Source organism: Glycine soja, chromosome 7 (assembly GCF_004193775.1).
Source record: "Glycine soja cultivar W05 chromosome 7, ASM419377v2, whole genome shotgun sequence".
NCBI classification, from domain to species: domain Eukaryota; kingdom Viridiplantae; phylum Streptophyta; class Magnoliopsida; order Fabales; family Fabaceae; genus Glycine; species Glycine soja.
In genome coordinates this window covers 6,732,835-6,793,782 of record NC_041008.1, presented here as the reverse complement: position 1 = coordinate 6,793,782, position 60,948 = coordinate 6,732,835, and the positions used below count along the sequence as shown (strand labels likewise).

General features: G+C 33.3%; 5 protein-coding genes across 7 annotated transcripts in view; 1 reads left to right on the top strand and 4 right to left on the bottom strand.

The window, feature by feature from the left end:
- Positions 1 to 1,399: 1,399 nt before the first annotated feature.
- Positions 1,400 to 3,617, bottom strand: LOC114417711 (transcription factor MYB41-like). Its single transcript, XM_028382795.1, has 3 exons — positions 3,462 to 3,617; positions 2,419 to 2,548; positions 1,400 to 1,960 (listed from the first exon to the last, which is right to left on the bottom strand). Exons 1-3 carry the CDS (start codon positions 3,595 to 3,597, stop codon positions 1,402 to 1,404), a joined length of 825 nt encoding a protein of 274 aa, XP_028238596.1. The 5' UTR covers positions 3,598 to 3,617; the 3' UTR covers positions 1,400 to 1,401.
- A 6,913-nt stretch (positions 3,618 to 10,530) lies between these two features.
- Positions 10,531 to 17,702, bottom strand: LOC114418459 (DEAD-box ATP-dependent RNA helicase 8-like). The gene is made up of 10 exons (XM_028383804.1): positions 17,054 to 17,702; positions 15,827 to 15,887; positions 14,364 to 14,598; positions 13,590 to 13,828; positions 12,933 to 13,184; positions 12,666 to 12,846; positions 12,245 to 12,333; positions 12,086 to 12,159; positions 11,878 to 12,005; positions 10,531 to 11,434 (listed from the first exon to the last, which is right to left on the bottom strand). Exons 1-9 carry the CDS (start codon positions 17,344 to 17,346, stop codon positions 11,927 to 11,929), a joined length of 1,503 nt encoding a protein of 500 aa, XP_028239605.1. The 5' UTR covers positions 17,347 to 17,702; the 3' UTR covers positions 10,531 to 11,434; positions 11,878 to 11,926.
- A 2,897-nt stretch (positions 17,703 to 20,599) lies between these two features.
- LOC114418458 (28S ribosomal protein S33, mitochondrial-like) lies at positions 20,600 to 22,523 on the bottom strand. The gene is made up of 2 exons (XM_028383803.1): positions 22,206 to 22,523; positions 20,600 to 21,010 (listed from the first exon to the last, which is right to left on the bottom strand). Exons 1-2 carry the CDS (start codon positions 22,421 to 22,423, stop codon positions 20,920 to 20,922), a joined length of 309 nt encoding a protein of 102 aa, XP_028239604.1. The 5' UTR covers positions 22,424 to 22,523; the 3' UTR covers positions 20,600 to 20,919.
- A 1,604-nt stretch (positions 22,524 to 24,127) lies between these two features.
- Positions 24,128 to 31,466, bottom strand: LOC114418457 (DEAD-box ATP-dependent RNA helicase 8-like). 2 transcript variants are annotated; one of them, XM_028383800.1, is made up of 11 exons: positions 30,804 to 31,466; positions 29,706 to 29,831; positions 28,914 to 28,974; positions 27,849 to 28,083; positions 26,942 to 27,180; positions 26,286 to 26,537; positions 26,023 to 26,203; positions 25,596 to 25,684; positions 25,422 to 25,495; positions 25,215 to 25,342; positions 24,128 to 24,426 (listed from the first exon to the last, which is right to left on the bottom strand). In XM_028383800.1, exons 1-10 carry the CDS (start codon positions 31,085 to 31,087, stop codon positions 25,264 to 25,266), a joined length of 1,620 nt encoding a protein of 539 aa, XP_028239601.1. In that variant the 5' UTR covers positions 31,088 to 31,466; the 3' UTR covers positions 24,128 to 24,426; positions 25,215 to 25,263. The 2 variants fall into 2 exon arrangements, with proteins under 2 accessions (XP_028239601.1, XP_028239602.1); XM_028383801.1 differs by lacking the exon at positions 29,706 to 29,831 and having other exon boundaries at positions 30,804 to 31,464.
- Positions 31,467 to 51,784: 20,318 nt separating this feature from the next.
- LOC114418454 (O-glucosyltransferase rumi homolog) overlaps positions 51,785 to 60,948 on the top strand; it is a 12,389-nt gene continuing 3,225 nt past the window's right edge. Inside the window, exon 1 of one of the 2 annotated variants that reach the window (XM_028383798.1) lies at positions 51,785 to 52,001. In XM_028383798.1, the coding sequence (XP_028239599.1) occupies positions 51,858 to 52,001 (144 nt within the window). In that variant the 5' untranslated portion in view covers positions 51,785 to 51,857. Of the gene's footprint in view, positions 52,002 to 53,747; positions 53,977 to 60,948 lie in introns of those variants that run through there. The other variant, XM_028383799.1, reaches the window with a different exon arrangement.

Below are 60,948 nucleotides of genomic sequence, written 5' to 3'. Positions count from 1 at the left end.
TCTTGTCACTATATTGAGTTAAGTAGGTTCACATAAAGATACAAGCACTTAAGAATATATTGCATTCAACTTTTTAATAACGCTCTCGTATCTGTGCAGGAAAAAATTATAGAGGAAAATAAAGCAGAATTTTATGACAAAGTGAACAACAAAAGAGCCTTAATGCACAAGCAATCAAAGGAGAAGGCAACGATTGAAGCAAGCTTTGTAAAAAAAAAAAATCTCAAGTTACAGAAAAATGCTGCGAACTACCGTGCTACTGGACTCCAAAGAAGTGCCTTGGATGCTTTTGTAGGGTCTGATGTCATGGCAACAATGAAATTTTCTACAACTTTTCTTGCTTGTTTTTAAATGTTGTTCATGTGTGTATGAAATTGAAAGGGGGGCATTATGAGTATGTTTGCTAATTAAGGTTTAGTTGTATTATGATAAGGTTTAGATTATGAGTATGCTTGCTATGTAATTAAACAAAGATTTTCAGTTAGTTTCTAGTATTTTTATCAGCTAAAAAAACTTGTTTGACAGTGTAAAGTTTGTGACATACAGGACAACCCGTAGGTCTTTCTGTTAAGATGCTTTGTTCCATCTTTTTTTTTCCACAAAAGAATCATTCTTACCATGAAACATCAAGCGATAGATTTTCTCTTTATGGAAGATGATGATGTGTAATATTCTTAACTATAAACTAATGACACTAGGAAGATACCTTCTGTGCTTCTTATCGATTTTCAAGTGTTTTTGTTTAATATTAGTTGCACATAAAACAAATGAACACATCAAAATCATAGACCACAGACTATACAGAAACGGAATGTGTTTAAGGTTTAGGGTCAAAACTCAAAAGAGCTAATGGGCCAATTTTGTATTACATCTTTCCAGAAAATAATGTGCTCTAAAGTTAGTGGTAATTTAAGTGTGTAATTTTAGTGATTACATATAAATAGTGATACGGTATATCAATAATCGATATGCTGGGATATATGTGAGTGTATCAATATAAATTTCAAAATTACATATAAAAAATTAGATAAGAAATAACAATACACTAATATCAGTCAACTAGTCACATTTTTACCAGTCCTTAAATGTGAAAAGCCTAATAATAATCAAATTTCTGCAATGTCATTAATGCTGAATAACCGTTGTACTCAGCTATAATTACTAGTTCATTTTATCCTATTCTAATAGCATGTTTTGATTAGATTAATTTGTTGAAAGTCAAAGGAACAAATAGCAGCTTCCACTTTTTTCAAATTTTCACCGTAATTTTTGGTTTCAGAATCAATTTTTATAGTTATCCAAACATGATATAAGTCTACAAAATAGCCAACAGAAGGATACATGTCAGCATATCAACAACATCATACGTGCACTAATTAAGGGTAAGGAAGGGTTGGTGTCTCATAATTCTAAGAAGCTCATGTCATTGTTTATAGGAAAGTCCAACAAGAACTGCAATGAAGTGTCACAAGAGTCATGTTCTAGTTCACTAGAGCTTGATGATGAATAAGAGACAATTTTCTTAACACCCCACAAAAACTCCTTTTTGACAATGCTTGCTGGGGTTGAGGAAGCCAAATCTGTAGTGGTAGTAGTAGTGGTGGCAGACAATGACTCACATTTGATTGAAGATTCTGATTTGTGGACATCACGAAAAGATTCTCCAACTTCAGAGTTCCAAATGCGGAGGAAGTAGTCAGAGTCAGTTTTGTTGTTGAAATGTGGCTCCCTTGAGAGCCTGGCCTCTGCTTCAAGCCTTGCAGTCTCCCACTGGGCCATGTGGCGGGTTGAAGTGGATGATGCATGGGCCTTGTCGTTTAGGTTATGAGGAGAGGCTAGTGGTTGGTGGGTTTGTGGGTCCAGGCCCATGCAAATGAGACGTTTCTTTAAGTGGGTGTTCCATAAGTTCTTGATCTCATTGTCTGTTCTTCCTGGTAGCTGAGAGGCTATAGCAGCCCACCTGTGAATTTGTTCATTTGTTGAGTATTGTCAAAATAAGAAAAAGAGAGTAATTATTATATAGTCTGAAACTATTATAATCTTTATTAATATCTACATGACATCTCTCTTTTAGGTTATGAATTTTTTATCTCATTGTCGTTTAGGTTATGAATTTTTTTTTTACTGCATATCTCTCTTTTAAGTTTTTAACCAATCACATCTCTTCCTAACTGTTTCATGAAATATTTTTTGCACCAAAGAGCATTTTCCCATTTTAAACACCATATCATATCAAACTTTCAATTCCGAAATATCTGCCATTAACTGAGATTTGGACTCCATTTTCACATAATAATGAGTTGCAAGACAAGAACTAGACCATTGACAATTCAATTCTCTTATGAACCTTGTATCTTTCCATCATTTAACAAAATTATGCTAAAATTTTGTGTCTCACTCTTAGTCAACATTAAGTACCTATTTCCAAGGATACCATGAAGCTGTATGATTAGTTTTTCTTCCTCAAGTGTAAAGGAACCACGTTTAATATCTGGTCTGAGGTAGTTTGTCCATCTTAGCCGGCAACTCTTGCCACAACGAAGAAGACCTGAAAGGGAGGGTTAAATGCAAGTTATGTAAAGCAAGTATAAAAAAACAAAACTGTTCATGTGAAAAAATTAAAAATCTACAAATGGACGAGTGAATTGGCACTTTGTTAGCTTATGTGTAACAAACCCAATAAAAATGAAGGCCAAGTTTTCCGTTGAAAACACAAAAAGAACAAGAGATAATCAACACAAAAACATGACCTGATATTTAGAAACAAAATGGTTATTAATGTAAAATCTACAACTAAACTTAACTTGAGTACATATTTCAAATATATTCAATGCGTAAAAATATTTGTATTAAAATTTAAGAAAACGTTGAGTAAACACTTAAACTCTAGTTCATACATCGAGATAGAAAGAAAAAAAGAAAAGAAAATTACAGATATGATAGATAATATGATGTAATATAAAAAGAGAAAAAAAAGTTGATGCTAATAGAATGCATGTTTGGATGATGTAATGTCCACATATTAATACTCTAAAATGAGAAGTTTTAATATTATGTTCTTTTTAATTAATCAAAATTCATTAAAAATTACAAAATATGTTAAATAAGGAAGGAGCCGAACACAATTTTGTTATTTCTATCCATTTTTTGCAAGAGTGTATTAAAGCCGATTTCATATAAAAGCTTCTCTACCTAAAGGTGCAAAGTGCAGACTTACCAGCAATTTAAAAAAAAAAGAAGAAGCTAAATTTAAGGAACATATGCTTCATATCAATGGACAGATAGCTTCAAAAGTAGCATTTTTCATTGCTTTCTGGGTGTAACAAAAAGAGGGGGGAGCTTTTGTTTCCAAGTGAAAAAAAGTGATTTTTGAAGTAGAATTTCAAAACATAACCACTAAAACAAGGACCTCAAGGTCAAGCTAACAAGAGAAAAAACACAAAACAAAAGGGCATGAAAACCTGCTAACTTAGGGAGAGAACGCCAACTTCCATGACCACCATTCTTGTTGATATAATTAACAAGAATCTCATCCTCTTCAGCAGTCCAAGAACCCTTCTTCAACCCCATCTTGTCACAACATGGCTTCCTTCCCATCCTTACCAACAAAGGACATTCACAAACTGGAAATCATAATAATGTTCATTTATTAATAAACCAAATATAAAAAAGAGATAGCAACATTTTTTAATTTTTAATTTCACATACAAACCTTCAAGAGTGAGTTTCCTTGCACGTTGCTAGCTAGCACTTGAAGCCTCGAAGTGGGTATGACATAAATTGGGAAGGATTTAAAGTTGAAAGGAAAAAATATTGTGTATCATTATGATCATTATGGCTATTCGAGGAGGCAGTATTTAATGATAGGGGACTTACAAGCCCTATAATAATGGTGTGCACATCAAAATCAATCCAAAATAAAAATTTAAAATGATTCAAAAAATAAAAAATTAAATTAAATAGATTTTTTTTAATTTTTTAAATATTTTTTTTCTTAAATTGATTGATTCAGTTTAATTTATGGTTTATGTTTTTTAATCGAATTTAACTGGAATATTTATATTAACACTTATGTTAATTTAATATTATATATTTTATGTATGTATCACTTAAGTTTCATAATGTTTATTTTATAATGTTATGTATATAAAATTTATATAATATATATTTTTTTCTTTTAAGTGACTTTTTTTTTCAAGTGATTTTTTAAAGATATATTTGATTTGAAATAGATAAATTTAATAGATTTTTATTATAGAAGGTTTAACATATTAATAAATTTTAATGTAATTTTATTTAAAATATAAAAAATATATATAAATTTTAATGAAATAATTTTTTAGTAAAAATCACAAAAATCAAACTGAACTAAACAGTAAAATATTTGTTTTGTTTTGTTCGAATTTTATTGTAAATGACAACCGAATCATATGTATTTTTCAAGTTTTATTCGAATAATTTTTTGATAAAAAATTAAACCAAATTAAAATCGGTAGACTAAATTATAGGCGAGTTTCAAGCTGGCTCTATGCAATAAATGCGAATGTTCAGTAAATGCAACAAACCGAACATTGTATGTGTGTTTTCTCTTTTGTTTTCTTCATTACATACTCACCGATAGAATTGTAAGAGTGTCTTTATCTCTTTCCCTAGCTACACAGGTTACCCAATAGTAGTAACTAATAGTTAATCTAAGTTTTGATGAATTAATTTTAGATTTAATTATATAATTATTCTCTTAATTATAATGAAAAGTTAAATTCAATCTCTCAATTATTAAAATATTTGATAATATTCTTTAATTATTTTAAAAAAATTAAATTAGATCCCTCAATTGTTAAAAATATTAATCAAGTTCTTTAATTATTTAAAAAAATCAATTAAATTCCTTAATTATTAAAAAGTTCAGTTACACCCCTTAATTATTTAAAATTTAATCAAAATATTTATTTTAGGCTAAAATGTAAATTTCATCTTCCTGATTTTTTTAAATTTGTGATTTTAGTCTCTTAATTTTTTAATTGAAATATTTCGTCTCATATTTTTTTAAAAAAAAAACTTTAATTTTAGTGGCCTATATCAATTTAAGATTTGACTATGTACTTTTTTAATTTTTTTTAAAAAAATTTAAGCTCATTAGCAATTAAATAATTTTTAAAAAAAATTATCATTTGAATAATAAATAGATATGTGCTAGTCAATATTTACAAAATACATAAACCAAATGTTTGAAATTGACCATAATAACTAAAATTGTATATTTTTGAAAAGTAAGAGATAAAATGTTTCAATTAAAAAATGAGAAACTAAAATTAAATTTTTTTAAAAAGTGATAATAAAATATCTCAATTAAATAATTAGAGAACTAAAATCGTAGATTTGAAAAAATAGATGAATAAAAATTACATTTTAACTTGTATTTTATTGTAGAAAATGACTTAATTATAATATTTTAAATAATTAAAGGAACTAATTCAATTTTCAAATAATTGAGGGATTCAATTGAAGTGTTTTAAGCAATTGAGGAATCAAATTGAATATTTTAATAATTGAGGGATTAAATTAAAATTTAAAATATAATTAAGGTAGTATTTATATAATTAAGCGTTAATTTTAAGGAACTGTACTACTTGTATTAGTATAAACAGTTGGTGTTTTAAGTGAGAGGATAAAAAAGAAGCTGCAATAATGAATTCTTATAAATGCTGCACGGGAGTATATAGCTGACAAATTGATTTGAGAAAATATTTCTTTTCATTTTTTTATTCACTTTTAATTACAAAAGAATTTCATATTATTTTCATTTTTTTTAAAAGTCAAATAAGCAAATAGTAAAAAAAATTATTGTTTTTTGCTATTTTTTTATTTTTTATACCAACTCAAAATAAAAAAAATAAAAACAGGAAATATTTTCTCAAATCAAATAGCCCCGTAGATTCTCATGTTTTGGATTAATTTTTAAAAAAATACAGTATATATTATCAGAAATGCCTTATTAATCGTTTCTTAAGAAAACCTTCTTATGAAAAGAAGTGGGAATCCAAAATTTCTAAATAAATGAGAAGTTTAACTAAATTTATAATAATATTTCCAAAAGTCTTTTAAATATATCAAATACATTCCAAAAGTTATAATTTTTTAAAAAAACTTCTCCAATGACGTTTACAAATAAATTTTATTAAAAAGGAGGTTTACAAATAAATTTTATTAAAAAGGAGGTGAGATTTTCACTTTCAAGTTATTGACTATTTTTGGTAAAAACACTACTCCTTTCGTTTTACAATAATTATCACCTTAAATTATTTTACACAAACTAAATAATAATAATAAATAAACGAGATAGAGTAATAATTTTATAAAATTAACGTTATATCATCATTAATCTATTTATAAATTTTATAGTTTATCATTATATTATAAAAAAATAGTATTACATTAAAAAATTAAAATAATAATTATTTTGACCCTCTTTTTTATGCAAAATGTTTCTCTATTTAATTATTTTACTTTACCCTCTTTTTTTTATTCTCTTCTTTTTTCAATTTCTCTCATGGCCCGTACAAGCTCTCTCTCTCGTTGCTGTTTACTAGAGTCAACCAAGTCAACGCTAAATTTTTTTTCAGTTGCCTCTTCTCTTTCCAATTACTCCTTTGCACAAGCAAACCAACCATTTCAATACCACCAAACTAAATGAAGCCTTCCCCCCTAAAAGTGCATTTGGAAGAATTGCATTGGGAAGGAAAAAATGAAGAGAAAATTTTAAGAAAAATTAACTTCAAGATACAAAATTTTAAAATTTTCTTTCCTTTTACTTTTCATCCAATTTAAATTTTAAAATTTTATTTATTTTGTCAAGTGAACTTAGTTTAATTAATTAAATAAAATACATGAGAATTATAAGAATCCGCAACACTATCTTTGATTTCCATCTATAAAAAAAAGCACATATTTAAGAAAATCAACGTTTTTGGAGGTGGATGGGGATGCAAACACACTACAAGTAACCACTTTAGTTATTTTAATTTTTATATATAACATTTTTTATTTATCCTCAAATCATCATATTTAAAATACGAAACAATAAAAAGGTGCATGATAAAAGAAGATAAAGGATGTGTGTTCTTTATCAAAGGTTTTTGTTTTGCACATAAATGGCATGACAGATAAAAGCGGATACAGTGAATACGATAGTGACTGCATTAAATACAGAATCAAGAAGAAGAAAAAAAGTTAGTACTATAAGATTGAGTAATGAACATGTACATCAGTACATACAGTGACATGCTCAGAGATTTCAAAGGATGGACTGAGTGGAAAAGAAGCATCGATGAAGATCCAATTAATGACATGCAGTGTACGGATTCAGCATCAAATAAGCATTTATTTTCTTTGTTTCATGTTTTTCTATGCAGAAAGAGCCAATAAGAAAATAAAAAGGATAAATAACTATTTCTCTTCATAATAAAATAATTACATCCTGTACTGTAATTAGTTTTGTGAAATTTTCTTTTATTAGATTTTAATATTGAACGACTAATTTAATAATAAATATATTTTTAAAGACTAATTAATATTAAGTTATAAACTTTAGAACTTAATTTATCATTAATTTATATTTAAGACATATTTGTTACATTTTTTAGACGCTATCAAATTAAATTAGAATATTTATTGTTTCATATATTAAATCGTCGGTTTATACATAATTTTGTTTGAAATATCATCAAATATTAGATGTGAATATCTCTAAAGATAACTTAGTTTGTTATATTATAGAAAGAGTGATGATTATATTTTTTAAACATCTCTTCTTTTTCTCTAATTCTCTTTTCATATCAAATTATAATACCTATAATATTTTATTTTCTCATGTTGTACGTATGAGTGATTCTTTCCATTTAGGTAATTCTGTTCCCAGTTCTATGTTCTAGATATTTGTATAGTTGTTTCCCCTCACATGGAATCTATTCAAAATGTTATTCATGGATTCTTACATCTAATATTTTTCTTACAATTTTGCGAGTTAATTTTTTAAGAATAACATACCACACAATAAAATAGATGAAATGAACTGATTGATTAAGTTTTCTGATAAACTTTCGACGACCATCCTTATCCTGCAGTGCTCAGCTTCGGGTAATAAATGCAAGGGAAATGCTAGGCACACCATTTATTTTACTGCTATTTACGGATCAGCTCAATCCATCCGTATTTGGCTCGTACGATCTTAAAAAAAAATATATTTTATAAATTAATTTAAAATTAATGTTCGATAGAAATTAAATCTATAACTTTTAATTATTAGTATAACATTCTAACTAAACTAATAAGTTAATTATGCTATAAAATAATTAATATCAATATATATAAGACGAAAACTTTTAATATATATTTAAACACATGTAAATTTATATAATAAATTTTGTGATAATTAATTTTTATCTAATGATTAGTTTTTTATATATATAAATTATAAATATAAATCATAGATTTAATAAAAAATTATATATATAAAAAAATACATTATTAACATAAATATACTAATGTATTTTTTGACCATATTATAATAAATTTTGATCTAATAATATTTTTTATATATATAAATTTTAAATAAAAATCATAGATTTCATTTACAATTCATATATGCAAACAAATTAATTATTAGATCAAAATTAATTATCACAAAATTTATTATATATATTTACATGTGTATTAAATATATATTAAAAATTTAATATTATATATATTGACATGAATTATTTTATAACATTATTGATCTATTAACTCAGTTGGTTAGAATAACATTGTGCTAATAACTCAAAAGTCATAGGATTGTTGATTCGTAATTAGCTTACAAATTATGAATCCATAAACCAATTACAAAAGGGCAATATGGGAATTATATTTGTTGTGCTGGGTGTACACAGCAAAATGAATGCTCCGCGTAACATTTTCCAAAATGCAATCCTAACTGATATTTTTTATGTGTGCTTTTTACTTTTTAAAATAATGAAAATGCAACTGTGAGGTTAGATATCGTATCGTATATCATCCCTCGAAAGTCCAGTATTAAAGACTCGATCGATCTAAATTCTAGATACAGATATATCCAAAAAATAATAATAATCTGAAACTAAAGTATTATCCAATAATTGGTGTGCAAATTTATGAGGATTATGAGGCATAGTTTCTTTTTTCTTTTTTAGGGAATTAGTCATAGTTTCTAAAGTTATCATTTGTCAATATTGATAAACCAACTAAGAAATAAAAAAGATTGATACTTGGTAATAAGAATCTTCGATATAAGCTTTTTTTTTTTTTTTTTTGTCGATACAGTTTGAATATAAACAAACTTCTATTACTCCAAAAAGTCATCTTAATATTTCTGTCAACTAATAAAAAAAATATTATGATAATTCATTTTTAATATAGTTGGTAAACTAGTAAAAGCATTTTCTATAAAACTTTTCTCGAATTATAACAAATTTACATATGTACACATCATGATCAAATTTTGTTATAATGAGTGAATTTATCACTAAAATGACTTAATACCCCTTTCTGACTCAAGTTAATACTATCGTGTATGAATTTCCATTTACACAATTCATTTTTAGCTGCTTTTGGTGTATCTTAGCATAAAAAATTAATCAAATGTGAATCACGGATGCTAATTCATACATATAATGCATAAGTGTTTTAAATGCCCATCTTGTTGAGCAAGGAATTGAGCTATGATATCCCCAAGTCCTTTTACGAAGAAGACTGCATAATAAGAATGAGTTGAAACATAAGAAAGTCAGCATTGTCTGGTAAGATTTCATTTCACACAAAGTAACAATTCATTTCGGTGTGTTTAGACCATTCCTTCATGAAGACGCTGGATAGCCTGGATAACGTAAACATGAGATTTCTAGCTATATGAAGCGCAATTCACTGTCACATTCACTTCAATTCATATGTATTTTCTTTTCACCAAAAAAATTCATATATATTTTCTACGGACTTAAATATAAAAAAATGAACTACATTTTAAGTTAATTAAAGAAGTTAGTTAATACTATTTAGTGCTACTATAATCACATTTGAAAAAGTAAACTGCATAACCCATGCAGGTTTAATGATTCCATGAATTCAAAATAACAACTTCTCGCACCCTTCATCCCGTTGAGATCCATACGCAATGCATATACAGTACAATTTTTTCAGAATGTTTGTCCCATAAATACATATCAAAGTATCTTAAAACAAATTTGTTTTCTAAAATAATGTCCCATAACTGTTTGCTTTCTTGAATTTTAGGATCACTAGTTTTGAAAATATTTTCAAAATTTAATGTTATTTGAATGAGAAATTAATTACTAAAATGGTGTAGAATTGTTTTAGAAAAATCTATTATTATTTAAAAAATGAAGAAAATAAAAATGCTCTTAATTATATATTTAAATAAAAAAATTATTTGCAAAGATACTAACATTGTTGACAAAGTTAAGGATTTCCAGCAAAAAAAACGAATTGAAAGTAATAAAGTGACGCTTGGAAATGTGCATTCTTTTTTTACTTGAAAATGTGCATTGTACCCAATGCTGAAAATCCATGAAAATCAGAAGATACCCAGCAGAAATACCATTTCAGTCCCATATCTACATAGTTTCATGAAATTAACAATTGAAAAAAGACAAAGGACTCTATCAAAAGAAAGGCTCCAGAAGCTTGGTTAGGACTTCGAGTCTTCAACGGCAATGGCCATGAAAATCCTAGCGACAAGCAATTGTGGATAAACCGGCACCACCAAGAACCATATGGCATAATATGAGCAGCAAATGTTGAGATTCCTACAACTAATCTACAATCTATAAGAGAACCTATAATGGTAAACTGATAGCACAAGGGTCTTGCTAATAAGTAACCCTAGGGCACTGATTAAGGAATCCAAAAAGTTTTTATTAAAATCCAAATTGAAAATGCATTCGAAATCACAGTACAGAATAGAGATATATTCATGACACTTTAATGAAAAGTTACTATTTTGAATTCCTTAGTCAGTGCCCTGAAGACACCGATGAGCATTCGCCATAGGATAATAGCATAAGGAAGGAACATGTCCATATCAAGGTATATCATCCCTAAAACATTCAATTATAAAACTACAATACTAAAAACATGTAATGACAGAATAAATCTGCAAATGTAAAACAGAAACCCAAACTGAACCCAATAACTATCTGGCAGATAAAAGCCAATATTAAACTTTTTAAAGGTCTCAACAATGTTTCAGGGCTCCCAAAACCAGAATTAATCTGAAAGCACTCAGTAATGGGTAATACCCAGTTTTTGACAGTGCATCCTCTCATGCCAGGTTCCAATAATACACAATTTGCCACTAGCTTAGCAGATCCTCTCACCCACCTACTTGAGCCACGGTCACACTAACCTGCAAGAAATCCACGCATCAGCAACAGCAACAGCAGCTACAAATAATAATTGATAAACCATGAGCTAAAACAAGTACGCATGCACCAATGCATAGAACTACAAGATGAATTTAGCATATACAATCCTGAACACATTTAGTACATGTAAAAAATCCAGGCAAAACTTGATCAAAATATTTTAAAAATGAAGATAAACCAAAATTGAAGTTCCATGAATAGACAACTAATAAAACTACATATTTTTGGCTGATCACAACGCATTTATTTCATCCTTAAAAGAAATTAATTAAAACATCCAAGTCCTTCGTGAGAAAGATATTGAAACCAACTTGCAGCAACACTTAAAATTATTCATATTTATCTCCACTTTTAGAGACAACTCTTTATCTGAATTTGGGAAATGCCCATTATAGATACGGAAAACATAAATCCTATCACTCACCACTGCTATTAGCCGCAACTGTAAACACAACACTGGTATTTAAAGCCAATCACCGACAATAAATTGCCTGATCAATTTGTGGGGGAATCTGCTTTATTTCAGTTCCAAGTTCTTGTTCAATCCTATATCTGAACAAAAGATGGAATGCATCAGAAAACATACAGCAAATATCTAAAAAAAAAAATCAATTCAAATGTAAATTACATACAGATTAAAGCGATCCTCATAGGTAATCAAGTTCACTGCTAAACCAAGGTGCCCAAACCTCCCAGAACGACCAACCTATCATCAGCAGAGCATCCTTTAGAACATGTAACATAACTAATTAGGTGAGGTAGGGAGTTAGCACAAATCAAACAGAACATACCCTGTGCAAATAAGTCTCTGCGTTCTTGGGAAAATCAAAATTAATAACAACGTTAACTGCTTGAATGTCTATTCCTCTAGTAAAAAGATCTGCAAATGTTTCACATGTAAATATATGAAAAACTTAAATTATTACAACAGTATTTGTAAAAGTAGAAAATCTAACCAAGAGTTTAATTATACAGATAAATTAATATATCATGAAACAAACACTACACCAAACAAATATAGAATATACAATTATTGATTACAAAATTTGTTTTTTAAAATAAAAATGCAGATACTATCAGAAAAAGAAAATGGACCAAAACCTAATAAATATTGCACACAACCATAACTGGTAGGATGGGTATCATTCAAAAACAACAAAAAAAAAAACTTCATTTTGCCCATTCATAGATTCTAAAGTGTCAGCAATGTACCAGTACAAACAAGATTTCGACATGCACCATTGCGGAAATCATGAAACACTCTGTTACGATGGTCTTGCAACATCTTTGCATGAATGTAGAAACATGAATACCCAAGTTCTGTGATTTTCTTGGCAAGGAGTTCAACCCGATTCACTGAATTGCAGAAGATGATAGACTGGTTTATTTGCAGCTGATATAGAAGCCATCATCATCAGCATTAGCATTATATTCACAGGCAGCATATAAGAAAATCAAGAGAGCAAAGAAAAAGCAAACCTTAGAAAATAGAGTATTTAGGCAGTGGACTTTCTGTCTCTCTTCCACGAATGCATAAAATTGTGTAATACCCTTCAGAGTTAGCTCATCCATAAGATTGATGACATAAGGCTTTTGAAGATACCTATCTTTGAAATCCTTTACAGTAACAGGAAATGTGGCTGAAAACATCAAGATTTGACGGGTTGTAGGAAGAAAATGAATCAGCTGCTCTATAGATGGTTGAAACTCTGGGGACAGAAGCTTATCGGCCTGACAAACACAAAAAGCTATGTAAAGCCTCAGACTGATAAGTAACTGTTACTACTTAAGACATAAATCTTAAAAGTGCCATAGAATGAACATGCACAAATAATGGAAAAGATAATATATTCTGCTCAATATTTAAAACATGAATTTGAAATCAATGAACAGAGGCATTTGCTTCCACTACCAGTTTGACAACATTTAGGAATACAAATTCCTAATCCTAGCAAACTGGACAAAAAATTAAGGAAACATAAATGCACATCGGATCATATTTGTCGAATAAGATCCAATCATCATTCTTACCTTTGACTTACTAAACCTCTTTAAATATGAAAAATGTTTTCCAAACTGTTCATGTGTCTCAACCAAATTATATAAATGAGTGACTTACAGGTGAAATGTGTTTACCTCATCCATAACAAGCATAGCGCAATCTTTCAGAATACAAACACCTTTCTTGGCAAGATCTAATATTCTTCCTGGTGTTCCAACTAGTAAATGAACTGGTTGATATAAGCGCATTATATCATCTTTCAAGCTGGTACCACCTGTTGTAACCATAACTTGAATTTTCAAGTGCTTTCCAAGTTCTTTGCATACTTGAGAAGTTTGCAATGCCAATTCTCGGGTTGGGACCAGTATAACAACTGTATGACAGAGAAAACATGGGTAAAGCCAATCATCATCCTTATTCAAAAAGTCAACAACCAAGAAATAACTGAAAATAATGCAGAATTGAATCATGGATCAACAATGCCACCAAAAATATATCAACTATTTTCAATCATGAATCCAAATATCCACACATTCATCTTCATCTAAAATAACTTTTTGGAAGAATCAACAAGATATCCATTAATTTAAAGGGAATTTCAAAATCCTGTAACTAAAACATAGAGCTTTATTAAAACCAGATATCCAGTAGAGAATAAAGAGAAGACAAATAAACTCTGAATCTAACATTGTTTCATAAATATTACTTCGATTCTGTGTAGGGTCACATCTCAGATTTGTTGCACCAAGTGAAGACTGAAACTAAATACAATCAAATTGTTTCATGACAAAAACAGGCTAGCAGATATGCTTATGGAACTGAGACATCTTTATATACAGTCCTTTCTACTAGGCTATGAGAATCATGTGAAAAGCTTAAAGTAAGAGGACTAGAAGAGGACATCAAACCTTGAATAACATTATTGTCCTGATCAATTTTTTCCAATGCAGGAATGCAAAATGCAGCTGTTTTGCCAGTTCCATTTTTAGCCCTAGCAAGAATGTCACTACCAGTAAGAGCAATTGGAATGCTTTCTTCTTGGATGGGAGAAGGCCTTTCAAAACCCTTCTCATATATTCCCATGAGCAGCTCACGCTTCAGAAAATAATCCTCAAACTCATTTCCTTTAGTTGCCGTTACATCCTGAGGAACAAAAAGGAGGCAGATCAAGACAAACGAGTATATATTATTAAATAAAAGTTAATAATGACAAATCCGTAATCACAGCAGCTAAACAGATTAATAAATGGATGGTATCATTTATTATGCCTTTCAAGTAGATATTAGAAATATTAAGTAATTATTTATATGTAACATATAATAACACACTAAATTCAGAAATTTAAAACTTAGGTTAAATGCTAGGGGTATTCGTGGTGCCGTTTGGTTTAGTCTTGGATCAGAAAGTCATCCAAACCAAACATAAAAAAAATCATGTGGTTCAGTTTGAATTTATTATCAAGTCCAAACCAAACCAATCTTTTGTGGTTTGGTTTAGATCGATTTTTGCAGTTTTTACTAAAATATATTCTATTCAAATCTATACACTTTCTTTTCATCTTTTAAAGCAACTTATATTAACAAAATTGCTAATAACAATATACAAAACTTGTTAATATGTTAAACATTCTATAATAAAAATTCGTCAAATTTCCATCCATTTTAAATCAATCATATCCTGAAAAAGTTGTCTGAAGAAGAAAGTAGTATACAATATATAAGTTTTGTATACATAACACTATAAAACGCGTGAAACTTAAGTGATATATACATAAAAAGCATAACACTGGAGTAATATATAAGTGTTTCGGTTTGGTTCAGTTTTAGAAACACAAACCGCAATCCAAACCAAACCAATTGGTTTGAGCACAAAATCATCCAAACAAATCCAAAAATTGTCGGTTTGGTTCGGTTTAGGGTGTTTTTTAGCGGTTTTCATTTTTAGTTTGGATCGGTTTGGATTTGAATACCCCTAATAAATGTCATTGATTGCACTAGTTACAAGGAATAAAATTCAGTACATCTACTAAATCTCTAGACAAAGTATAAATAGTTGAACTAGTTTGTAAAATCAGTATGATTGTAGTCTAAATAGCTGACAGTAATTCAATACAAGGCACTAAAAAAGACAAATCAATCAATGAAATTCCAGTTAAATTCTATGACAAGAATGATCTTCACCAAACATTTATAATGTATGAAAAAAATTACTCCATACTTATAAGGATATGCAAAAACAAAAAAGTAAGAAATTAGAAATATCACAAATAAGGTGTAATGCTCTAAGGATCTCAAAGAAAATATATGATTAACACAAAATGCACATAACAAATAACTTCAGGCATTTCATGATGCTATTCCATGACCATACCTCTGTCTTGTAGCGAGTATCAGCTGGTGGAATCTTTAGTCTTGCTTTCCAATCTTGGGAACTAATAAAGGAAAACCAATAAACAAATGAGAATTCTCTTACGTTGTGAAATAACAGAACAACTAGCAAGAAAATAGCTTCATCTAGCAGTAAAAGAACAAAGCCATACATTGTGATTTGAACAATTCCCAAGTTATTGTAAACTCATAGTTTCACCAAAATAACTCATAATTCAAAATCCTAATCATTTATAAACTTCATATCATAAACAGATAAACAAAAAAACATGTTTCAATCATTGTTATCAAAATTGTATAAATTGCTATACAAGTGTTTCTATTCAATTCTGAGACACAGCATACCTAGAATCATATGAATTGCAGGATTCTTTTTACAATGAATTGTCCACTCGGATAAAAAAATTTGGAGGGCAATCCAACCAGACAAGGAGTCATGCAAAACAAGGTAAAAGTGCCGCACATTTCAGTTCTCAAAAGTGCACAAGCAGCAGCACATAGAAAGAAGGCCGGCAACACCACAACAGGACCTCGCAATCAGGCTGGACAGACAACAGGATCTCTTTGATCTAGAGACGCCAAAAGAAGACAGGTTCCAGCAATAACAGTGTGATCAATGGCAGATCACAGAAATTCAATAACCCATTATATCATATAGAAGAAGTTGCATTCACATAGCATTTGAAATTTGAGTTGCCCTCAAATAAAAATTGGCACAATATTAACCCAAGTTCAATTGGCCAGAGACTCTACGAAATAGCGGTAGCAGTCATGATCCACAGGAATTCCACGATGCAATAGTACTATAGCAGCGCTACAGCGCCTATTTAACAACACTGGACAATACACTATAACCGTATCCACCAGTCAATCCACCATTGGATGCTACAATAGCATCACCAAAAAGCTAGACCACAAGAACACAGAAGTAAAAATCCTCCACTCAACAATGCAATCACAGCCATTGTTGGCCAATGCAGTTATGCCCAAGCAACCAAACCAATGAAATTTTCAAACAAAGCATTCACCATTTCATCATTAACTACAAAATCAGAAACCACCAAACCAACCAGCCAAGCAAGCACATTACAGAAAGCCATACAACATAAACTAAACATACCAACAACAACACCTCAACACTGACCCTAGCCCTAATTACAAACCACACATCAAGCAGAGCCGTATATAACGAAAACCACAACATACGCACCTCGAATCGACGGCTTCAGACTGCACGGTCTTCTCAACCTCGTCGACGGCGTTGGCATCCCTTCTCAGCCACTGCTGCTGTTGCTGCTGCTGCTGCAACAAATGCCTCTGCACATATTGCGCCTGTTGCTGTTGGTGGTACGGCGGCCGAGCCTGGAACGCGTGATGATTCTGGTTCAGGCTCGGGTTCTGGTTCTGGTTCGGGTTCTGGCTCAGGTTCGGATTGAAACCCCCGCGCACAAGTCCCATCCCGGGAGGGTACCTCGCTCTATTGTTGCTGTTGTTGTGATTCATCTCACCGATTCAAAACCCTAAAAACTTGACACAAAAATTCTAACCTAAACTACCGAATGAATTTACAAATCGACACAAAACTACGCCTTTGAGGAGGGGAAATCTAGTATCATACAGAGAGAGCGGATTAGGGTTTGCTCTTGGAAATTAGAGCGGAAATGGTTTCGGATTTGAACAGATCTAGAGAGAGAGAGAGAGAAAGGGTTTTATGAGGTTCTTGAAGTTCAACTCAACCCGCGGAGAGAGAAGAAGAAGAGAGGGTTGATTTTTATATGTGTTGGTTTGGAAGGGTTAAGGTTGAAAGAAAGAGACCAAACAAGTGAACAACACAGAAAGAAACCTCCAATCTTTGTTGTTGTTTGTTAGTTCCCTCTTCTTTTTCAAGATTTCCCCAATTTTCATTTTCGCATTATTATACTTTGGCCCCAGTTCTTCTTTTTATTGTCTAGAGTTCCCCGGTTTCTTTTCTCTCTCTCCCATCAACTTAACCATATTCATTATTTGGTTAGTCGGATCCTTTGTTGTCATTAACACAACAAATATATTTACATGTTATTAATCAACCAAATCTTTACATTAACACAACAAAAATCAATCTCACTTGTAAGATATGAGTTTATTTCTAACTAATCTGTATAACCTTTGTTGGTGTTTCGTGCTTTTTACTCGAGACTAGAATTTTAGTCAATGCAATCCACAAAATAAATATCTACCTGTATAGCTAAAATTTGTCATAAATAAATTGTATTTTAGCTAATTTATGATTAGAATTTTAATTAATGAAACCCACAAAATAAATTCTTTTACATTGCTGAAATTTATCATGAATAAATATTTTTTAAATATTATTTCAGTTAATGTGATCTTAAAAATAGATGTTTACTTTATATAACTAAATTTATTACAAATATATATTTTAATAGTGCTTTAGTTGATGTATTCAACAAAATAAATATTTACTTTATATGAAATTTATCATAAATAAATGTGTTTGAATATTTAATTATATTATAATGAAAATTTTAATAAATAATTTTTTAACATATTGATTATGTTTTATATTTATCAAAAATAATTTATATTGGTTATGTTTTAACATATTGGTTTAAAAGCACTCTTTGTTGAATGATAATTCCTAAAAACGCTCCTGATCCACTCTAAGAAAAAAAGTAAATTTGGTGCACTTTCTCTCTCTCAAATAAGGGTAATTTGGACAATTTCCTTTTAATTTTCATTTATTTAATAAATCATATTAATTAGTGCACTTAATCTGTCAACAAAAATTAATTATGCATTTAATAGAAAATGGATATTAATACTGCACATTTAAAAATAAAATAGTTTATCATATAAAAATACTTTATTATAAATTTAACAACAATTAACATAATAATTTTATGATACATTATTGTTTATTGTTTTAACAATAATCAATTATTCATTTATTACTTTTTTTTTATCTTTTTTATCATTGGAACAAAAAAACAAACAACAAAGAAAATTACACCCTTGTATGAGACACCTGTAGCATCCATTGTAAGATTATATCTCAAAACAAAGGGGCAATTCTGAAAAGAGAAAAAGAAACTTGCGAATCCGCACATGCATTTGTCTCTCGGAGAGTATGTTAGTCAGAAACAAAGTAACAACTTCAAAAGACGGAATACTATTGATAACAGAAGCAAGAGAATGGGAAAAAAAGGAACATCATTGGAAGCAGGAGATGATGTTGACGTTGAAAATGCCAATTACACTATGATCAAATAAAGTGAAATTTTGATTCTTTAATTGCCAATATATCTTGTTGAGTAAGGTCCTGAAAAATCAAATTGTTTCGACTTTTCCAAAGAAACCAACAAGTAATAGCAAACAGAAAATTCCTTTTGGCACATTAATATTGTTTGCTCTCAACCAGCATGACCTGTCATCGCCAATATAATGCTGCAACACATCAATATTGAGCTGACTCCATATTCTTCTCGCATGAGATCAATCCCTCAATAAATGAAGTATAGACTCTTGAAAAAGACCACACCTGCAACAAAAACCATCAAAGGAAATATGTCTGTTATGTAGAAAGAGATTTGTTGGAATGCTTTTGTGATCTTGCATCCAAATGAAGCTGGCTTCATGACTACTTCTAAATTTTGCTTACAAATAGTGTGTACTCTTTTATACCAAGTCATGACACATGTTTTATGATCTTTTGAAAAATTATTGTGTAAATATTTTATGTATATTTTTGTTTACGTCTAAAAGTTTTATAAGTGCATATTTATAGAAGATGTTTTTGTTTATAAAAATAATAATGTATATTCGATTAAAGTACCAATATGGTGTACATGTTACATGTTAGTGTATATGCCTCTACCATAGTGAAGCTTACCAATGGTGTGAAGAACGGTCTCTGTTTTAAGTGGCAAAATGGTGATGTTTGCTAACATGAGTTAAGGTTGTTGATAATTATGTGCACGTTTAGAGATCCATTCGATTTGCCACAGCACATTTTATGAGGCAAATCTAATGGCCGTTCGGAGAAGCAAGGGGAGATCCATTGACGAACGTTTATTCACAGCCTTTCCAACGGGTTTCAAAATGTGCCCTACATGATTGTTGAGTAATGTGTTAGTGAGTAATTTATTATCATGAATTTTCTACGAGTTTGTTTTAGTGGTAATTGTATGGGTCCCCAAAGAGACTCAATTGGGACACAATTTTATAAAACTACAAGACATTGTTGTCATTCAATTTTCTACTAAGTTAAGCAGAGTCTCTACAAGCATCATCATCACCTTAGACTATGCTCAATTGTTGTCAAACAATTCACCGAAAAAACTCCCTACATCCACGTGTGAACTTGACATTTTTTTTAACAATGATCATACTGAGATTCAAACCTATGATCTCATGCATACTATCCTATATCCCACCACTAGGTCGACCCTAATGCTTCTATGAAGTTGTCCTCCGGGTCCATTTCAAATCAATAATTTTCTTGCTTCCAGTTTCCAAATAGAGATGTGGGCATGCTACAAATGTTATTTTTAGGGACTATAGTTTTAATTAAAAAAAAAAAGTGATGATTTTTACTTTTTTAAGAGACAACCAATGTACCATTTCTTCAATCCTTCGTTATTATTTTATTAGATGCTCAAAAATTGATAGTACACCGATGCATTATTCTATTTATATTATCCGTCCATATACATCCCACACACCCTAATTAAGAACGACAAAATGAGTGAAACATGTCTGCCCGATAAAAATGAGATAGGCACCGGCTTCTTGATAGTGACAGAGTTCAGTTCATCTAAAACTCCGACAATAATACTAACAAAATAAGAAAATGGGTACTTTATAATTTATAACCTTGTGGTTGCATTCCAACTTCCAAGATAGACTGAATCAATATCAGAAAATTTAATTGCACATAGAGAACAGAAACCTCAACCAAATTAGGCTAGTGGTTTCAACTCTAAAATGCATTAGTTTACATTCTGATAAAAAAAAGTAAAACTCAAAAGAGTACCCACAAAATAATTCCAAAGAGAAAGAGAGAGGTGAAAGTATAATTTATTTGTTGCGTTTGGCAGCACGCCTTCCTTGGCCCTTCTTGGGTGGTCCTTTTCCTCGCCGCTTCAACATTTCAAGCTTTGATAAGCGTCTAGAAAGAACATGATAACAAATGTTGAATGAGTGGAAGTCAATGTAAGATAATTAGTAAAAGCTACCAAAGATTCTGACTGTAACATACAGAACATCCTTCTACTGACATAAATTAGCATTACTAGAATGCACTTGATGCAAGACAACTTAGTCAAATTCACCGTGGAAATCAAAAACACAATTCCCCTTATTTAAATATCCAAGTTTTCACATTGAGAAAGAAGTAGTGCACTAAAGTTTTAACAGAAACATTCATCAGCCACCAGTATAAGAATATTTCTAACTTGCAATGTTATCAATGGCGGAAGGCCAAAATTCCGCCGTATAAAACGCCATTGTGGCCTATGGTGCCTTCATAGTGGGCCTCCCTTCACAAATTTCCTATGGCAGATGGCAAAAAACTGCCACACCATTCCACCATGGCAGCCATAGCGCCACCATTTAACAACACTGCTAACTTGTAGAGGAAGGTTAGCTAAACAGAATATAATTCACATCAAATCTGTTCTTTCTACCCTTGTATTTTGAAAGCTGTAAACTAAGTTCAAAGACATACAATGGAAAGGGGTAACATAAACATATCTACAAAATGGGACAAAAATTCAGAAGGTAAAATTTTACCTTCAGATTGAAAATAATCCCACCAAGACAACAATAAGAGACTAGTAATATCCATTTATTCACGGAAGAAAAGTACTAGCAACATACACTGTAACTCACTCCTTCTATCAGACTCTTATTGTTAATTAAATAAGGAATTAAACCTACTAAGTTTTGTCATTCACCAAATCATAATGCGTCAACATATTGAGCAGTTCATACCAAGTGCAGAGCAACCAACATTGCTATTGCCATCCACACCATACCACTGCATTCAATCCCTAAACTGATCCCGCTCACTTACCACAGCTTAAAAGAAATTATTAAAACCGGGTTTCAGGTTAACATACAATTTCTCCATTAAATGAAGAACTGAATGATCAAACCCCAAAGCAGAAAAAAGGGAACTTTACGCTACCATTCCATCGATTAACCAAAATAACAAAACCCCATAAACTCGCACGCCAGAAAACTCCAGAAAAACAAAACAAAACAAAACAAAAGAACAGCGTCACAGAGGCATAAACACAAACAGGTAGTGGGCATTCCCGTGCAAGCAAATTACGATGGATAAAAAATGAAAATGTGTGTACTCTTGTTCTTGACGGGCCATGACAAGAGGATCGTCTTTCTTGATGTCGTGAGGGTACCACTGAGCGACTTTTTCACCAAAGAGCTTCATGCGGAGAAGCTTGTGAGGAGTTTGCTGGCCAGTGGGGTTCAATTGGTGGCCGAAGATCCTGGCTCGTGATTCCACCACTCCTTTATTGATTGCTGCACTCAACATGTTCTTCAAACTACCACTAGCCATCTTCGTTTTTTTCTGTGACGGTGGTTCAGATTCGCGCCACAAAGAGGAGCCTCTGTTGTGTTCTAAATCCCTCTTTGGTTTTTTCACGAAGACACGCAGATGAGTACTAAATGCTGATGCCTCACAAGGAGAATTTGGGAATTTTAGAAAATGAAAGAAAAAAAAGAAATAATCGCAACTTTAAATAAAAAAATAGCTAAATAGGCAAATTGGTCCTCTAGTATGAGATGTTGATAAATTGATTATGAAATATGTACAAAAATCAAATTTAGGTTCTGAATGTAAAAAAAATTAGTTATACACACAATTTAATGATATTTTAGTATTTGAACTTTACAATTTAACGTCAAATTAATCGTAAAAAAATATAATTTATTATCAATTTTATTCTTGAACGTTACATTGTAATGACAAAATAATCTCATAAATTTAATAATAAAACTAATATGTCATATTTTTTACACATTCAATGACTAAATTTATCACTTTTTGCACATCTAGGAACCAATTATGAGTGTCTCACATTTTGAAGGATAAATTTAACTATTTTTATCCAAGAAAAATTCAATACAGTTTTTATTTGATGCTTTATGTCAAGCCTACACCTAAATCTTTTCCACCATTACTTAATTATAATAACATATCCAATGATATATATAACATTTACACCGGACACTACTTAACGCACTTACATAGAATAATGAGCATCTTTTTTAGTAATTAAGAGATCTAGTGTTTGAAATATCATTACACTTCAAATTGGGTTAATTTTAGGACCAAGCGGTTCTTTCACCATGTTTTGATTGGATTTGATTAAGTCAAATGTACATAAGATCCAATTACTTGATCAAACAGTTATAGTTCCAATTTTTTATTGAATCGATAATTTCAGTCTGATCTAATTTTTAAAAGTGTGCTTATAACATAACATGTTCATTGATGATGTAATCCACTTATATGACACTTGAATATCACATAGGTGTCATCTAATTTTTAAAGTTGTAACATGATAACTCTTTAGTATTTGAAATTATAACTCAAAATGAATTTAGTCATTTGAATGTAATTTTCATGTAATGATAATCAAATTTAATTCTTAGCAATAAAATATAACATCTTGTTTAATAAGAAATTGATAAAGATAAAATAATAACATATCTTTCCTTAACTATGTATATATCTACTTATACTTTCATTATACATTTTGTAGGGTAAATATTCTTATTATTTAGTTTAGAAGAAAATAGAAAAAATTTGAGAAATTAAAAAAAAAACTTACATTTTGGTTATCTACCATTATATTAAGATTTTAGGATTAGTTCAATATTTATATAAATTTAAGAAAAAATTTGGATACAACCTGTTTAAATTAATAAAAACAATTTATTAAATTATTATTTTTATCCATAAAAGCCAAAGACATGTATAAAAAGTCACAACAACTCACAAACATATTCAACCAAAGCTAAACCCTAAGTGTGTTTAGTTTCATGTTAAATTTTTTAGAATCATATTGAAATAGAAATTAACATAATTTTAGATAAATTCACATATTTGGTTCCATTGAAAATTGATTTTATATTCAAAATTAATTGAGTTAAAGCAACTTTCATAGTCTTTGTGTTAGATAAAATAATTTATATTGAGTTACATTACTAACTTGCTTTTCAAATACAAACGTCAAAACATTAATTACACCACTTCAAAATCAGTCCAAACACACTAAAATTATTTAGATTTATTTAAAATGATCGATCTGCAAATGTAATCAACAGAAACACAAACCGGACCAAGCAACTATCTGGCAGTTATTAAACTTTTTAAAGGTCCCAATAATGTTTCAGGGCTCTTAAAACCAGCATTAATCCGAAAGCACTCAACAATGGGTCCAATAATACCCAGTTTTCGACAGTGCATCCTCTCATGCCAGGTTCCAATAATACACAATTTGTCACTAGCTCTGCAAATCCTCTTCCACCTACTTGAGCCACGGTCACACTAACCTGCAAGAAATGCACACATGTCAGCAACGGCAACTGCAGCTACATCGGTAATAAACCATGAGCTAAAACGTGTAGGCATATACCACTGCATAGAACTACCGTATGAATTTAGCATGATATGCTAGCAACACACACTCTAGCACTATTTTGAACACATTCTCTCTTATTGGTTGAAATTTATTGGAAATTACAAAAAAAAATTATAACTCATGATTTTGTAGTTTTCAATCAATTCTAACCAATAATAGAGTGCATTAGGAGGAATGTGTTAGAGTTTGTTGCTAGCCCTTCTCATTTAGGGTATATACAATCCTGAACGTATTTAATACATGTAAAGTATCCAGGCAAAACTTCATCAAAATATTTTAAAAATGAAGATAAACCAAAATCGAAGTTTCATGAAAAGACAACAAAGAAAACTACATATTTTTGGCTGATCACCACATTTATTTCATCCTTAAAAGAAATTAATTACAATATCCAAGTCCTTCGTGAGAAAGATATTGAAACCAACTTGCAGTTACACCTAAAATTATTCATATTTATCTCAACTTTTGAAGATCAGAACTCTAATTTGGGAATGCCCATCATACAACAACAACAACAACAACAACGCCTTATCCCACTAGGTGGGGTCGGCTACATGGATCAACTTCCGTCATAATGTTCTATCAAGTACCATACTTCTATCCAAACCATTAATTTCGAGATCCTTTTTTATAACCTCTCTTATGGTCTTTTTGGGAATGCCCATCATAAATACGGAAAACATAAATCCTGTCACTCACCACTGCTATTAGCCACAATTGTAAACACAACCATGGTATTTACAGCCAATCACCGACAATAAATTGCCTGATCAATTTGTGGGGGAATCTGCTTTATTTCAGTTCCAAGTTCTTGTTCAATCCTATATCTGAACAAAAGATGGAATGCGTCAGAAAACATACAGCAAATATCTTCAAAAAAAATCGATTCAAATGTAAATTACATACAAATTAAAGCGATCCTCATAGGTAATCAAGTTCACTGCTAAACCAAGGTGCCCAAACCTCCCTGAACGACCAACCTGTCATTAGCAGAGCATCCTTTAGAACATGTATACAAAACTAGTATCATAGAAAATGAATTAGGTAGGAAGGTACGGAGTGAGCACAAATCAAACATACCCTGTGCAAATAAGTCTCTGCATTCTTTGGAAAATCAAAATTAATAACAACATTAACTGCTTGAATGTCTATTCCTCTAGTAAAAAGATCTGCAAAAGTTTCACATATAAATCTATGAAAAACTTTAATTATTACAACAGTATTTGTAAAAGTAGAAAATCTAACCAAGAGTTTAATATACAGATTAACTAATATATCATGACACAAACACTGCACCAAACAAATATAGATTATACAATTATTGATTACTAAATTTGTTTTTAAAACAAAAATGCAAATAATATCGCAAAAGGAAAATGGACCCAAACCTAATAAATATTGCACACAACCATAACTGGTAGGATAGGTATCATTCACAAGCAACAGAAGAGGAAAAAAAACCCTTCATTCTGCCCACTAATATGATGCTAAAGTGTCAGCAACATACCAGTACAAACAAGATTTCGACATGCACCATTGCGGAAGTCATGAAACACTCTGTTACGATGGTCTTGCAACATCTTTGCATGAATGTAGAAACATGAATACCCAAGTTCCGTGATTTTCTTGGCAAGTAGTTCAACCCGATTCACTGAATTGCAGAAGATGATAGACTGGTTTATTTGCAGCTGAAATAGAAGCCATCATCAGCATCAGCATCATATTCACAGGCAGCATATAAAAAATCAAGAGAACAAAGAAAAAGCAAACCTTAGAAAATAGAGTATTTAGGCAGTGGACTTTCTGTCTCTCTTCCACGAATGCATAAAATTGTGTAATACCCTTCAAAGTTAGCTCATCCATAAGATTGATGACATAAGGCTTTTGAAGATACCTATCTTTGAAATCCTTTACAGTAACAGGAAATGTGGCTGAAAACATCAAGATTTGACGGGTTGTAGGAAGAAAATGAATCAGCTGCTCTATAGATGGTTGAAACTCTGGGGACAGAAGCTTATCGGCCTGACAAACACAAAAAGCTATGTAAAGCCTCAGACTGATAAGTAACTGTTACTACTGAAGACATAAATCTTAAAAGTGCCATAGAATGAACATGCACAAATAATGGAAAAGATAATATATTATGCTCAATATTTAAAACATAAATTTGAAATCAATGAACAAAGGCATTTGCTTCCACTACCAATTTGACAACATTTTGGAATACAAATTCCTAATCCTAGCAAATTGGACAAAAAATTAAGGAAACATAAATGCACATCAGATCATATTTTTCGAATAAGATCCAATCACCATTCTTACCTTTGACTTCCTAAATCTCTTTAAATATGAAAATGTTTTCCAAACTGTTCATCTGTCTCAACCAAATTATATAAATGAGTGACTTACAGGTGAAATGTGTTTACCTCATCCATAACAAGCATAGCGCAATCTTTCAGAATACAAACACCTTTCTTGGTAAGATCTAATATTCTTCCTGGAGTTCCAACTAGTAAATGAACCGGTTGATATAAGCGCAGTATATCATCTTTCAGGCTGGTACCACCTGTTGTAACCATAACTTGAATTTTCAAGTGCTTTCCAAGCTCTTTGCACACTTGAGAAGTTTGCAATGCCAATTCTCGGGTTGGGACCAGTATAACAACTGCATGACAAAAAAATACATAGAAAACATTCAAAACATGGGTAAAGCAAATCATCGTGCTTATTCAAAAAGCCAACAACCACGAAATAACTGAAGATAATGCAGAATTGAATCATGAATCAACAATGCCACCAAAAATATATCGCAACTATTTTCAACTATTGCAATAAAACCCATGTATCCACACATCCATCTTCAACTAAAATAACTTTTCAGGAGAATCAACAAGATATCCATTAATTTAAAGGAAATTTCAAAATCTTGTAACTAACACATAGAGCTTTTATTAAAACCAGATGTCCTGTAGAGAATAAAAGAAAAGATAAATAAACTCTGAATTTAACATTGTTTCATAAATATATTACTTCAATTCTGTGTATGGTCACATCTTAGGTTTGTTGTGCCGAGTGAAGACTGAAACTAAATACAATCAACTAGTAAGTTGTAACAGTTTCAGTATCTTTCATGACAAAAACGTAAGAACATATAAAAACCAACTTGATGTGCCCTTCAAACTTCAACTCCCAGCAGCTTGTACTGCAACACTAGTTGAACCTTACCAGTCACAAATCCCATTTTCTTTTTTTAGAAGAACACTGCTTACAATCAGTAACAGGCTACCAGATATGCTTAGACTAAGGTAAGAGGACTAGAGGAGGACATCACACCTTGAATAACATTATTGTCCTGATCAATTTTTTCCAATGCAGGAATGCAAAATGCAGCTGTTTTGCCAGTTCCATTTTTAGCCCTAGCAAGAATGTCACTACCAGTAAGAGCAATTGGAATGCTTTCTTCTTGGATGGGAGAAGGCCTTTCAAAACCCTTCTCATATATTCCCATTAGCAGCTCACGCTTCAAAAAGTAATCCTCAAACTCATTTCCTTTAGTTGCCGTTACATCCTGAGGAACAAAAAGGCGGCAAATTATAAAATAGAAGTTAATAATGAGTTAATGACAAACCCGTAATCATAGTAGCTAAAACAACTAATAAATGGATGGTATCATTTATTATGCCTTTCAAGTAGATATTAGAAATATTAAGCAATTATTTATATGTAAAATATAATAACACCACACTCAGAAATTTAAAACTTGGGGTAAATGCCATTGTTTGCACTAGTTACAAGGATTAAAATTCAGTACATCTACTAAATCTCTAGACCAGTGTTGTTAAAATTTAGTACATCTACTAAATCCCCAGACCAGTGTTGTTAAAATTTAGTACATCTACTAAATCCCCAGACCAGTGTTGTAAAATAGCGGCTATGACACCACCGTGGCGGAATTTTTGCCAACCGCCATAGGCAATTTGTGAAGGAAGGCCAGCCATGGCGGCGCCATAAGGTACAATGGCATGTTTATAGAGCATAACTTTGGCCTTCCGCCAGTTTTTGCATTTCGCCATTGATAACACTGCTCTAGACAAAGTACAAATAGTTGAACTAGTTTGTAAATTCTACATGTATAATTGTAGTCTAAATAACTGAAAGTAAATCTGTACAAGGCACTAAAAAAAAGACAAATATCTCAATGAAATTCCAGTTAAATTCTATGACAAGAATGATCTTCACCAAACATTTATAAGGATATGCAAAAACAAAAAGTAAGGAATTAGAAGTATCTCACAAATAAGGTGTAATGCTCTAAGGATCTCAATGAATACGTGATTAACACAAAAGGCACATAACAAATAACTTGAGGCATAAAATGATGTTATTCCATGACCATACCTCTGTCTTATAGCGAGTATCAGCAGGTGGAATCTTTAGTCTTGCTTTCCAATCTTGGGAACTAATAACGGAAAACCAAAAAAACAAATGAGGATTCTCTTTCCTTTTGAAATAACTAAACCACTAACAAGAAAATAGCTACATCTAGCAGTAAAAGAACAAAACCATACATTGTGATTTGTACAATTTCCAACTTATTGTAAACTCATAATTTCACCAAAATAACTCATAGTTAATAATCCTAATAGTTTATAAACTTCATATCATAAACAGATAAGTAATAGAACAAGTTTCAACCATCATTATCAAAATTGTAATACAGTTCATGTGATTTGATTCAATTCTGAGACACAGCAATTCAGATCACATTTAGAATTGTTTTGGGCACTAAATTGTACATAAAATCATCTGTACTGCATATGAATTGCAGGAATCTATATTGTATTATGGAGCAACAGGATCTTGCATAAAAGCAGGTTAGGTCATGCAAAATCCGATAACCATGGTTTCAATAATCACAATTTAAGATACATTTATTAGTTATATTGCTGAAATTGTAATGAAAAGTCTTAAATACAAATAACAAATATCTAACAAGCATAAATGAATAAAAGGAAAAGAGTATGGTTATGTCAACTGCCAAGAGCAACAAGACTGTTGTAAATTCCCAAATAAAAATAGATCATTGATGTCATTTCTTTTTACGATGAATTGTCCACTCGGATAAATATTTCACAGGGCAATCCAACAAGACAGGGAGTCATGCAAAACAAGGCAAGTGCCATGCATTACAGTTCTGGAAAGAGCACAAGCAGCAGCACATAGAAAGAAAGCGAGCAGCAGCACATAGAAAGAAAGCCAGCAGCACCACAACAGGACCTCACAATCAGGCTAGACAGACAATGGGATCTCTTTGATCTAGAGATGCCAAAAGAAGACAGCCAGACAGGTTCCAGCAATACCAGTGTGATCAATGGCAGATCATGGAAATCCAACAAGACAGGGAGTCATGCAAAACAAGGTAAAAGTGACATGCATTACAGTTCTGAAAAGAGCACAAGCAGCAGCACATAGAAAGAAAGCCAGCAGCACCACAACGGGACCTCACAATCAGGCTAGACAGACAATGGGATCTCTTTAATATAGAGATGCCAAATGAAGACAGCCAGACAGGTGCCAGCAATACCAGTGTGATCAATGGCAGATCACGAAAATCCAATAACCCATTATATCATATAACAGATAGCATTGCAGGCAAATAGAAGAAGTCGCATTCACATGGCATTTGAAATTTGAGTTGCGTGAAAATAAAAATTGGCACAATATTAACTCGCTGGAGATGACATGAGGATGCAGGATGCAAGCAGCAACCACCAGACCCATGGCCGCAAGCGGCAACCACAAGACCCATGGCCGCAAGCTGCAAGGATACAGGATGCAAGGTGCAAATAGTTGACGCATTTGTGATCCTCATGAATTCCACAATGCAATAGTACTTAGCAGCGCTACAGCACCTACTTAACAACACTGGGAAATACACTATAACCACATCCACCATTGGATGCTACAATAGCATCACCAAAAAGCTACACCCCAAGAACAGAGAAGTGAAAATCCTCCACTCAACAATGCAAACACAGACATTGTTGGCCAATGCAGTTTTGCCCAAGCAACCAAACCAATGAAATTTTCATACAAAGCTTTCACCATTTCATCATTATCTACAAAATCAGAAACCACCGAACCAACCAGCCAAGCAAGCACATTACAGAAAGCCATACAACATAAACTAAGCATACCAACAACAACACCTCAACACTAACCCTAGCCCTAATTACAAACCACACATCAAGCAGAAGCCGTATATAACGAAAACCACAACATACGCACCTCGAATCCACGGCTTCAGACTGCACGGTCTTCTCAACCTCGTCGACGGCGTTGGCATCCCTTCTCAGCCACTGCTGCTGCTGCTGCTGCTGCAACAAATGCCTCTGCACATATTGCGCCTGTTGCTGTTGGTGGTACGGCGGCCGAGCCTGGAACGCGTGATGATTCTGGTTCTGGTTCGGGTTCTGGCTCAGGTTCGGATTGAAACCCCCGCGCCCAAGTCCCATCCCAGGAGGGTACCTCGCTCTATTGTTGTTGCTGTTGTTGCTGTTGTTGTGATTCATCTCACCGATTCAAAACCCTAAAAACTTGACACAAAAATTCTAACCTAAGCTACCGAATGAATTTACAAATCGACACAAAAACTACGCCTTTGAGGAGGGGAAATCTAGTATCATACAGAGAGAAGGGGTTAGGATTTGCTCTTGGAAATTGGAGCGGAAATGGTTTCGGATTTGAACAGATCTAGAGAGAGAGAGAGAGAGAGTGATGTAAGAGAGAGAAAAGGTTTTATGAGGTTCTTGGAGTTCAACCCGCGGAGAGAGAAGAAGAAGAAGAAGAGAGGGTTGATTTTTATATTTGTTGGTTTGGAAGGGTTAAAGGTTGAAAGAAAGAGAACAAACAAGTAAACAAAACAAAAAGAGAAAGAGAGAATGCAGAAAGAAACCTATAATGTTCTTTGTTAGTTTAGTTCCCTCTTCTTTTTCTAGGGTACGATACTAATTTCTTTATTTTCGCGTTATCATACTTTGACCCCAGTTCTTCTTTTTATTGTCTAGAGATCCCCTCTTTTTGGTTGGACCGTAAAAAAAGGGCCGGAATCCGTGGCCAACCAAACCCACCAGGGGTTCAGCCTGAACCCGTCAAAACTAAAAAATTATATGAAAGAGGAGTGTCATTAGAGAAAAAGGAATAGATATAGAATTTTGGGATATGCTAGGTGCACCCAGCATTATTGCTGGTGCACCCAGCAATTTATTGGAAGGTCAAGTTTGCCCTTCATTAAAAAATTTTAAAAGACTCCCTCTTTTCTCCCGGATTCACTTTCTGCTTTTGCTTTTGTTTCTTTTCTTTCCTCTTCCGGGAGCATTCTCTTCCACCGCAAGCCACCGCGAGCCCAGCTGCTGCTTCTTTCGCCTGGACGCCATTGCCGTTCGAGGTAAGTTTCGTTAACCTTCCATTTGGTTTTATTATGCACTGTGTAGTTGTAGCATTAGGCTAGGTTAAAAGAACCTTAGGTTAGCAGAACCATAGGGTAGAAGACGAGAGCAGGAGGTGCCGGAAAAAATGGGGAAAGGGGGCTGACGGCGAGACTTCCGGAAGACCCGTTAGGGGTTCTTCCGGAACATCCGAAAGAACATTTTCCGGAAAGTTGTTTTTTTTTCTTTTTTTTTTAAATGAAAAATGATTTTTGTTTTTTTTTAAATGAATTATTATATTTCTGTTGATTATTTTTTTTTATAGATTTTATGAAAAATGAGGTTTGGATTTTTGATGTCATGTTTTTTTTTATAATTTACATTGTGTATTTTTATTAAATATTAATTTGTAAATTTTTTTTTATAAAAGTGGTTGTGTTTGTTTTTGTTTATTGTTGATTTTTTTAAATTAGTGTTTTTTCTTTAAAAATGAAGTTGTCTATTTTTATAATTAAAGTTGTGTGTTTTGGAAGTTTTATAAAAATACTATTTTTTTTAAATTAATTAGTTTTTTTTATTATAAATGAAGTATTTTATTTTCTAAAAAAATTGTGGATGTTTACTAAATAATTTTTTTTACATTAGTTGTTTAATTTTTTTAAAAAAATTAAGTTGTGGATGTTTAGTAATGAATTATTTTTATATTAGTTGTGTTTTTTTTATAAATGAAGTTGTTTAATTTTTTAAAAAAAAAATTAACTTGTGGATGTTTACTAAGTAATTTAGTTGTGTTTTTTTAAGTAATAAAGTTTCTTATTTTTTTTTTAAAATTAAGAGTTGGATGTTTACTAATTAATTTTTTTTACATTAGTTGTGTTTTTTTTATAAATGATGTTGTTTAATTTTTTTTTTAAAATTAAGTTGTGGATGTTTAGTAATGAATTATTTTTATATTAGTTGTGTTTTTTTTATAAATGAAGTTGTTTATTTTTTTAAAAAAAATTAACTTGTGGATGTTTACTAAATAATTTAGTTGTGTTTTTTTTTTAATGAAGTTGTTTAATTTTGTTTTTAAAATTAAGTTGTGGATGTTTATTAATAAATTTTTTTTACATTAGGAGTGTTTTTTTTATAAATGAAGTTTAATTTTTAAAAAAAAATTATGTTGTGTATGTTTTAAAATAATTTGATTTAAGTTAGTCTTATTTGTTTATAAATAAAGTTGTTTTTTTATAAAGAAAATTGTGTATATTTTGACCGAAAAAAATACGTGTTCGACATGATTTGCAGATTATGGCCAGAACACGAGGTTTAGGTCGTGCGATAGGTAGAGTTGTAGGCAGAGATAGACCTGCTGATGAGGATGCTGCTGATGTTCCTGAGAGGCGTAGGCCTACTGCCTCAGCCCGTAGGCTACGCGTTCATCAGATGACTGCGGAGGGACGTGATATGGCTGAGGACGTTGCTGACATGACTGATGATGTCCCTGAGCAGCCTACGGAGGCACCTGAGATGCGTGTGGACGCACAGGGTGCTGATAGTGGTGAGGGGTCAGATGGTGATGATGCTGCAGAGGGATTCCCTGGTGGTCCACGAGACCCGTCAGTGCTCACATCATTTGTCGAGCATGTTGCACATGCCGTGTGGAGTGGACATGTATTTTAATTTGTTAATTATTTGTCATTGTTTATTTATTTGTTTATGATAAATTTTTTTTAATAATTGTATAATTTGTACTTCAAATCAGGAACGTCCTGATTTGAAGTTAGTGTCACATGGGAGGAAGGTGACACTGATTGGGAGGCCAGTGCCTGAGATTGAAGGCCTGGTGGCTGCCACAGGATTAAGTCCACTGATAGATTGTTCAGTTATTACTGGCGATCCTGGACTTATATCCGCATTTGTGGAGAGGTGGCACAGTGAGACTAGCACCTTCCACCTTCCTGTAGGAGAGCTGACGATCACATTGGATGATGTGTCGTCCATCCTACATTTGCCCATCACTGGCGCCTTGCACAGTTTCCACGCTCTTTCTACGGAGGAGGCCAGATTCTTGCTTACGGAGTTGCTGGAAGTGTCTGAGGAAGAGGCCAGAGCTGAGACAGCACTCACACGTGGAGCATATGTACGATTAGGATGGGTTCGTGACATTTATGAGACCAGATGTCAGGCCCGGCGGTGGATTGTCGCAGCTCGCGCTTATCTGCTGCACCTTGTCGGTTGCACTCTTTTTGCTAATAAGAGTACAACATACGTGCATGTGGTCCACCTTGACTCTTTCCGGGACCTCGCTCATAGTGGTGGTTTCGCTTGGGGGGTTGCCGCGCTGGTTCATATGTATGACCAGTTAGATGAGGCTTGTAGGACCACCACCCGACAGCTTGCGGGGTACTTGACGCTACTTCAGGTAAATTTTGTGTTTATTAATATGTTAGGTTCGATTATGATTTAAACATGTTTTTATGTTATGTTAACCTCAATTATTGTGTAGTGCTGGATCTATGAGCACTTCCCTAGTGTGCATCAGTGCGTGACTGACGATACATACCAGGAGACGTCCCTACGTGCTTCCCGGTGGTTGACGTCGAAGGCGCACATGAAGGGCATCACAGGAGCACCCTACAGGGCACGTTGTGATGGTTTGACCGTCACAGATGTGTCCTGGTTGCCGTACACGGAGCATCGGGGTGTTAGGGCGTTTCAGGAGATTTCATCGTTCCAGGGTCAGCTCAGATGGGGTCCTATGATCGTCACAGTTCGACCGGAGAGGGTGGTACGCCAGTTCGGTTACATCCAGAGCATCCCTCCGCCGCCTGTTAGTGCACGATTGTCACAGGATCAGATAGATGACAGGTGGATGGAGTTTGCGGATCACTTACTACCTGCGGGTCAGCCTTGTCTAGTGCCTGGGCAGGTATCTGCGGATTACATTGAGTGGTTTTTCCGCATATCTCACCCTTTCATGACACCGACCCAGGCAGCTGACCAGCAGAGGGATGCACCAGCTGCAGACCCTGAGGACTACATACAGCCGCCCAGCCCCCAGGTTCCAGTGGCATTTGACCCCCCTCCATATGTGGTAAGATTATTTGCGCGTTTAATATTTTATGAGTTGTTGTTTATTTTGAATTTCATAATAAATGTTTTTACTGACTTTGACAGGATGATTACGAGGGATATGAGGCGATTGCACAGAGGTTGGAGCGTGTGCTCAACCTTAGGATAGTCACTGCAGGCACAGAGTTATATGACATTATGCAGGACTGCCTGACGATCGCGAGAGGGGGACCCAGTGCTGATGGGACGGTCAGGGCTCGTCAGAGACGCCGCACGGACCATTGATCATTGTATTTATTTTGTTGTGTTGTAGTTGACATGAATATTTGTAATTATTACAGTTTTTGTTTAATATAGTTGACGTGTTTTGCACAGTTTATTATTTTATAATATAGTTTGTTATTCCGATTGTTTGTGGTCCTTAAGCGAAGTTTACGGTTGTTTTAAATTTATTTTTAAAAAAAGGGAACCTAGAATCATGAGTTTTGTTTGTCAGAATTACATAAAAAATAAAAGTTTTTAAAATGATTAATAATTCATAAGTGAACCCTTTTTCCATGTTCAAGTACCCATGTTTGTAAGAATTACATAAATGAACCCTTTTTCCATGTTTGTAAGAATTACATAAAAAATATAAGTTTTTAGAATCATGAGTTTTGTTTGTAAGAATTACATAAATGAATCTTTTTTCCATGTTCAAGTACCCATGTTTGGGATTTTTTTGCGTGGGTGTGTCTGTGCCCTGAGACAATGGAGGGCGGCCATTTCTCATGTTTGGACGTCAAAGAATCCAAAAAAAATAGTCCCGTTCCCCAGTTCCGTCAACTAACACGTCAAAACAAAGCCTCAAAATCCAAAAAAATAGGAAATGAACCCTTTTTCCATGTTCAAGTACCCATGTTTGGGATTTTTTTGCGTGGGTGTGCCAGTGCCCTGAGACAACGGAGGACGGCCATTTCTCATGTTTGGACGTCAAAGAATCCAAAAAAAATAGTCCCGTTCCATGGTTCCGTCAACTAACACGTCAAAACAAAGCCTCAAAATCCAAAAAAATAGAAAATGAACCCTTTTTCCATGTTCAAGTACCCATGTTTGGGATTTTTTTGCGTGGGTGTGTCTGTGCCCTGAGACAATGGAGGGCGGCCATTTCTCATGTTTGGACGTCAAAGAATCCAAAAAAAATAGTCCCGTTCCATGGTTCCGTCAACTAACACGTCAAAACAAAGCCTCAAAATCCAAAAAAATAGGAAATGAACCCTTTTTCCATGTTCAAGTACCCATGTTTGGGATTTTTTTCCGTGGGTGTGCCTGTGCCCTGAGACAATGGAGGGCGGCCATTTCTCATGTTTGGACGTCAAAGAATCCAAAAAAAATAGTCCCGTTCCCCAGTTCCGTCAACTAACACGTCAAAACAAAGCCTCAAAATCCAAAAAACTACGAAATGAACCCTTTTAACAATTAAATTTTTGGACCACTGAAACAACGCATTCAACTTTATTATGGGAATTAAACACGCCGTAAACATATAAAGGTTACATCAACAAAAAAACAAAAAATTAAACATGACATTCAGTTGTTTAGCGACGTCCCACTGACCTCGTCTTCAACATATTTAGTAAAGACAGCTAAAATTTCTATTGGTCCATATTTTTTCCAGTAGTTAGATTGTACTAACACCTTCAGCAGTTCTTCGTTGGTGATCAGCTCATTTATTTCATATTTTATAACCGTATCTGAATACTCAAACCGAGCTGGTTGGCGGAAAAACAATCGTCTTACCGTTTGTGATTCGTGAATTCCAAGAGGGGGAATCCCTTTAGGTGCAACTTGCTTGATTAAATTCTTCAGTTCATCGATGGTACATGTTGAAGGAATTTGAAATTTCTTAGGATTTTTTCCTGTGAACGCGCAACCAACAAATTTGTTCTGCGGTGGCATGTTCCATTTGCCGTTGTAATACAGGATCGCGTCATGAATACGAGGCATAGTGCGTTCAAGTAAGTTTATTATTCCATCTGGTGTTCTTCCAACGGTGCATAATAACTCAATCGGACCAACACAAGAAAATTGATCATTACACATTAACATTGTGTTGACATCGTCATCATTTATCAATTTGATACACTCAAAGCGAATTTGGTTACCTGTATCGGTGAATGGCTTCCGGTAGTGAATTTCATCCAAAAATTGTTTGTCGGATAGCTGAAGGGTATTGTGTATTCTGGTTTTTAGGCTTGCAAAATCACACCTATTTGGTACTCGAATGGGCACCGGAGTTAAAGTTTGGAAGTAAACCCCAGTATCATTGTGAATAATCGATCCATTTGGATAAATGAAAGCCAACCTTGAGTTGACAATCGTCTGACTGCTAGTTTCTCCTAGAAATGCCATAGTTTGTGTATCAGTTGGGAGATTATTTGAAAGCAAGATAATGTGTGATTTAGTAGCCTAGTCTGCCATATATATAGATGGTTGTGACCGAGCCTTTGTTTAACTTTGTTTACAAAAAAATAGACACGCGTAAATGTGTAGTCAAGTCAGCCAATGTGTTGTCGCTAATGTGTAGTCAAGTCAACCAATGTGTTGTCGAGCGACTGCTAGTTTCAAAATGTGTACTGAAGTCAACCAATGTGTTGTCACGCTCAAACTGTAATACGCATGCATGTCATTATGTGTTGTCAATTATGACAATGATGTATGCTGTACGCGTAAATGATTTTTGTTGGACCAACAATTTCCTTGCTTAACCAAACGAGTAGTTGATAATATTAATTGGTTAGTGACGGGTTACAACGAATTATATCGCATAATGAATACAAATAAATAAACAATGAATGTTTAGTCTTCATTTAGGTCTACATAGTGTGTTTTGAATGACATCAAGCTTGTGTATTCCTGCATTCTACTAATATATGGAATTGCCCATTGCTTTGCCTGAGAATAACAATTGGTTGACCACAACAGCGCTGGGGGCGGCAACGGACAATGGTCTTTCAAATAAACCTGTTGTACATGAACAAACATTATATCATGCGCTGACCGTGCCAAACGAACAAGCGAAGTCATTGCATAATTGTTACACTAACTATATTCAATGTACCTGAACAAAATGATTTCCAAACACGTGACCGACACATATGATGCGGTGGCCAGAAGAGTCAGGTGGTGGTTGACTTCTAAGAGGGAAAAATGTCATGCTTTGTTGTTGTGACAACGATACAAGGATTACGTTATACCGTGAAGCAATCACATATCCCATGTCTGTTATATCCATCCACTTGTCCACACTAACCTGAATGAACCAAACATACACATGTAAGTAATTTAAACATTGTTATTAAAAAAAATTAACCTAAAAACATACCTTTGAAAATCCATCAACAAGTAGGGACAACTTTAATTGTTCAAATCTCTCTGTGCCACCGAAGAGGTTCATGTACTCATGCGACCACCTGCCAAGTTCTTTAAGCAATTCATTACGCACTAACGGCCACGAATCTTCCCCCATACCTAATAAAGCGCCAATGGACCGATATCCACAGTTACCGTCCGCTTTCACATCCACAACGTCACGAATGAAACCTTGAAAGAATGACGCAAATTGATCCAACATCGGGATGATCCTTGTTGGCTGACGCGGTTGAGAACATGATGCACTTCGTTTCACTGGAGTGTTGCTGCTTTGAACAGAATGAAAAGCATCAACATACTCCCAGTAAGACGGATCACGCTTTGTGGATGTTTGACTTCTTTTCATCGGTTTCTTCGGTGCACCTTTAGTGTTCACCTTTGATGGAGGAGGGCACATAGAGTTATGATCAGGGTATGCGATTTCTCGAAGTTTACTCTTCAGATTTACTTTGCCAGCCACATCAAGTTCATCAAACCTTTTAGATATGACCTCTATTTCTTCCTTGATGGTGACTTCCGTCTCACATAACCCTTGGTCTGAAAAGCAAAGTCTCCTCCAAAAAAGATGGACTGACTCCAATGGGATGCTGGTAGCAGTATACCTAGAAAGCTCACATGCACAAGGAAGCCCGTGCGTGCTTCTCATCACACAACCACAAGAAGAGAGATTGTTGCCGAGATAACGTAGACGGTCAATCTCAGAAGCAATCTGATTTAAAGCATCCCTCGAAACCATCCCAAGAAGCCTCTTGTATAAGGTTTTTTTATATACATGGCCAACCACATGCGTACTGGTTTCAAAGGATGCTTTAATTTCGACGTGTTGCAGCGTGATCATGTTGTTCATGGCATCCCAAACACTACATAGGTCTCCAACGCTATTTTGTAGTACTCTTTTGAGAGCCCAATGAGCTGATTCAACCCTACATTTAAAATACACAACAAACATGAAAATATACAACAATTAAATACCATTTAATATTAATCGTTACTAACAAATAAAATCAGTTGTTAATACCTGTTTGTTGTTGTGTTGCCTAGGTGCATGACCTTATTCGTCCATGCTGTAATAAATTTTTCCTTGTGGGGGATAATCCATGTGTCGTTAACATAGTCAACGAACATCGGCCAAGGCGAACAAGCAACTTGAAACTTCTGATATGCCTCATGGAACTCGTATTCGGACGGACAATCAACCAAAGTACCCCAGTTATCCATTACATAGTCCCACACATTTTTTTCCCCGATTAAAGATTTGCACTTCGCCTTCACATTCTTATCGATATGAAACCTGCACAACAAATTAGTAGACTCGGGAAACACAGTTTTCACTGCATTCATCAGTGCTAGGTCTCTGTCAGTGACAATAACAAGAGGGAGACGATCGTGTCTTAAAAATAGGCCTCGAAATCGTTCCAAAGCCCATATAATATTATTAACACGCTCAGCCTCCAGATATGCAAACCCAGCAGAGAATGTCATCGCCGTTGGTGTCACTCCAACAAAGTCAAGTAGTGGGAGTCTGTACCTGTTTATTTTGTAGGTACTGTCTATAAAAAATACCAGATGACATGCATTGCATAACTTTACTGCATCTGGGTGACACCAAAACAGATCACGCACCACAACTTCATCCTTCAATCTATGCCAATGAATGTATTGATCACGTTCGAGAAGCTTCATCAGATGCTGCATTTCGGTATCAGCTCCTCTTATTGAAGAACGATATGCACTTCTTGCATTGTAAATTTGCTTTATCGTGGTGTAACTGTCGGCATTGTGTTCCTTCAACGTTAGCAAGATATTTTTCGGTTTCACCATCGACTTTGTCATATCAGCAATAATTTTCTTTTCTTCCTTAGTCAATCGCCCGGCGTATGGATGTCCAACTAAGGACTTCGCCAATTCATGATTATGAATCCCACAGATCAACTTCACCATCCAACCTTCCCCTCCACGCACTGGTTTCCCACGAAGCCTGAAGGGACAACCACATTTCCTACTCCCGGTGTCTTTTCTAACGAATTCTTTATTTCTACACTTGTACGTACCACTCCTTTCACACCCAATTAACACAAATGAACTTCTTCCTCTGCTACCGGTCTCTGTGTCAGATCTCATAATCACTGCAACAAATCCATTTTCATGGGCAACTGTTCGAGCCCATTGCAAAACATCATCTCGAGTAGCGAATACCTACAACGCAACCCTAACACATTAATTTTCATACAAACCATCAATTCAACCAATGACTCAAATTATCTATGATTACCTGAGATGTATTAAAAGCATTTGAACAATCGACATGTGGTTCATTCACTCCACATTCTTCTTGATTATCATAATCATAATCCATATGAACTTCTTGTGACATCGCAAAGTCATACCTCCATTGATCTTCGTCCATCTTAAGGACATATGCATCATACACAAGTACATTCAAATTATCATATAACCACATCCAAAAATTTACTACACCTTAAATAACAAACATATTAATAGGACATATGCATCATACACGACTATATTAAAATTATCACTATATTCTAAATTTATAACTACATTATTTACTTAAACTAAACTTATCACTATAATAAACAACTAATAAAACATTTTTGTACCATTATACATTTAAGTTACCTAAATCATTTAATATTATACCATTATACCTAATTAAATCAATAATCCACAACATATATAAAACAAAAATAAAAAAAATTATAAAACAGAAATATATATATATATATATACCATTATAAAACAAAAAAATTATAATCCACAATATATATCATTATACCTAATTAAACCAATAATTCATTATTAACTAACAGAAATATATATATATATATATATATATATATATATATATAGATATATATATAAATTATAAAACAGAAATTAAAAAAAATTACTAATAATTTAACATTCCGGAAGAAGGTCTTCCGAAAGTTACGAATGCAAATTCCGGAAGAAGGTCTTCCGGAAGTTACGAAGGCCAATTCCGGAAGAAGGTCTTCCGGAAGTAGCTTCCGGAAGACCTTCTTCCGGAATTGGCCTTCGTAACTTCCGAAAGACCTTCTTCCGAAAGTGGTCATTCCGGACCTTCCTCCTTCTGTGCCTAAAATTTCTTCCGGATACACTTTTTACTGTTTTTCTTCTCTAAAAACTAACCGGAAAACGAAATAAACGCGTACCTCCGACAAAATAGGAACAACAGCCACTAATAAAACTTCAAATACGGAACACGGGACCACCAAATCTTCAAATACTTCACTTCACGGGACCACCAACAGACTGCTGAAGGGACCACCACCGAAACAACAGCAAACGGAAGAAACAAACAAAGCAAACGGAAGAAGAAACAAAGCAAACGGAAGAAGAAACAAAGAAAGCGCAGTAAAACATAGCCTGAAGACGTTAATTTAAAGAAATTTACACAAGGGCAAAATCGTCATTACATACGCATTAAATATTATTTTATTTTTACTTATTATTATAAAATAAAAATTCTTTTTTCTTCATTTTGTTATAAAACAATAATCACGTTTAGGAATTAATTAATTTTTATGGTTTAAATTAATATTTGACATGCGCGTAAAAAACAAATTATAAATATTAGTCATAATTACGTTCACTAATTATTTAATTATTTATGCATAATAATATTAATTATTTTATTATTTAATTATTTATGCATAATAGTATTAATTATTTTATAAATTAGTTTATGCAATTAAAAGTAAATTATTACAAAATAAAATATTTGTTAAAAAAAAATCTAACTTCCGGAAGAAGCTTCTTCCAGAAGACAATGGAATTCTTCCGGAAGAAGCTTCTTCCGGAAACATTCCGGATGACGTTCTTCCGGAAGTTGTCTGTGAGTACTTCCGGAAGACACAAATTATTCTTCCGGAAGAAGATTCTTCCAGAAACTTTCCGGAAAAATTATTTCCGGAACTTTTCCGGAAGAACCTTCTTCCGGAAGAATAATTGCTGAAGGACAGTTTTGCCACTTCACTGTTTGCTGGGTGCCCCAGCAATAATGCTGGGTGCACGTAGCAACTCCCTAGAATTTTTCTTTTTCTTGTCTAGCCAGGCCATTGGCCCATTGGGCCAACCCATATTAGCCATTTTACTTTTTTTACTCTATATTTATATAAATTCAAAATTAAAAATATTAGGTCTATGTTTTTTTAGTCTAACTTAACCCGACGAGCCTATTGGACCGACCCAAATGGGCCAAATTCTATTTGCACCAATCTTTTTTCGGTCTAACTTGGTCGGATCCGACAAACCAATGAGCCAGCCTCACACACCCTGGTTTTACTTATTGTTTTTCTTATTCTTGCACCAAAGTGTTATTTATATAAAAATGGGTAATGTGTGATAGAAGACATGTGATTCTTATTATAGTATACAAATTAGATTAGAGAATATAATAAGTTAATAACACATATCTAACTTGATGTTGAATGCCATAACACCTTTAATATTATCGATTTGGATTACATCATGATGTTTATGGAATTTCCCATAGGGTGACATTGACAATAATCCCCAGGAGAATAAATATGATAAAGATAATTTTTTCCTTAATTGACTTGAATCCTTGGTCTGCAAATGAGAGAGTATTAAAATTTACAAACGCGTGGCGCATGAGAATGTATGGGGCATGTTATAATTCTTGTTAAATGTTACAACGACGCACATGATGCATACCCTGCTCGCTCTTTCTTACTATAAAAACCATTGATTCTCTCCCTCACTAAAAATGGGTCCAATCTGGCGCAAAGAGAATGCATCAACCTTAGTGCTACTGTTACCTGTTTATGAATGTGTACAAAACAGAGACTCAACTAGTGAATGACTTTGAGACACTAAAGAATAGGCTCTAAAATGAGCACGATAAACCCAGCGCCAAACACACCTTTCTTGTAGCCGAAAGCATCAGCAACAGTGGCCGACCTACATTACTTTGAGGTATGCACTTTCACCCCCTCATTTTTTAAAATTCACCAAATTTTTAAATAAAATCTTATATTTTTATATTTTATTTTATTTACATTTATATAATTGAATCCACTGATTTTATTTTTTATAATTTGCACCCACTGACTTAAGGTCTTGAAAGGTCTTGAATCCGTCACTGATCAGCAACCTCATCTTTGCGATATGGAGGCTCATAATCTATGTGATAAAACTTTTCATTGAAAAATTAATACATCATGAACATTTTTTCACAAAAATAATTTACAAACAATTCTAATGATCAAAATTATTTATCATATCTAATATCAACCAAGTTTAAAGTTTTAAAATTATATTTGATCCTCAAATCTTGTTAACAATTTTTTTAATCCAAAAAATAAGAATGATATATTCTGTTTTTTTATAAAAAATATCACAATGAAATAATATTTTTTTAATTTATTTTATTAAAAAGCATTAAGAAAAAAAATAAAATGATGGCTATACATTTTTTGGAAGGTATATTCTTCTTGAGCAATAAGAGAAGAGAGGAAAGAAAAAGTGTAAGAAGTAATAAGAAATGTGATAAGAAAAAAGAGAAAAAAATGATTTATAACTAATAGAAGTACATAAAATTGTTATAAAAATTATATAAATATACTGTACATATGTTTTTCCTTTCCTTTTAAGTAGTTTTATATATAAATGTTTGTGTGTTTCTAATTTTTTTATTTTTGGGGAGGGGGACATGGCCACCTTATGAGTACACAAGGCTCAGCCCAGCCCTTGGAGGCGAGTGTTTCGGTGGTTGTCGTTAGATGAGAGAACTAGAAAATGAATTCATTGAAAATTGGTGAATGATTACAAAATGATTGTTGTATATACATCACTTTGGAATTAACTAACTTCTAACAAACTAACGGAAATAATTACTTTTGCAACTCCTTTAACTAACTCTAATATCATCCTTCAAGTTGGAGAATATATGTGAATAATTCCCAACTTGCAGATGAATCCATGGAAAGTTGCACCAGACAGAGCCTTAATAAACACATTAGCTACTTGATGTTGAGTCTTGACATAAATCAATGTGAGTAGTTATTTCTTAACTAGTTCATGAATGAAGTGGCAATCAATATCAATATGTTTAGCCCTCTCATAATGGGAAGGATTAGAGGTCAAATGAATTGTAGACTTATCACATAAGAGCATGGTTGTGTCAATAGAAACCTCTAAGGGTTTTAGCAATCGTTGTAACCAAATCACTTCACTTGCTACTGAGGATAGGGCATGATACTCTGACTCAATTGAGGATTTTGAAGCAGTGCCTTGTTTGATAGATTTCCAGGAAATCAAAGAGTCTCCATGGAAAAAACAAAAACTAGTTATGGATTTTCTGGTATCCAAACAACTCCCCCAGCCTGCATCAACATAAGCTGACAAGTGTAGCTTGTTATTTGCAAGGAAGAAGAGACCTTGACCTGGAGTGGATTTCAATTACTGCAACAAGTGATGAACTGCATTTAAATGAGTAGACAAATGATGCTTCATATATTGAATAAGCGTGTGCACAACAAAAGTAATATCTACCGATATATAGTTAGATACATCAGCCTGCCAATCATTCTTTTGTACAATGAAGGATCCTCAATAGGATCACCATCAACTAGACCGAGCTTCAGATTTGAATCCATAGGTAGAGTTGCAAGTTTGCTACCTAAGAAGCCTGTATCATCAAGCAAGGATAAAGTGTATTTTCTCTAACTTAAGGAGATTCCTTTGCTGGATTTAGCAATTTTCAAGCCTAAAGAATATTTGAGAGAACCAAGAACCTTCAATTTGAACAATGATTGTAACTGAACTTGGTCCAGCCAAGATGATATCATCCACATACACCAGTAAAATAACCAAGGATGAGCCAAATCTATGTGTGAACAATGAATAGTCATTTTTAGACTGTGCAAAACCATGTTGAAGCAAGGTAGATGAAAATTTGTAGAACCACTATCTTGAGGCTTGCCTAAGACCACACAAATACTCATTGAGTTTGCAAACTAGACCCTTAATACTGGTTTTATAACCCTGAGGTAAATCCATGTAAACTTCTTCAAACAATTCTCCATTTAGGAATGCATTATTGATGTCTAACTACTCTAAACACCAATTTTTAGCAGCAACTACGACCAATAGGACTCTTACAGATGTAAGTTTGGCTACTAATGAGAAAGTATCTGAGAAGTCAACCCCAGCTTGCTCTGTGTAGCCCTTGGCTACTAGTCAAGCCTTGTATCTATCCACTAAACCATCTGCCTAGTATTTCAGTTTGAACACCCATCTGCAACCTATACAGTGCTTGCCATCAAGCAAAGGAACTAAAGACCAAGTGTTACCATTCTCTAAAGCCTTAATTTCCTGAGCCTTGGGTTCTCTCCACTTAGGAAAAAGAACTGCCTGGTGATAAAAATGAGGCTCATATGTGGCAGAAATCAGATTGATAAAAGCCTTGTAATATGGATTAAGTCTATCTAGGGAACAAAATTGATGAATTGGATAAGTTTGTGAAGTATTGGAACACACAAAGTCAGACAAATAAGGTGTCTCTTTAGACATTCTTGAGGATCTCCTCAAAAGAACTGCTGGCACAAAGGTTGCACTAATATCAACTGTGGGTGCAGATTCAACAATGGTTGTTGTTGGTATTCATCGCATCTGAAGCAGGAGGATCTGAGGACGAATTGTCAGCAACAGGTAAAGGAATAACCATGTCATCAACAAAATGTGAAATATCTTGAGTAGGTATTACTGCCTGGAAAGGAAAATTTGTTTCATGAAAAACCACATCTCTAGAAACTAAGCATTGTTTAGTTTCCAGATTATACAACTTGTAACGCTGATAACCTCTTGGGTAACCAACAAAGACTAATGGAATAACCCAAGGAGTGAACTTGTTCCTAGTAGATGGCAATGTTGTTGCATATGCCAGGTAGCCAAAGGCTTTTAAAGAGTGATAATCTAGCTTGGAACCAAAAAGCACTTGATAAGGAGACTGTTGTTGTAAAATAGGAGAGGGAACTTTATTGACAAGGAAAGCAGCAGTGGAGACACATTCTCCCCAAAATTGTATTGGCAATTTGGACTAAAAAATAAGGCCTTAGCCACATTCAATAGATGTTGATGTTTTCTTTCCGCCACTGAATGTTGTTGAGGTCTCTCCACACAAGAAAATTGTTGAAGAGTTCCTTGTTCTGCTAGAAATTCCGTCAGAGCAAGCTCTTTTGCATTATCAAACTTAATAGTGGCTCCAAACTGAGTCTTAACCATTTGAAAAAACATTTTAATAACTATAGCAGCCTCAGACTTGTCTGTGAGTAAAAATATACAAGTAAAATGGCTACAATCATCAACCAAAGTTAAGAAAAATCGTTTCCCATCATATGTAGGTTTACCATATGGTCCCTAAATGTCACAATGCAGAATATCAAATAATGAGTGGAAAATATTATTAAGAGAAGTAAATGATAATCTCCTAAACTTAGCAAGAGGACAAATTTGACAATCTGAAGTAGAAAACTATGAGGCACATCAAAAGGAATTTCATTGCTCAAAAGTCTAAGAATTTTATTAGATACATGGACAAACCTCGAATGCCAAGCTGAAACATTCTTACAGGGTACAACATTTTGACAAGAAAAAACTGAATTCGTATGAGAATTGTATGAAACTGAATTATAAGTACTTGGATTGTCATCAAAACAAGTTGAGGAGGACAAAACATATAGGCTTTTAGTGAAATCACCACTGCCAATTTTCTAGGAGTGAGGCATCTCCTGAATAAAAGAATTATTTTTAAGGAAAGTGATTGACAGATTACTATGAGCTAATAAAGCATTGACACAAAGCAAATTGAAGTTGAATCAAGGCACATAAAAGACATTGTGAAGCAACAATGTGGAAGAAATGGTAACTGTGCCAACAGCTACTACAAGTATTACTGTTTTATTTGTTATAAGATTGAAAAAGTGTTAAAGAGCATGCCCTATGAGTGTTGGCACCAGAATCAATGATCCAACTACCACTCACTAAGTAGAGGAGGATTCATAGAAATGACAGACATAACTAGAGCATTAGAAATAGAATTGACTTCTAAAGCAAACATAATCATACCACTAGTAGTATTTGAATTTTGTGTGACATTTGATGCTTGACCCTGAAGGAGACTCGTCAATTGTTGATACTGTTGGGCTGTGAGTTGAAACGAAGATGTGGAATCCTTGCCAACCTCACTAGTAGAAACATGATTCACAAAACCAGAAGAAGCTTGATTTACAAGCTGAAAAAGGCTTGTTCTTCTTGTAATTTGGTGGGTATCCAATCAGTTTGCAGCATCGAGCTTTCGTATGACCCTAAATGCCACAATGAGCACAAATTGGGCAACCTTTCTAAACATTCTTGTTTTTTGTACCAGCATCATTCTTGACTGCAAAGGCATGAGAAGACTCAGCATTAGCTGAAGCACCAATTTCCCTCTGCTTTTCTTCTTGAGCAATAAGAGGAAACACCTTGGTGATAGAAGTGAATGAGTCCATGGACAAAATCTGACCCTTAATAGAAGAATAAGCTTCATTGAGACCCATGAGAAAATGCATGGCATATTCCATTTTATCATAATCACTCCATGATTTGATGTCATTGCAAGTACATGTGTGAGCAGGTTTCAACTCAATCAATGACTCCCAAATCAATCTCAACTTCGCATAATAAGAAGAAATTGACATGGACCCTTACTGAAGCGAAACAAGATCGTGTTTCAGCTGAAAAATGAGAAGGCCATTGTGTTCCTCAAAACACTCCTTGAGATCACTCCAAATAGCCTTAGCTGAAGAACAATGCAAAACACTAACCTGCATCTCCTTCGAAAGTGAATTCAAAAGCCAAGAAGCAACTATGTTATCGTTGCGATGCCAAAGAGAATGAGTAGCAGATCCAACAGCAGGTTTTGGAATGGAACCATCTACAAAATCGAACTTGTTCTTGCCAAGAAACATCATCTTCACCGAGAATGAGAATATGTGAATGATTACACAGTTATATATACATCAACTTGAAACTAACTAACTTTTAACAAACTAACTATAACTATTTTTACAACTATTTTAACTAACTCTAATAGTTGTCAGATAAATAGTGATGAGAAGCATAATTTTTTTTGGGAAATATACCAATCTTATAACCACTGCAGTTGGGGTGGAATTATGTGGAAACACTCGAAAGTATATAGTAGCATAAAATGTTGATGGTTCATGCATGGGAATGTTAGTGGAATGGTAGGTAACAATTATGTTTTCATGATTGGAATTATATGCAGATACACATAAGGATCCCAGTTTCAATGCACTAAGACGGATCTGATACACATTTGCTTGGGCTATAAGAAAAAGAAGTTATATTAATATAACCAATTATATAAATAAGAAAAAAAGGAAACGATTAAAAAATGTAAAATATTATAAGAGATAATAAAAAGGAATAAATTAAAAACAAAAAAAAAATATTGTATTAAATATAATTTTATGGAAAAAATATGTTTTTAATCCTATAATTTTTTTATCAAATTTAGTTTTAGTCCCTATACTTGTAAATAGATAAATTTAACCTTTTAACTTTTAAAAATATGTGTATTTAGTCCCTAATTTTATTATATATAAATATAATGTTTCTTACAAGAAAGCATTGCCATTTATACAACCATGTAAAATCAAATAGTTATAAATAAGTAGGAAAAAATTAATAACTGTAAATAGGATAAATTTTTACTTTCAGATAATTTAATCTTCAAACTGTATACACAAAAGTGTATTCATCTTTAAAATTTAAGAATGGATATATATTTATTTATATATGTTAAACATCGACCAACTCACTTTAAGTGGACAATGAAAATCAAAATGCATGCAATGGTAGTCTTTGCCCTAATTTAATTTGGACTTTTTTTCATAAAAGATTAGTTGAACCAAATAAATTTTTAAACAAGTATTTTTATAAATAATTTTTAATGAAGAAAACTTAAAAACAATTTTTTTGACAAACCAAGTTTTGATGTTTTTGACAATCATATTTTACATATGATCATATTAGCTAGGCTTCAAGCAAAGAAATTAAACTGTGTATCCCAACAAATTATGTTAGATACGCCTTTGTCACTTTGTTTTTTTGGGGAGAGGAAAAATACGTTTCCTCGGTGTGACACACCACAAACATGACAGTTTTTTTTTTTTTTTTTTTTATCGACAAAAAGATTGTATTCAAATGATGATTTCAAAAGCTAAGAGAAGGATAAACTATAACTGAAAATGACAATGTATTTTTTTTTTAAAAAAGATAGTCATACATTTAATATCACGTTAAGAAAAAATTTCATCATGATGTGGCTATCGTTATAAGCTTCAAGTATGATAGACTAATTTATTTTTCATTATTGGTTGCACTTCTCTCACTGGTGACATCATTTCTAGCTAAGATGGACTGGTTCAAAATTGATTAACTGTTTAGTCCATTAAATTAAACTAATCAAAGAATTAGCAAGTGAAAACCAACGGACAGATTGAACTTGTCCAAAACAAATGAAAACCGGTAAAGAAATGACAAAAATTGATGTTATAACATTGATTTTGATAGAATTGATGTGGTATACATTAGTTTTGATAGAACTAATGTTATTTTAATATACCACATTGATTTTGGAAAAAATAGTATATTTTTAATATTGATTATTATAATTGATGTAGAAAATAATGTACTTTTAATAATGATGATTTCAAGCTAGGTTCAAAATTAGTGTTAAATATTCGTTAGAATTGGTGTTAATTAATGACCAATTTTCCAATCATGTGATAGCGGAAAGGCTTGAAAATTGAAACCAATCGTTTTTATATTTTATTTTTTACTAATAAATATAATCTACAACATAAATATTTATTTTATAAAATTAAAAAATATAATAAATAAATACTTTTAAATATATTAACTATGATCTTTATTAAATATAATATATTTATGATAAAATAATGTATTTACTAATTACGTAAATTTCTTTATATTATTATCCAATCATAAAGAATTATGCACATAAGATTATTGGCTTTGATAATAATCATCATAAAAATATTAATGATAATTACTAATTTATTGTTAGTGTAAAATTTGTTACATTAATAATTCACGTCTATTAAATTTTTTATTTATTAAATTTAATAAATTTAACATGTGCTTTAATAAATTAAAAATTGTTATTTTTTATTGTTTAAAGGAATTAGTTGATAAAACATATTATAAAATATAAAATATTTTAATATAATATATAAATAGATAATAGTTTTTCTTATAATTTTTGTCCTTTTAATAAATATATAGAATTTAATGAATGTATATTCATATTTTTTTAATTTGACTATATATTATATTTAATCAATATATACTATTTAAATTACTTTATGAATATCAAAATTAATTCAATTAGGTATTTATGATGATCAATAAAAATCAAAATATATTATATTCAATAAATAAATATTTAATAAATTTATTTAGTTTGACTATACATTTCATATTTATTAAATATATATTAGTTATAGTATTTAATAAATATGATCTACAATTATCTTAAATATTATTATTAAACATTATATTTTAAAAAATATAATAAATAGAAGAATTTTTTGTTAAACATATGACTTTTCATATAAATCTATCCATATTAAAAGTCTAATTTGAAATAAAAGTAGTTATTACAATAACTAAAACCTACATATATCTATTAATATATATATATATATATATATATATATATATATATATATATGTATATATATGCATATATATTAAAATTTTATTATTTTAATTATTGATTAGAAAAATTAATTTATAAATCATATTATAAAATAAAAATAAATACATATAATAATTATTCTATTAATACCTGTATTTACTGTTATTGGATGGTCCATTTTACTTAATTATGATACTTATTAAATTTAATATGTTTATTTTATTTAATTAATGTTGTATATGTTTTATAAATTGTTACTTTTTATATGGATATATATATATATATATTATTAAAAAATTATTATTAAATAAAATACATTATGTTACCACAAAACTATATATATATACACACATACAAAATATCACCTTATTTTCACAAAGCAAAAAGCATTACAAATTTTTATATATACTTTCATCTGATTTAACTAAAGTTATGATGTCATTCATCATACATGCTTAAACTATTTTATACTGAACGCTCCGTTGGTACACGCAAGCAATAAGCTTTGAACCTTGATGAAATAAAAATTCGATATATAAGATCCAACATTTGAGGTAGTTAGTCTGATTAATAAAAAATATAATATATATAATTGAGGTAGTTAGAGCATATATTTAGTCCTATCATCACAAGCTGGAGAGGATATCTCCATCGATGGCCAACACTAATAAACAAGGTTGTGATCACCAATCATCATCTAACAAAGACAAAAGATGGGTTTCAACCTATGGCTTATTCTCCCTCGCCTTCCTCTTTGTGTTTGCTGCAACCAATTTCATCGTCAACTGGGTTGACCTAGTAAGTCATTTAATTTCTCTCTCTTTTGCTATCTTAATCTATCCTAGCTCCTCTTAATTAATTTCTGTGTATGTGTGTATAAGTTCCCTTGCTTTAGCTTAATTTTGATTATTTTGCTTCCTTGTTTTATATATCAATAATACTACTTATGCATATTTTGTTTATCTCTTTCTTAGTTCTTACTTTTGTTAGTAATTAATTTGATTGATTGATCGAATCCCTTCGCCTGAAGCTAAGGGGTGCTGCTCTTGTAGTTCTACTCTCTCTCTCTTTCTTTGTTAAGTTCTTACTTTTGAAAGTCAAAAGTAGTATGGAGTGAAAAAAAAGGAGAATTTTTTTTTAATTTTTTTTAAATGAGAGAGGGAGAGAGAGAAGACGGGGTACGTAATACGTAGGGCAAGAATTAAACGGATTACGTAAATGACTGAAATAAGATTAAGTTTAAAGTCATCCCACGTAATGGCTTTTATTGAGCGTTGACTTCTTTGGTGTGTACAGTAGTACTCTATAGTACTATATGATCCCACCAATTTAAGTGCATGTTTAAATTCATGAAATAAGTGTCATGATCATAGGCAGCTAAACTTAAATGAACTAATTATTGCTTACTTGATGTACATTTCAAAGTTGATGCACTCAATAACCCGTTTTGAAGAAATTGAGACATCTTAGACATTATTTTTCTCATGATATATTAATCTGTGGGTATAATGATTAAAATCTTATTTATATATAGCCAATGTCATTTGAACTAGCAATTTTCAATCTCAGTTTAAGACCACGATATATATATATTAGAGATTCAAATCCTTAATATGTAAACGAGTAGCAATTTACCGAAATTATAATTGATTTGCTTCATAGACGATTTTTCCTTTTTCTTAAAGTAAACTCTATATGGATTATAGCAACGCTCAAGATTTATTATATAAAAAGAAAATGATCGACGAGTTTACGTTATGTGAGGCATGCTTGAATGGTCCAAACAGCAACTAATAATAACGTGTTTTAGTAGTTGGGAATAAATTAATGGAATATAGTTGTAAACTTTAGAAACTTTCGTCAGTGATTAATGATCTAAGGCTTGTAAACTTTTGATCTTGGGCTCCAGTGTTTATCTACCTAGAGAGTAAGTTAACATCGAGTTTTCTTTAAAGAAAAGTTAACCTCGAGTTTGAAAAAAGAGAAAAGAAAGCACAACGAAATGGGTCAACTTTATTTATTTATTTGGAGGAGGAGTTCACTTGTTACTTATGAAAATTTATTTTTTAAGTTACCTTCCCTTAACTTAAAACTTCTAACTATGCGACTTTGCTATCGCTTACTTTTTACCCTGATATAGACGGTAGAGTACAAGAATTTTACATAAAAGCACTAAACAAAGGGATAGATACGTGCATATACTTAATCTTGAACAATCTAAAGTAATTAATTATAGATCAATATGCTTATAAAAAAATAATTTAGATCATTTTACACCCAAAAAAATGTGGATCATGGTTTTTGCTTTAAATTTAGTGATCATATTTTTAAATTTATTAGATTAAAGGTATGTTTGGAAGTAGGATTTTGGAAGAAAAAAGAAAGGAGAATAAATAAATACCCTCTAATTAAACAATTTTTTAAATAAGAATACAATTATAAAATAACATCACTTGGGGTTAAGATAATAAGAAGATTAGACCTTATAATACTATATATAGTCCCACTTAAAATTAGTATTCTATCCGAAAGCCAATAAACAAACAGAGTAGTTGCATCATGAAATTGGTACACCATTGCCTCAATAAGGTGCACTCAGTTATTAATAGTCAACCACCACAAAAGCTTGTAGAATTCGAAGGGTAACCTCTCGCATATCTATGATTCATGGTGACTGTGAGTATGGTTTAGTATAATGACGAGATGGACTCTCTTCTCCGTCACCGTCTTGGCTGCATTTGTTGCAAGTAGTTTCTTCCTGGAAATTGACCTTGTAAGTAGTCTTGTTATCCATGATATATATCAATATCTCTATCTATCTTTGATCAAGATATTATTGCATGTCTTAATTAAACCTTGGAGATATGCTTTTAATTGTCTCTTCTTGACCCCCTTGATTCATATGTTGCCCATCTTTTTCTCTTGGCCTGGTTTGGTTTGTCCCCTCCCAAAGAGCCTAAACCAATATACATCTATGTTTAAATACAAATTATTGTTATTCTTAGTTGTAGTATATTATAACTTAGAAGAACACAAGAGTAAATTTCATCATGAAATTCAGCTAGATGGTAAAGGTCAACTTATCATTAAGACTTTTCCAAGCAAGTTTAACTCGTAGGAGAAAATGAAAGAGAAAGCATGGGATGAATGCTTAAGAAAGAAAAAATTCGTTCGATTCTAATTTACAAGGAATGTATATAATAAAGTAATAACGAAGCAATGTGTGCGGATAAAATAAAATAAAGACTTAAATGTTTTTCATTCATAATAAATATTCATTTTTTACGTTTGATTTCTAATATATTTTTTCTTCATATCAAGTCCATAATATTTTAAAAAAATTGTATTAGGTTCATGTTATTTCAAAATGGTTATTTGCTTACCCAATTGATAACCAATCACACAGATATGTCACCTGTTGTATCACATATTATCTTTGAGTGGAATTACACGTGGATTTTTTTTAATTTGTAAAAAATATAATATGATTTGATTTTGCGAGTAAACATGCAATATAGTCCTTCCTCTCCCAAAACGACCTCATTCCTAATTAGTAAAAACAACCTTGTTCCTATGTAGTACAATCCTCCCTTCAGAATCCTTATGTCTCGAATCCCTAATATCATCCATCATCTCCCACTCTCCATTGCCGCCTCTCTCCCCGCCACACTGCAACTCCTGGTTCCGCCACTTCAGCTCTGTCTCTGATTCCCTATGGCTCCACGCCTTCCGCATGTCCAAACCCTATTTCTCCCATCTCTTCCACCTCCTCTCCCCCTCCCTCGCCAACTGTTTCGGGGTTTTATTCCTTAGTATATTCTAAGGGATTCTTGTTTTCCCCTTTTGCCTTGGCTTTTGACGCTTTATAACAAAGTGAATGAGGAAGATCGTTTTGGTTTCGCTAAGAGAGCGTTCAATTGCGTCCATGGGAATGTGATAGGGTTGGTTGGGGATGTGTTTAGGAGGCTTCGGGTCAGGTGATAACAGGGTTTGGTTGTTCACAATTGGACTCCTTAGGTGGAGATTTTGTCTCATTTTGGTGTGTATGTGTTTCCATTTTTTTTTTGAGAAAAATGTAAACTATATTAAACCCAAAATGATACAATAATAAACGGGGCATACCCCGCAGTTAAAGAAAATCAAAAGTCTCCCTAATAGAAGAAGACCTATATCAAGATGCTAAAACAAATGCAATAGGTGCGCTTGTCTATACGTATGAAACTTAATCTTGCTAATAACCTCTATTACAGAAAATTGATAATCTTCAAAAATCAGCTTGTTCCTAGACATCCAGATGCAATAGACTGTAATTGCTATAGCCAGACAACGTAATTTTCCTTGAACAACTGATGTGGATCTGCCCCTAATTAAAGAATCAGTAATGCGCTGTAAAGAAGTGAAACGCCTGCGGAAAGGAGCCAAATCACGAATGTGAGCCCAAACTTGGAGAGATTTCCTGCAAGAAAAGAACAAATGAGCATTTGACTCAGGCTCATTTGAACATAAAGGGCAGAGGGAACCCTTGTTCAAAAAAACAACTTTGTCAAGAGTAAGCAGCCGATTCTTTTTAGCAAGCCACAAAATGAAAGACATCTTAGGAGGGATTGTTGGGTTCCATATAATAGAACACCAACTAACAGTAGGCTTGACACCTCTAATGTATTCATAGACTTTGCCAACAAGCAATTGTTCATTGGTGCTCCAAGATTGAATCCTCTTTTTGGCCTCTTCCGTACTTAGCTCTTTAGAGATAAAGTCCCTTATTTGAATGATTTTCTTTATCAAAACTGAATCTGATGAAGAAGTATTGTAATTCCACACATCGCTCCCTCTGAAATAGTAATGGTGAACCCACCGAACCCATAGAGAATCTTTCTTACAATGAAAGTCCCACAGGATACGGGAAAGAAGCGCAAGGTTCCAGTCCTTGAGATTAAAAAGGCCTAAACCCCCTTCTTTTTTCGGAGAACAAACTACTGACCAAGCAACCAAGGGCTTGTTTTTACCAATATCCGCTTTGCCCCACAGAAAATTACGGCACGAAGCGTTGATCCGGTCCAGAACAGATTGCGGCAAAGAAAAAATCCCCATCCAGAAATTCACAATTCCTTGAATAACTACTCTGATCAACTCTAACTTACCTGCATAAGATAAAGACTTCTTGCTCCATCCCTGAATCAGGCCAGTAATCTTGGAAAGCAAGGGAGCATAATGACATAGATTTAATCTAGATGATAAAAGGGGAACACCCAAGTATTTGAAACGGAAGTCACCCAAGCTAAATTCAGTAAGCTGTTGAATATGAGAAAGCTCATGAGGCCTAATACCGGCTGAGTATATGGCAGATTTATCAGAGCTGATGGAAAGCCCTGAAACCCTACAGAAGTGCTAAAGCTTGGCAAACATAGTTGACACAGAAGGGATATCTCCTCTAGATATAAGCATAATATCATCTGCAAAAGCCAAATGAGATAGCTGAATACTTGCACAGTTGGGATGAAATTTAAAATTGGCATCATCCTTGAGGCTGCTCATATCTCTGAAAAAGTACTCCAAACAGAGCACAAACAGATAAGGAGAGAGAGAGGATCCCCTTGTCTAAGACCCCGCTACCCTTTGAAGTGACCATAAATGGATCCATTGACTATCACACTAAAGAAAGTGGAAGAAACACATTCCATGATCCAAGTACAGAACTGGGCTGGGAAGCCAATGGACTTAAGCATCCAATCCAAGAATTCCCAGGAAATGGAATCATAAGCTTTATGCAAGTCAATTTTCAGGAGGCATCTCGGAGAGAATCTTTTTCGGACATATTTGCGCAAAATCTCTTGAACTAGGAAGATGTTGTCCATCATCTTTCTGTTCTTAATGAAAGCAGTTTGAGTTTCCCCAATAATAGTCTCAAGCACTGAGGCTATGCGGTTGGCAAGAATTTTAGATACAATCTTGTATAACAAATTACAACAAGATATGAGTCTAAAATGGTTAACCTGGGAGGCCTGATCATGCTTAGGAATAAGCGCAATAGTAACATGGTTGAGCTGCTTTAGAATTTTTCCAGTTGTAAATAATTCATTAACCGCTGCAAAGATATCATCACCAATGATATTCCAAGCCTTCTTGAAGAATAAAACATTGAAACCATCTGGCCCAGGAGCTTTATTGTTATCCATCACAGAAATAACGTTCCAAACCTCTTGCTTAGAAGTAGGACAAAGTAAGGCCGCAAAGCAATCGGTGGGAACCTTAGGACCCCTGTTGCAGATCGAAATGGAAGGAGTTTGGGTCAGCTCATGAGCACTAAACAAATTCCTAAAGTGATTCACAAAAGCAAGGGCAATTTCATCTTAGGAGGAAGTGTTATGCCCATCCTCTAGCCTTATGACAGCAATAAACCGGCTGTGTCTGTTGCGCTTGATTAAAGCATGAAAGAATTTGGAGCATTTATCAGCCTGTAGGAGATATTTGTTTTTAATGAGCTGAGCAAATTTCATAGACTCCGCTTTTCTAAGCATAATGGTCTGCCCTCTAGTGCGGTTTGCCAGAGAAAGAAGGGAAGGATCCTGAGGATTTTGCTTTAGAGAATTAAGCACACTGTTATATTCAGCCTCAGCTAGCTCTACTCGATTGGAGATGTTGCTGAACTCTTGCTTAAAAAGATTATTCAAGGGAGCTTTAAGAGCTTTCAATTTCTTATAGACCTTGAACATGCTACACCATGAATATTTTGCTTCCAGCCATCTGCAACAATTCTTAAGAAATTTGGATGATCCACAATAGCATTGTTGAATTTAAATGGAGAATTACCTCTAGGCACTATCAACTTAGTGGTGACAACTAAAGGAGTATGGTCTGAAATAGAAATAAACACCATAACTTCACAAGCAGAATTTCCAAAGGAATTGAACCAGGCCTGGTTACATAAAGCTCTGTCTAGTTTGATCCACACCCTGCCATTAGTCCATGTGTACAAGGGGCCATCAGTGTTGATGCTCCCCAACCCCAGATCAGAATAGCAATCAACAAAATCTTGCAACTCATAAGCATTGGGCTCAGCTCCATTGAAACGGTCGGTGGGAGACAGAATGGAGTTGAAGTCACCAATGACAAGCCAGGGGAAATTAATATTAGCATTGATACTATTCAGATTTATCCAAAGAGATCTTCTTGTCATAATGGAGTGAAGACCATAGATGAATGAAACCTGAAAGCGCTTGGCAGTGGTTTTACAATCAATAACACAATGAATCAATTGGGCATTTGACTCCAAAACAGAAAGATGAATCTTATCCTACTTCCAGAGGATAAGAATTCTGCCAGCATTATGAGAAGCGAAGTTATGGGTGAAGTGCCAGTCACCAAACTTTCTTCTCATGATTTCCTCAACTGAAGCCGTATTCAACTTTGTTTCCAACACAACCATGACGTTAATTTCCTTGCAGCGAAGGAAGCTATGCATCGCATGATGCTTCAGAGGCAAATTAAAGCCTCTGATGTTCCAAGAGGCAATGATCATGGATTCGGATGGGAGGAAGCCTCCTCGACCCTAGTTACAGCTTTATGATTTCTTCCTCTTTGGACATCAGCTTTCATATCCTCAATACGGGTTATCTTTATAAGTGGCACTTTTTTACCTTTTTCTGGTGTTTTGTTTTCACCTGAACAAACCCCTCTTCTATAGGATCATCCAACTCAGTGTTCCCTGTTTCTTTGAGGTCAGAAGAATTCTGAAGGACAGGAACATGATTTGCAACCAGAACATGTTTTCTGTGAGGAGGGACAGACAGATTAGTCTGGACATTCTTTGGATTATCAGAGGGGCCTGCTGTATTGGTATGTGGGGGCATTACTGAATCACCCACTTGTGGCTGATCCAAGGTGGGGCAGGCTGTGATGAGAACAGGCTTATTTGCAGTGACAGTTTTACAATTAGTGAGGCGGTGCCCAATTATCTTGCAGTGAGTGCAAAAAGAAGGTCTATTTTCATACTCAATCTTTTGCACAAAAGTCTTCCTTATAGGAAGTCTAAATCGCACTTCATCGATGAGCTCCAAAGAAGCATCAACCTCAACTAAAGCTCTAGCAAAAGAAATAGACCCCTTAGAAGCAGTAAGATGGTCAGATCGAATGGGCGAACCAATCTTGGATAGGATTTTCCCTAAGGCTTGAGGATTCCAAAGCTCCAGAGGTAGATTTCTGAGTTTAACCCAGACAGGGATCTTGCTGAGCTCCTCATTGCCAAAGTCAAAGAATGCTGGCATAACCTTCAGCAATAAGGGTCTTTGAAATATGAAGTAAGGGCCTGTAGAGAGGACTTAGTTCAGATCGTCCTCAGACTCAAATTTAAACACCAGCCAACCACTTTCATGAGCTGAGTATGAAAACTTGACTCCCCATTTTTGGCAACAATCCAGCAGAGCTTTCTTTCCTGGGAATCAACCAGCCACATAGCCAATAAGGCTATGTCCCCAAGCCTCTTCCAGGGGTTGCAAATCTGTTTCTTCCAACAGCACTTCATCATCAGAGGGTGGAGGGGAGAACTTCATTCCAAAACCTTTGGAAGGACTTCTGTTATCTTTGAATAGATTAACCCAAGGAGTGAGAGCCTTATTGTCGTCTAGCTGCGGTGATGACTTAGAGCCACAGGAGTGAGATGAATCATCATCAGTGGTTGAATCATTGTCCCCTAAGGTGCAAGAAACCTCTGGGGAAGATTCAGATTCAACACTGCATTTCGACAAATTATCAAACACTTGGTGTGTGACATCATCAGTTTTTGCAGAACTTGTCCCTGCCTTTTTTTTTAGCACCTTGCCTACAAGATTATCTTGTGAAGCAGTATAAGCATTCTGATTTGCTTGGACAACATCCAAGCAACCAGCCAGACCAGAAGTAGCAGATGTTTGGCATTTACCTGAACCTGAGGTAGTACCCTTCACCATAATTTGCTTTGCAGTTGAGTGCGATTGACGACCCTTGTTCTTCTCCATCAAGAGCAGTTCAAACTGACAACTATTTCATAGCCCAAGATGAGAAAAAGTGATAGGGCACGCGATTGGGAAAGACAAGGAAAAACTTTAGAGACCGAGGCAGTTAAAACTCCCTAGGATCAAAGAAGGAACCCCAGCGTTTGTAGAGAGCAAAAACCCACTCCGTCGGTGGCCAAGCCACTGGGCAACACCCAAGGACGGAAGGAACCTAGGTTATGCTTTCTTTTCCGTAGAGAAAAGTATCCTATCTTTGACTTGTGATAGTAATCTCTATGCTTAATCACATTTTAAAATAATGTTTCCATATTTCAATTGACATCACGTGGTGTTCACCCATATTTCACACTATTAAATGAATTGTAGAAGGTTTAGTGTATCAACTAGGATCCAAAGCTTCGTGTATCGAGGTCTTTAGGGACCAAGATGGTAAATAGATCTTAGGCTTTGTTAGAAATCTTGAAATCGCAAATGTATTCGTGGCTAATTAGTTTTACGATAAGCTTTTTGCTCTTCAAGTTGTTTGGGGCATGAGCTTTCATAGGATCATTGTGGATGGTGACTTTATACTCTATATAGTGGTGGTTATGTTGATTAATCAAGGTTGTTCTTGTCTACACACTAATTATACAATATGGTTCGCATGATTTATGTTTGATTGTACCCTATTTAGGAGGTAATAATCTCTCACTCTTGTAGAAAATCTAATATGGTAGTTGGTTGATTTTCTAACAAGGCTCATAGCTCTCCTATTG

Excerpts from the sequence above, each read along its gene's own strand:
- LOC114417711 (XM_028382795.1), bottom strand. The coding sequence starts at position 3,597 with ATGGGAAGGAAGCCATGTTGTGACAAGATGGGGTTGAAGAAGGGTTCT. Across the intron at positions 2,549-3,461 it reads TTCTCTCCCTAAGTTAGCAG|GTCTTCTTCGTTGTGGCAAG; the intron begins GTTTTCATGCCC and ends CCTCCCTTTCAG. Across the intron at positions 1,961-2,418 it reads CATGGTATCCTTGGAAATAG|GTGGGCTGCTATAGCCTCTC; the intron begins GTACTTAATGTT and ends ACAAATTCACAG.
- LOC114418459 (XM_028383804.1), bottom strand. The coding sequence starts at position 17,346 with ATGAATCACAACAACAGCAACAATAGAGCGAGGTACCCTCCCGGGATG. Across the intron at positions 12,334-12,665 it reads TCGAAATCTTGTTTGTACTG|ATCTTTTTACTAGAGGAATA; the intron begins GTACATTGCTGA and ends AAACATTTGCAG. Across the intron at positions 12,006-12,085 it reads TATGAGGATCGCTTTAATCT|ATATAGGATTGAACAAGAAC; the intron begins GTATGTAATTTA and ends TCTTTTGTTCAG.
- LOC114418458 (XM_028383803.1), bottom strand. The coding sequence starts at position 22,423 with ATGGCTAGTGGTAGTTTGAAGAACATGTTGAGTGCAGCAATCAATAAA. Across the intron at positions 21,011-22,205 it reads ATGGCCCGTCAAGAACAAGA|ACGCTTATCAAAGCTTGAAA; the intron begins GTACACACATTT and ends TGTTCTTTCTAG.
- LOC114418457 (XM_028383800.1), bottom strand. The coding sequence starts at position 31,087 with ATGAATCACAACAACAGCAACAACAGCAACAACAATAGAGCGAGGTAC. Across the intron at positions 28,084-28,913 it reads ATACTCGCTATAAGACAGAG|GATGTAACGGCAACTAAAGG; the intron begins GTATGGTCATGG and ends TTTGTTCCTCAG. Across the intron at positions 27,181-27,848 it reads GGACAATAATGTTATTCAAG|TTGTTATACTGGTCCCAACC; the intron begins GTGTGATGTCCT and ends TTTGTCATGCAG.